We start from the raw sequence: 72,089 nt of genomic DNA, 5'->3' as shown, positions 1-72,089 counted from the left end.
ACAAAATAATACTAAAACTCATGCACTAAAGGGGGGAAATTAATTTTTGAATTTTGAAATCTAAGTTGAATAATGCAAAGTTCTAGAAAGAAATGATGCAATCTCCTAAGAGATTGAAAATGAAAATTATCCACAACAAATTGAATTTTAAAATTAGTGCCTAATGAATATAACCTCTTAATTTGAAAAGTGAAATTTGAAAGGAGGGAAAATTTAAATTTAAAAATAAGGGTTGTCAAAAACTAACCTCTTAATTTTGAAATTTTGGAATTAATTTTAAAATTAGGGTGTATGTAATTAACCACTTAATTTTAAAATTTAAATTGAAAATTGAAATGTTAAATTTAGATTTGATTTCGACCTTAGGGTGACCTAAAATCAATAAAATTTCACAAATATCTGGATTTGAACAATAAAATATAGTCAAAATAGGCTCCTGAAATTTTGAGAAAAAGTTCGGGACCAGGTAGCCCCCTCTTGATTTGACCAAATTTTTGCCAAATTTTCGGGGAAGCTAGATATTGTGATTTTAATGCGAATTCTAGAAGGATATGGAAATTGGAGTTGTCTAGATATGCGAAATCAAGCCTTGAAGGTCCAAATAGGACATACTTAGGATATGTAATGAGATGATTTGTTGAAGGAAGGAAGCAGAAAAGGGCACGCTTAAGGTTAAGGGCCAACTTTTATGAGCTTTATATTTAATAAAATTGATTAAATGCTTAAATTAAAATTGAAAATTGCACAAGATTAATTTAAATTAAAAAATGAGGGTTTGTTGCATAAACCGCTTAATTTTAAAAATTTAAATTTTGATAATTTGAATGTTGTAAGGTGGGAATGTGAATTTTGAATTTGAAGAAATAACCCAAATCTGAAAATTAATTCAACATCAACACAATCCACAAGTTCAATTTTAAAATTAAAAACTAGGGTTTTTTTATTTAACCACTTAATTTTTGAAATTTTGTTGAAAATTGAACATTTAAATAAAAAATTGAATTGTAAAAATTAGAGTTCTTAGATCTGAAACAATTAATCCAATTTAGACAAATCACAAGATCAAATTTGAATCTAAAAATTAGGGTTTTTTTTTGTGAATTTAACCTTTAAATTTTTTAAAATCGCAAGAAAATTAAACTTGTAATTGAAAATTTGAATTGTAAAATGCATAACACTCAGATTTTAATATGAAAATCAAAAGTAAGGATAATTCACGTCATGTTCACCAAAATGTAAAGTGGAAAATTTTGAGCTTAGCAAATTCACCACATGGAATGGAGAAATTGCTAAGTCAATTTTCACTTGGAGGACATTACATTAAAAAGAGGGGAAAATCCACTAGATTCGATCACTAATTTGAGAAGGACTAAATACTAAGTAGCTTGGTTGAATGTGGAATGTGTTTGATGCTCTTTTGTAAGTTGACTAGTTGAATTAAGATTGAATGCAAGGAATGAAGCCAAATATGAGGAAACAATGAGTTGTAAAGTCAAGATTTTTTTGTGCACCTAAATCTGAGAAGTATGAGATGATTCAAAGCTACTCTGTGAAAACTGTAAAAAGTAGCAAGGATTGTGTGCAGGGACCAGGGTGCCCCCTCTTGGTCCTCCAAGATTTTTGATCGCTGAAAAGGGTTTTTCCATCTCTATGTCTAAAGTTTATCTCAAGAGTTACAACTGTGTACCTATTTTTTTACACACAAAAGAAAAGGGAAATGCGTTGGGAATAGGGGCTTGCCTTTAGGTCAAACCCTAGTTTTGGAATTAACTAGGTGGTTGAAATAATGAAGTTGAAATGACTAAAAGTAGAAATCCTCCTCCTTGAAGGGATGTTGAATTGACTAAACATGAAATGATTATAGCTCCTTGTGAAGTTTTTCTTGTCTCCACATGAAATTAGGACTTCATGAATTATAATGATGATCTCCTCTTCAATGCTTGAAATATTGACTCTATTATTGCTCCAAAGATTGAAGGAAGACTGAAAATGCTTAATTGCTCTTGAATGCTTGAATGCTTGATCTCTTTGATGCTTCAAGACCTCTTGTGGATGCATGATATCTTGTTAGGATTCCCACAAATACTGAGAGGGGAGGGGGGGTGAATCAGTATCTAACCGGTAATAAGATTTTCTTAACTTAAAACATGTAGAGCATATTAATATTGTGTACCAGTAAACAGAAAGTAATGCAATAAATAGAAATAAAAACAACCACATGAAAAACAAACCATAACACAATATTTTAACAAGGAAACCCGGTGTGGGAAAAACCTCGGTGGGATTTGTGACCCACAATATTCACTTATTGGCCAATAAGAGAATATTACTGCTACAAGAGGGACCTGCACATGCAGGAAGGCCAAGTGCCTAGAGCTCATTGCTCAATTACAAAATGGGAAGTCTCGCTGACTTACAAAATGGATTATATAAATCCAGTGTCTTGTACTGCTTCAAAATAGCATCTATAATGTCAGATCTAGTACCGGTTTCTGCTCTGCTTCTTACATAAACCCTTAACCTATATTTCGCATAATAGGTTAGCCTTATTTCGCCTAATTACATTCCTCTATCTATTACCAAACGTTCTACAATGATCTCTTATATATATGAGTCATTTTACAATGTTGCCAAGTTAGCTTAAAATGATTTTACAATAATAAACAAAATATATTACAACAAAAATCCTGTCAGCTTCTGTGGCGGTATGCTTGCTTTTACTGTTGGTGCCGATGGTCTGTGTTTCGGTGTAGATTCTAACTTTGTTGGTGCCGATGGATTGCCTTGCTGATGACATAGTATTGTAAGGTTTCCATCAATGACAAAACCTTTAATCATCTACAATGTCTCATTAGAGTGTACATTTTCCAACAATCTCTCCCTTTGGCATTGATAGCAACACTCATGAGAAAATTCAAAAAAGTGTAGTCCAAAGATATGTTACCAAAAATGTGTGAACCAAAAAAGTGTGAACCCCCCTGAGCAGATGAGTCTTTAGCTGATTATTTTCTCATACCACTACTCCCCCTTTGGCATCAATGACAAAGGTTGTCAAAGTGTCAATAGAGTATGGTTTCTTGTCTCAAACTTGTAACCAGGTGGTTACAATTTGAAAAAGATCCGCCAAAACCAAATTTAGGCTTTCAAGAAACTTTTTACTGTCCTTTATTGTTGCCTTTGTTCTTTGAACTGTACCGGTGAGGTGTTGCATTTTCTCTGCCAGTGTTTTCTGTACTTGAACTAATGCATCAGATATTTCTTTCCTTAAACATGTGAGGTAGTCCAACTTTGGACTTAATCTCCATTTCAGATCCTTAGCCTTACTTTTTAATTTCTCTTTTTCTCTTTCTAGATTTAGTAACTCTTCCTCAAAACCTGTTATCTTTTGCTCAAAAATTGATAATGAATCAGATGAATTAATAAAATTGTCACCTAGCTTATTAGTTTCCTCCTATATCTTAATCATTTTCTTGTCTATATCAACTATCAAAAAGTTTGTCTTACAAATGTCTCTGTACAAAGTTTTGAACTCCTTAAGTTTTCTACACAGTTCCGGTACAAGTGTGTCAAAATGCCTTGTACACTTCTTTATTTGTTCCTCAAGGAATTTTTGTTTTTGTTTTTCTAACCTCTCTTTGAATGCTTCTTCCTTTATTTGCTCAACTGTCACTGAGTTGTCAATAATATATTTAGACAAAGTGTTGAGTTGACTCAAATAATCCTTATTATCTACATTGCATTTTGGAGATATCATCTTCAAAATTAGAATTGTGTCATCTATAGCTTTATATGCCTATGAACTACAATCTGTTATTTTCTTTATAGAATCTAAAAGAACTTCAGTTACATTTGTTGATTTAAATCCTATAGTTGAAGGGTCAACATTCTAAATTCCGCCAGTGAGAGTAATATCCTTGCTTGTAGTGACCTCTAGTAGGTTAGTCTATGTTTCCATTTCTTTAAGAAAAGGTTTTTGTTGTTCTCCTATTGTTGGTGGCACTATTTCCACATGAACCTATTGCTCTATGTTACCATCTGTTTGTTTTCCTTGTGTGTTATCTATTTCATTATTTACCAGTGGCTCACTAGCCATATCTGTCTTACTGGTTGTGTCCTTGTCCATCATAATGTTGACTTTCTAAGTATCAACATCAATTGTGTATAGTACCTTAGAATTAGGATTTGTATCCTCTTGTGATACATCCATACTCTCATTAGCCGGTTGATTTTCAGTTGTTGTTATCGGTGGAGTAACCAGAGGCGGTGGGGATAAGTTATCTCTTATTTTGATGATTGGAGGTCCACCAACCTTTCCTTTTCCCTTATCCTTGTCTTTCTGATATACCTTGATTGGTTTAGGGTTTCTATACTCTTCTTGTTTTTCCTTCTCAACAAGGAATATATCCCATGCATTTTCAGTTTCTTCTGCAACGTCATTTACTCTTCCAACCATTAGTGCAATATTCCTGTGTGTAGTAGAGAATACTAACCGGTTAGCCTCTGTAATTAGATCATCTATTTCTTTCAGAGAGTTAACTGGGTAGACAACAAGTAGTTTCTCAATCTTTATTTTCTTGTCAAGCTCTATAACAGCTTGCCTTCTAGCTTCAAGTCTCTTAAATAGTTCTACTGGTACTTCATCTATAATTTGCACCAAAAATTTCTTGTAGATATCCAAGTGTAGAATTACACTATTTTCAACTTTCTCCTTTTCATAAACTGATAATGTATCATATAGTTTGTTAATTTTCATAAGTTGTCCTTCCTCTATTATTTCATCCAAAAGTTTGTCAATTGGAACAATATTTTGTTGAGTCCTTTTCTTTGGTGTCAACTTTTTCTTCTTAGGAGTAGACTTCTTGACCGAGGGCCTCACTGCCTATTATTTTTGCTTGGTTCTTCTAGGTGAAGGTTCCTTTTTCCTTACAACTCTTTTAAATGCTACAGGCATATCACTCTCTGAAGAAATAGCTACCGGTGAAAGGTGAGTTTCAGGCTGCGGTGCTTCTAACTCATCTTCAGTGATGTTGGTTTGTTTCAGTACATCTTCTTTTATAGCCTTAGCCTACCTTGAACCTCTCCTCACTATTGCTTCTATTTTCTTCACTCTCTTCTTGGATTGAATTTGTTTTTCAATTGTTTCAGCACTACTAAATACCTCTTCCTTAGGTTCATTGGGTGCTTCCAGAAGGGCTTTAGCATATGTTTCCATTAGGTGATCATCTGTCTCATAACCCATTTCAGTAACCCAAATTGTTCTTGGGGTAACTGCTTCCATCCACATCTCATCCTTCTTGATGACAAAACATATCTTATCCTTGTATTTATTTACAATTTCCTGTGACAGTCTGACTCTGTTTTTCATATGGGCCTTCAATGCTAGAAAATACTCATTGATATTCTTCTCTTTGTGTTCACCCATATTGTTCAATAAGTCAGATAACTATTTCCCTACCAGTATGTCAAATCCAAGGTTCTTATTACCTATACCGGGCACCTGTTTTGTTATATGTAGTATTAAACATACAAGTAAATTACCAAATCTGAATGTGCCTTTCTTATCCTTCTTGATCTTTACCAGATTGTCAATAATTACTGTTACAACTTTCACAGCTTCCTTGGTAATTTTATGAACCAAATCTAGCCAAAAGAATAACTACCTTAGGGAAATCCAGAATGCTGAGGATTTCCAAATCTAGCCAAATCTAGCCAAATGTACCCTGTTCAATACTATCCTAATAACTACCTTAGGGAAATCCAGAATGCTGAGGATTTCAGTGAATCCTAGGGTTTCAATAATTTTGTGTTCAGGTTTCACATTACCAGAATCATCACATATGATAGTCTTGTACATGTTCTTGATTTCCTCATCACCTAACTCTTCTATGTGGCAATGGATGTACATTCTAGGATCTTCTGCAAAAACAATTCCTTTGGGGATTTGGGAAAATGCACCAACATTATCATCCTTTTTAGCTATCTTGAGAACTAGCTGAAATATGGGCCTAGGGCATTTGATTACCTCGACTACAGTAGGGTTTACTATGAATTTAGGTATAGAAGAGGATGCCATGATTATAAATACCTTTTTCTATCTTTGGAAAGATTGATTGCTGAAATGCTTTGCCTCTTTGCTCGAAATGCCTTAGCTCTGGAAATTTTGCACTCTTCGAATGTTTGAATGCTCGGTGAAGTGAAATGGAGCCAAAAACACTAATTTATAATGTCAATCTGCCAACTACCACATTTAATGCTTGTCAGTTAAGTAATCACTTAACATATCTACTTGTATAGAAGTAATTTCAACTTCTTACCATCAACCAAGGGAATAATAGCATATTTCTCATTTGATTGCTAAACCCTCAAAAGAATTTTCTTCAATTAGATGAAGAGACTCCTGCCGGTGGAGTGCTACTCTGCTTTGCCGGTGGAGTGTTGCTTGGTTCTACCGGTGGACGAGTATTCCCAACACCATTTAGGTCTGACTTTCTAATCCATTGTTTTGAGAATTCTTGCTTAACTTCTTCAACTTTTTCTTTTCCTTTCAAACTAGAACCTTTGTTGTCTGTCGATGGTGCCTTACTTCTGTAGAATTTTGTAATATGTCCAATCTTGTTAAAAGCATAACAAGTCACATTATTTTTTTGAATAGACTTCCCATAACCTATGTTGGTTTGTGTTCTACATTGATTAGATAAGTGTCCAAATCTTCCACAAACATAACATCTTACATTCATTTCAAAATTTTTAGAGTTATGACCAATTTTGTTGCATTTTGAACATTGATCGGTGGGTGCATTGGTATTCTGATTTGCTCTAGATCTACATTGATTTTGTCTATGACCATACTTGTTATAGTTAAAGTATTTGCCATTGAATTTATAAGCAGTAGGTTGTCTTACCGATTTGCCATGATCCTGTGTGTTTGCAGTACCGAAGCTTTCTCCAACTTCAAAGCCAATTCCACAAGTGTCACCTTTAGGTTTTTGATTCTTCAGCAAGTTACCAAGTTCTTCTGAGCTTTTCTTGAATTTCTCTTTATGTAGATTTGTAGTATCTAGTTCTCTTTCTAAGACTTCTTTTTGCCTAATCAGATCATTTGAGTCATTCTATGTGTGCATCAGATCTATCTTCAACATATCATTTTCATTACTAAGTCTTGCATTTTCATTTGTAGCATCATTTAGTCTTCTAGTCAAGTCTTCTTCATTCTTCTTTCTATCTTCAATTTCTTTACAAAATCTCATAGTCATATCCTACATCTCATTCTTTGTTGTCATGTTTTCTTGTTTCAACTTATTCATCAGATCACTAAGAGTTTCTTTTTCATCATTCTCATTTTGCATCTTTTCACAAAGTTCTCTTCTCTTGTTTCTTTAAATAGTAAGATTTTCTTGAAGTGCTTAAATAATATCCCGAGCTGCTTTTAGGTCATCTTCAAGTTTGATATTTTTCAATTTTTCTCCATCATAGTCTGAGAGAGCTGCTTCAAGTTGCTTCATCAAGTTTTCCATCTCTACCGGTGTCAAGATCTTCCTCAAGCTGTTAGTCTTCTAAAAATAGAGGACCAAGCTCTGATACCAATTGTTAGGATTCCCACAGATACTGAGAGGGGGGCTGAATCAGTATCTAACCAGTAATAAGATTTTCTTAACTTAAAACTGTCATGCTCTGTGTGGTGTACTTGTACCTGCAAACATAATGCACTCAATAAATCATTACAAGCAATGGTTAGTAAATTGAAACAATGAAAGACAAAACCATAGCTAATCGACTTATTGCCTCCTAGTAAATGCGAGTATGAAAAATGCTCTCAAATTTTGCTATGCAAATTCCAGTGACTTGACTACACTTAGATGGAGGATTTGAATGCTGAAAATGCATGATCTAGCAAGAATAGCATGATTAAGCTATATGAGTTCATGATTGATCTAGAAAATGAACTAGAATGAAGATGCAATTAAGCTAAAATGAGCATGATAACATTGCTAAAACTAATAAACTAGAAGCTAGATGCCTATAATAACAGTGCTTAAGCTACGAATGAGATGGGATCCATATTGCTCAAAATGAGGTCTATTTATAGGATTTTCCAAGGCTAGGGGTGAGTTGGCATGAATCAACGGTTGAGATTGATCTAAAGATATCAATGGTTAAATTGGAGGAGGTTGGCAAAGGGAGTTGGATTAAAGGGAACACTTAGTGACAAGTGTCACAAAGGTTCTAGAAGATGTTAGGATGAAAGGGGACATGGGGGTAGGTAGAATGGGTTAGGTTTAGGAATGGTTAGGTTTAGGAGTGGTAGAAGTTAGGAGAATTTGAATTAAAAAAATTCAAATAATATTAAAAAGGCTAATTAATCTCAACAACTCATGGATTTGATTTGTTTTAATTAATTAGGGGATTTAGAAGAAATGATTTTGGATGAGGGAATTAATTAATTAAAGAGGTGAAATGAACCTATTTAATAAATCCTTAGATTTATTAATAAGTAGATGAATGAGAGATTTAATCAAATTGCGTAGTGAATTCAATTAAATTGGTAAGGAGATATTAATTAAATAATTGCTTATTTAATTAATTATCTTCAGACCATTTTTAGGTGTATACATTTTTCCCCTCTTTGAAGCGAGGTGTGATGACATGTTGATTCAAAGAATAATCTCATTTTGATGATGATATTGATTTGATAAGATTCCTCAGCTCTTGATTACTAAATTCTGGTATGATGATGCCCCCTCGGGAGATCAATTGAGATAATTGATCTTTGGATTTTTTGAAAGATTGATATCCCAATAGATTTGATTTGATTTCTACAATTGTGTTTGATGAAAATGCGAGTTCTTCGATTAGCTTGATTGCTTAGATTGGTAAGATTGAAAAATCTTGATTGATTAGATTCAGTCTGGTTTCAGGAAGGATTCATCCTATATAAGACAACAATGATCAAAGCGTCTGGTTTCAAGAAGGATTCATCCTGTATAAGACATGATCAAAATGTCTGGTTTCAGGAAGGATACATCCTTTATAAGACATGAATTAGAATCAGATCGTCTGGTTTCAGGAAGGATACATCCTATATAAGTCGTGATAGAATCAATTAGGTTTGATTGATTGATTTGATTTGATAAGGTTGATAGATAAGGAACTAACAGTTTGTTGATAGCAAGTTGCTGAAATATTTGGATATGTTGATTGTTGATTCTGTTGAGAGAGATAGCATAAGATTTGAGTTGGGTCGATAATATCTGAGAGAAATATGAGTCATTATTCTGATTGCGTATACACTTGTGATGATACTTTGATGATTCTTGCAATAGATTTAACCTTGGATAAAAGGAGCTTGTAAGATCCCATGTAAGAATGAAATGCAAGCTAAAATGAAAATGAAAATGTAACAGAATGCAAACTATGACCGGACCAGTCACTGGATTATTTTGTGTTTTTTTATTCATCATTGAGCTTTTGAAATGTGGGAAGTGAGTGCAAACATCGATGGTATAATTAAACCATGATGACCTGAGCACTTCTTTCCTGGATTTTGATATAGCAAGTTAACACAAGCATCTAGGTATAATTGAATCTGAGATGACCTGAGTGTTGTTTGCGTAAAGCAGGCAGTATTAATCATTTCAATACGCAAATCAAAAATGTCTTCAATGATACTCCGATGATCATGTCTCAAGACAAATTTGCACATATTAATGATTAATTTTCAGACAACAGACAAGAAAAATATCATGTTCCTTCCTTGTTCCTCTAGTCAATGACATCCTAGAGTCACTCAAAAATCATGATAGCGAAAAGCAATATAGAAAAGTTGAACAATCATGTTACAATCATTATTCAAAAAGATATTATCCACTGAAAAGTGTGTGATGTGCTTAGATTGATTTCGTGATAGCATGATAGTTGATAGTTTGATCTTGTGTTCAATGTTGGATGTGTCTTAGTTTTCGCTTGATAAGATTTGTCTAACTGTTTGTTCTACTTGTTTGATTTAGCTCAAAATTAATCAAGAGTTTGCCCCCAACTAGGTGTAGGATTTTGTCCCAAGCCTAGAAACAAAGTTGTTATGATATATTCAGTGATCCAAACCATGGTAAGAAGCCACCTGGGATGTCTACGTATGTATAAAGGCTTTATAATGGTCATGTATAGCACTAATGGAAGAATGAATGCATGAAATAATAGATGGAAGAGCTACTAGACAAATAGCACCTGTTTGCCAAGTTTTCACCATCTGTTTTTATTGCACTTTTTCTAATATTTGATTTTTTTTCAATTTTTAGGATTTTTTTTCTTTTTTAGTGTTTTTGATTTTTTTGATTTTTCACTGTTTTTGATTTTTCTGATTTTTCACTGTTTTTTATTTTTTCTGATTTTTCACTGTTTTTGATTTTTCTGATTTTTCATTGTTTTCGATTTTTTTCTGCTTTTTCACTATTTTTGATTTTTTTCTTATTTTTCACTGTTTTTTATTTTTTTGATTTTTTAGACATAGAACTTCTTCAGGTGCATGCTATTGATAGGTTCTTCAAGCTGATCTTCATCTTGTGTTGATAACTAATATGCTCCTGACCCAAATACTGTTGTGACCACAAATGGACCTAACCAGTTTGGTTCAAATTTTTCTTTCTTTTCTTGATCTTCTTGGTTGCATGGATTTTTCTTTAGCACTAGTTCTCCAACTTGAAAGGTTCTTGGTTTAATCTTATGATTATAGCTCTGACACATTCTTTGCTGATATACCTTTAGATGATCAAAGGCATTATGTCTACATTCATAGATCAGTTCTAACTCTTGTAGTCTAGATACTCTTTGTTCTTCATCTGGGATGAGACCTTCTAGTGATACATGTAGAGAAGGTATCTCTACTTCAATTGGCAATATGGCTTCTGATCCATATACAAGATAGAAAGGTGTGGCACCTGTCGGTGTGCAGATACTAGTGCGGTAGGCCCATAGAGCAGGGTTTAGCTCGGTATGCCAATCTTTCCTAGCATCGTTCACTATCTTTTTAAGAATTTTAAGGATAGTTTTGTTAGATGCTTCTGCGTCCCCATTTCCCTATGGATAATATGGTGTAGAGAATCTATGCTAGATTTTGAACTTCTCACATAGCTCTTGTACATCTTGATTCTTGAATGGTCTCCCATTATCAGTGATAATGGTCATTGGTATTCCATAGCGACAGATGATATAGTTCAAGATAAATGCAGTAATTTGTTTTCCTGTGATATTGATGAGAGGTACCACTTCAATCCATTTTGTGAAATATTCAGTAGCTACCAAGATGAATTTGTGTCTGTTAGATGAAGAAGGATTTATCTTTCCTACTAGATCAAGACCCCATTGGCAGAAAGGCCAAGATGTTGCTAAAGCATGAAGTTCTTATGCTGGTACATGAATCAAATTTTCATGGATCTGAGAGTTTTTGCATGTTCTAGCTATCTGAAAAGATTCGTGTTCCATAGTCGGCCAATAATAGCCCAAGCGTATGAGTTTTTTTGAAAGGGTAAGACCACTTGAATGAGTGCCACAAATGTTGTTATGGACTTCATGTAAGGCCTTCTTAGATTCTTCTTGTTCGAGACATCTTAAGAGAGTACTGTCCAGACCTCGTTTATACAGGGTATCTATGATGAGAGTATAATGGGAAGATTGGTGAATAAAGTTTCTCTTTTGGTTCTTTGATAAGTCAGGAGGTAAGATGTTGTCTTTCAGGTATGTGTAGGTTTGGCCATAGCGGGAGGAATCGTGTCCAATAAGTTGATAGATGGTTTGGGAATCAGGACAATTAAAGGTGGGATGAAACAACTCTTCAACCAGGAATTCATAATGTTGTTGATTTTCCTATGTCTGCAATAGAGAAGCAAGTGTAGCCATGGCGTCTGCTTCTTTGTTATCATTTATTGGAATCTGTTCAAAAGTTATTTCTACAAAGTATTTCTTGATATCATCCACTATCTTTTTGTAAGGCATTAGTTTGTCATCTTTTGTTTGATAGTCATCATTGATTTGATTAATGACACGCTGAGAGTCTCCAGAGACTTGAAGTTGTTTAATATTCCATTCTACAGTAATTTTGATACCTATTACCAATGCTTCATACTCTGCTATATTGTTTGTACATGGAAAGCTTAATTTGTATGCTTTCAGGATTATATGCCCTTGTGGTGTGATGAAAAGAATGCCTGCTCCTGATCCGTGTTGTGTATATGAAGCATCGAAGTATAGTTGCCATGCTTTTGTTATAGTTGTTAAGATATCAGCATTAGGAAATTCAATCTGTAGAGGATGATTATCTTGAAGTGGTGTCTCTGCTAGTTGATCTGCGATGACTTGTCCCTTGATAGATTTTTTGTCAACATATTTGATATCAAACTCGCTTAGAATCATGATCCATTTTGCTAGTCGTCCTGTCAATGTGGCTTTGCTGAGTAAATACTTTAGAGGATCAATTTTAGCTATCAACTTGATGGAGTGAGATATTAGATAGTGTCATAGTTTTTGAGAAGCAAAAACTACTGCCAAGCATGCTTTTTCTATTGATGAATAGTTAACCTCATATCCCACTAGTGTTCTACTGATGTAGTACATGGCTCGTTCTTTTCCTTCATTATCCTCTTGTGTGAGCAAAACTCCCAATGATGCTTCAGTAGTTGATACATAGAGTAATAATGGTTTTCCTGGAATTGGTGACATTAGAATAGGTGGTTGCATGAGATATGCCTTGATCTTGTTGAATGCTTCTTCGCAATGATGGTCCCATTTGAAATTAACATGTTTGTGTAATAGGTAAGTGAATGGTTGACATTTATTTGCTAATTGAGCCACAAATCTTCTGATTGACTGGAGTCTTCCTTGTAGTGATCTTAGTTGACTGATATTCTTGGGAGATGTCATTTCCATGATTGCTTTTACCTTAGCTGGATCTACTTCAATTCCTCTTGCTGAAACAATGTATCCCAATAGCTTTCTTGAAGTAACACCAAAGGCACATTTCTTAGGGTTTAGCTTTAGCTTGTATTGTTCTAACCTGTCAAAGATCTTTTCCAGTATGTCTATATGTTCTTCTCTATTGTATGATTTAGCTAATATCTCATCCACATAGTCTTCCATGAATGTATGCATCATGTCATGAAATATAGTTGTCATGGCTCTTTGATATGTAGCACCTGCGTTCTTTAATCCAAAAGGCATGACGTTCCAGTAGAAAGTACCCCATGGGGCATGTAAAAGTTGTCTTTTCTTGATCTTTGGGTGCTATTTTGATCTGATTGTATCCAGAGAAACCATCCATTAGAGAAAACATGGAGTGTCCAGCAGTTAAATCTACAATGATGTCAATGTTAGGCTAAGGAAAGTCATCCTTTGGACATGCATTATTAAGATCTCTAAAGTCTGTACATATTCTGATGCTTTTATCTAGTTTTGAAATAGGAACAATGTTAGATACCCATTGAGGATATGCTATAGGTCTAATGAATCCTACATCCAATAATTTCTTTAGTTCTGCTTTGACTAGAAGAGCGATATGCGGATGCATTTTCCTTAACTTTTGTTTGACTGGTTTGGCTCTTGGACTAAAATTTAAGTGATGCATAATAAGTTTTGGATCTAACCTTGGCATGTCTACATATGACTAGGCAAAATTTATTTGCCATCGTTTTAAGAGTTCCACATATTGTTACATTTCTTGCTCAGACAAAGAAGTTGTTGGATGAAGAATCTTTGGTTGCTCTTTTGTGCCAATGTTAACTGCGTTTGTTGGTTTGCTCAAAATGGATGATCTTTCTTGATAGTGCTCAAGTAAAGTGTTAAATCTCCCATCTTTTGGTGCCTTGAGGAGGTTTTCACCATTAGATGCGTCCTTTATTTTTACTTTTTCCTGGTCTAATGTTGCCAATAAATGGTTTTTCAGCATTAGACCTGATATTTTTTTCTTTATTTTCACTTTTGCAACTAGGAGATTTGGCACCCACTTGACTGGAAAATGCATTGTTGAAATTCCTGGTGAGAGTTGTTACAGGTTCGATTGCATTAATACTATGTACCGATAAACAGAGATAAAAACAACCACATGGAAAACACACCATAACACAATATTTTAACGAGGAAACCCGGTGTAGGAAAAACCTTGGTGGGATTTGTGACCCACAATATTCACTTACTAGCCAATAAGAGAATATTACTGCTACAAGAGGGGCCTGCACATGCAGGAAGGCCAAGTGCCTAGAGCTCACTACTCAATTACAAAATGGGAAGTCTCACTGACTTACAAAATGGATTATATAAATCCAGTGTCTTGTACTACTTCAAAATAGCATCTATAATGCCCGATCCAGTACCGGTTTCTGCTCTGCTTCTTACATAAACCCTTAACCTATAATTCGCATAATAGGTCTACCTTATTTCACCTAATTACATTCCTCTATCTATTACCAAATGTTCTACAATGATCTCTTATATATATGAGTCATTTTACAATGTTGCCAAGTCAGCTTAAAATGATTTTACAATAATAAAAAAAATATATTACAACAAAAATCTTGTTGGCTTCTATGGCGGTATGCTTGCTTTTACTGCCGGTGTCGGTGGTCTATGTGCCAGTGTAGATTCTAACTTTGCTAGTGCCAGTGGATTGCCTTACCAGTGACATAGGATTGTAAGGTTGCCATCAATGACAAAACCTTCAATCATCTACAGTGTCTCATTGGAGTGTGCATTTGCCAACAAATTGCTCTTGAATGCTTGAATGCTTGATCTCTTTGATGCTTCAAGACCTCTTGTGGATGCATGATATCTATCAAATGAGAGTAGAAATCCTCTTATATACCTTCCTATCGAATTAATTAACTAATTTTCTAGCATGATGAGCTGACATTGAGGAATTTTTCCCACTCAAATTTGAGATGGGTGAGGGGGTCCAAAATGCATCCCCGTTAAGGAGGACTAGGGCGCCATGAATTAGTCCTAGTGAGGACTAGGGCATCACACCCTAGTCCTTCCCTATTTTGGGACAAGATGAAGGTGTCATGTGAAGTGCACTTTGAGTTATATGATGTTTTTGACTTGTATGAGCATAATCAAGTCTCCAATTAGACCAAGGGGAACAACCACTAAGATGAAGACCCAAATGTAATAAAAAATTATAAGGGGTGCAATTTTAGTATTTTTCACTATCTTTCTCGTTGCCTTCAAAATCAAAATACTTTTCCATCTTCATGATTTAATCCAACAACTCATCTGAATCCAACTTGCCATCATAATCCGATGGGGTAAAATGTGGTCTAGTATTCACTCTTGAAAAATCTCTTATAAACCCTTCCTCATTCGGATCATTCACCAATGGATTGTCTCCTTGTTCTCCAGCCACTTCTTCTTCTTCATCGATCATCACTCACATCTTCAAAATGTCAACCTCTTCTCTGGGCCGTTTCAACAACTTCTAATTGGGCTGCAATTCCTCTCAACATTTCCATCATATCAGGGTCTTTGTTTCCATGCGCTCCACCACCTTTAGCATCCCTTTAGGCCATCTTTATGCTAGTCCTTTGAAGTTGTAGATCGGATCCTCAATCCGCCACCCTTTAATAAAAAACCTGTAGGAAAACACAATCTCTGAAATGAAACTTGCTCTGATACTACTTGGTGTAGCCACGATAGGAGATTCCTCAAAGAGATCAATTCAGACTATGCAACAAGAGTTACATAGAAAAAACAACACAATTGTGATAGAGGAAATGCAGAATAGACTTTATTATAACTTGAAAATCAATTATAATCTGTCGGAAACATACGGGCTCACAAGATTTGACACACTGGCTTGATTACATACATTCTCAAATACAATATCTGGGCTCAAGCAAGAATGCGAGCCAACTCCAAACCTCCTAACCTTCAGATTTATCTTCTATGTTCTGACGATTCATTCTTAATGCTCAATGATTTATATGATCAAGAATGATCTGTGTCAGCTCAAGATGGAACAATAACCATAGAACAAGATAAAACGTGTAAAACAACAAGGTCATCCTCCGCTAAAGATATCCTTCCATAAAATTCATAGAATGAAGTGCAGACCCAAAGGAAGGTCGGCCACAAGCCAAGAAACATTGGAAACAATGAATGGAAGATCCACAAGCTACAAAATCCAGCTCCACAAGATCCGATGAGAAATGCCAACACTACAAAATAGGAACAAACTAAAAAGAAAATATTTTGTTTTTGGTTGATGTAAGATTGTAAAGAAACAGGGATGCTCTTACATCAAATTCAGAATGATCTACACTAGTTTCCTTATGTTTTTCATTAGGAGTTATAATAGCCATGAACAATGTTTCTTCCCCTTATTCAATAGATTCATCAGAAAGATTGTTTGTAACATCTACATACAAAATCTTCTTTTTGAAGACATTCTTCTTCTTGAAATTAGTGAACTTTTTCTTTCCTGATTTTCTAGTGTTCTCATCATCACTATCAAGATCCTTATTTGGACATTGAGAAGCATAATGTCCAATCTTACCATAATTGAAATACTTAAAGGGTAATTTCCCTTTATATTTACCAGACCCTCTTCTTAGTTTGTTGACAAAATTCATGTCATGTTCATCTAGATTTTTAGATTCACACATACTATCACTATCCTTTTTGATAGACTTAAAAGAAAGTTCTCTACTAGTAGAACAATTATCATTGATCCTCATTTCATAAGTAGTAAAGACACCATGCAAAGCATCTAATGTGACTTTTCTGATATCCCTTTCCTCTAAGGTAGAGATTTTAGAATAAAATATACGTGTTAATGACCTTAACACGTTCTTGACAACAACTGGTTCTTTCAAATCTTCACCAAGACGTCGTATAGAGTTCACAACTTCTTGAATTCTCAAGAAATAATCTGCATTTTTTTCATTTTTAGTCATTTTAATTCTTTCAAACCTAGCTCTAAAGGTTTGTAATTTTTCTTCTTTAACATGTTCATCACTGTCATAGATATATGAGAGTTTATCCCAAACAACTTTAACATTTTTTTAATCCATGAATTTAACAAGAACATCATTAGTTAAGACACAACAAATAGCATCAAATGCTTTAGCATCACACTCATATTCCTTCTCCTCATCAGGAGTAGAAGGTGTTGTAGTGGCATTGTATGCATTTTAAATAACAAACCAAACTTTATAGCCTAGAGAGGTTAAATGCCTTTTCATTCTAAAATTCCAAAAGGAATAATTGAAATCATCAAATAGAGGTTCTCTAACAGAGGATTGACCCTCTTGACTAGCCATAAGTACTCCTACTAGGAAACCCCTAGTTTTCTTTTGAATAGGGGTTTGGCTCTGATACCACTTGTTGGAGTATAGTCAACACTGAGAGGGGGGATGAATTATTGTTAATTAATATTTTCTACCTTTTAAAAAACTTTTTCAATTTTGATAGATATAATCAACATGAAATGACAAGTATATGCATCATCATGAACAAATAATACAACACAAATTGATACAGTGATATGTCCTGAGTGGAAACCCTCCTAGGGAATAAAACAACTCCAATTGCCTCATTGAATTATTTGAAAAATAATCACTTTTACAATGTCTCACTAACTAATTTATGTATCTCACTAATAGAATTTTCAATGCCACATCATCTTATCAAAATTTTCCACATAAATAGTTTGAATTACATATAGAGTTTATGCTCTATTTCACTTCTTATCATCTTCTAATCTCATATGAGCATTAGAAGCAATTGTACAACATTTCTCAATGTTCAAATACAAGATACCATTGTACATTTACATATACAAACATAATAGTATCATGCAAAGAATAATTTATTCACATACACAACACTAATGTGCATATAGAAGAAATGCATAGTAGTATACTATATAGAACTATTCAAGAGATTAATTTGATGTTCAATAATTTTTCACAAATCTGATTCAATCTAAGTAATTCATCACAATGATATCTCTGTGAAAACAAAAGTCAATGTACAAAACAACAAGATGATAGATCTGGTTAAGACAACTTCATACACTATCTCTTGGAAACCCTTCCACAAAATGCATATATAATATCTTTTGTTGACACACAAAAAATCAGCCATTGTTCAAAAATTGCCTTTCAAATCAAAAGTTGCATCTGTAAAACTATCAACCAACCTAGAATTAGGTTAAACCAAAGTTGTCTCATAAATAGAAGGACCCATATTTTAATGTGCAAAGCAATGACAAGCCCTTGAATAGGGTTAGAACCCCCAAAAAACTTATACAAGTAGGCATAACCCTTATCCCAAAATACTTTGACTAGGGTTTGATAAATATTATAGTTACAGAAAAATAATCATAAGCCCTTTTCAAGAACTGAGATACACTCTAAACAGAAATATGGGTTTAACAAAATAAAATTCTTTACACCCTTTTACAAATGCATGACTCATAACCATTTGTAAACAAAATGATTAACCCATTTCACTGTCTCAAAACCTAAATTCTAACTGACAAGAATGCATATATATAAAGAAAAAATAATTTTCACAAAACTCACTAAACCCACATTTGTTTTGAAAAAAAATGAATATGCATATAACTTAGCCTATTCAAACAAGAACATGCAAACCTCAAAATGACAAGTAGCCTGGTATGATGATGATTGGTTGGAGATGTTTTTGCTCATTAATCCAGCAGCATGACGACGTGATGTAGATGATTGAATGATAAAACTTGACAGCATAAGGATAGAATATGAAGAGATGGTTAAAATGAGAGAAGTGGCCTCCATTTATAAATTTTCAAATTTGAAATGGAGGGTGGAGATCAAAAGATGATGAAGGGCTAGGATTGGTTTGAGGTAGTGGGCATTGATCAAGGATACCTTGAAGGAATAAAAAGGAATATAAAATTCCATGGAGAAGGTGGGGGAAAGGAGTTTGAAATTTCAAAATGAGGATACATAGGGGGATTCAAATAAATTTAAATTTCTTTGAGAGGCTCAATGTTGATGTGAGCCAAGTGGGGAATTTAAAATTGAAGAATAATAATAAGGGGGGGAATTAATTTGAAATTTCAAAATGAGGATGCATAGAGGGATTCAAAGAAATTTGAATTTCTTTGAGAGGCTCAATGTTGATATGACACAAGTGGGGAATTTAAAATTGAAGAATAATAATAAGTGGAATTATGAGAGATTCAAGAAGAATTAATTAGGCTGAGTGGGAATAGGAAAAAGTGATTTGTAAGAATCAGATGACTAGGTTAATTAATGAAAATTAATTAACAGAGTGGGTTTAGAGGAAATAATTATTGGAGGGAATTTAGAAGAATAGGGAAATAATTAATTTATTTGATAAATTAATTATTGGACTATAGTGATAATATTAATTAAATTAATTAAATTTAATTTAATTAATACCAAGAAAGAATAAGGATTGACACAATTAAATAAATTAATCATGTGGGAGAGAATTAAATTAATTAATTAAAATAATTAATTTAAGTGTCTACATTTTGCCCCTCTTTGATATAGCATCATGAAGTGATGTTATATCAAAGAAGAATAAAACATAGTGGATAGAAAAGGATAAGGACTAGTAGCATGATGCCCTAGTCATAGGTGGGTTAGGAAGGATGTCTAGGAGGTAGTGGTATGGTATGCCCCCTTGAGAGGACATGCGGGTTTCAAGAACATAGGTGTGCTCTCGAAATGGATAAGACTTTAGGATGAAAGGTGAAAGGGAATATGATGAGGATGATGAAGGAAATAATAAGAAGAAAAATGGAGGAGAATAATGCTACAGTAGTATGAGAAACCTAGATTTGATATTGCTCTAGGTAACCCACACCACTTATTATAGGAACCAGGATGCCATGAGAAACCCAAGGCGCAGACTGACTCATAGTCAAGTGGAAATTCCTTACAAACAGCTATGCAAGTGTTGAGAAATAATGATACAAAGTTGTGGGTATGTGCAAGGAAACCCTCAAACACAATGATATCCCTTGTACATGACAAGGTAAGTGTTGATGAAAACTAGTACCAGGTTGCCAGTTCATACAAGAGAGATCCAAAATATGTCATGCCATGAAAATATGCCCCAATATGCACCTATCATAGACATACCAAGATATGGAAGATCCAAGAAGTCGTATATTGATGCAGTCATAGGACACAAGATATAAGTCAAAAAATGAAAATCCAAGAAATCAAACAACTCACCCATACATGACCAACTGATACCTCTTACGAAGAGTAGTATTAGGATGGAAGATTAAACTGTCAGGCAAGGGAATGATTCATCCCAAGGGAAAACAATGGGGTGACTGCGATCGACTAGGGAATTGATCAAATGATCATGAGGACCAACCTACAAACGTAGGACTAACATCCAGACTTGACAAAGCTCACATACATGCACAAGCTCAGTATATAGGGTACACAAGCTTAGCTTTATGGGATAAAGTTTAGTTTAGTGGGGAAATCCTTATTCATGATTTTGGCATAGACTCATCATCATAGGAGTGATTATTTTGTGAGGAGTGTGATTGGAAGATTAGATATCGATGATTATGGATATGAAATGGGCTAGCAGTGAGGAAGTTTGACTTGATAGACAATGGATCCAAATTATTAACCTTGGTTCCTGCATGCAAGTTTTCACCAAGGTACTTGCCCATAGCACCACGAAGTGGTTTTCACTATTGGACAAATTGATTTTTCTTTACTTTTTCCTTTTTCTTTTTCTTTTTTTTTTGATTTTTAAGACAATTGGTGACCTTTTGAGGACTAGGCATAGAATTTATTCAGATGCATGTTGTTCATCGGCTCATCTGAGGGATTTCCTTTAGGAGTAGCCAACTGATATGCCCCTAATCCATACTTTGTTGTGATCACATATGGTCCAATCCAATTAGGCTCAAACTTTCCTTTCTTCTCTTTTTCTTGGAGGTTTTTGGGATTTTCCATGAGGAAAAGATCACCAAATTCAAATTCCCAGGTTTTGACTTTCTTGTGGTAAATCAAGCATAGGCAATTTTGATATACTCAGAGATGATTTAAGGCCTTGAGGCGCCTTTCATCCAGCAGTTCTAGCTCTTGTAGTTTGGAAACTTTATACTCCTCATTTGGGAGGATATTCTACAGGGACACCCTTAGGGAGGGGATCTCAATCTCAAGAGGGAGGATTGCTCCAGAGCCAAAGACAAGGGAATATGGGGTGGCGCTTGTGGGTGTGCGGATGGAAGTGCGGTAAGCCCACATAGAATGATGTATTTGGAGGTGCCAATCATGACCAACTTCATTGACTGTCTTTTTGAATTAAGGTTTTATTAGAAGCCTCATCTTGATAGTTACCTTGTGGGTAATAGGGAGTGGAGAAGCGGGATTGGATATCAAACTTCTGACAGAGCTCTTTAACATCCTATTTTTTGAAGGGTCTACCATTATCTATAATGATGACCTTGGGGATTCCATATCACAGATTAAGTAGTTCAAAATAAATTTAGAGATTTTTTTACTAGTGGTAAAGGTAAGAGGGATGGCCTCTACCCACTTAGTGAAGTATTATGTGGTGGTAATGATAAATTTATGACCATTAGAGGATGCGGGGTGGGTTTTCCCAATGAGATCAAGCCCCATTGTGAGAAGGGCCATGGTGTAATGAAAGGCTACAGATCTTATGATGGAGTGTGAATTTTGTTGCCATGTTTCTAGCAGGGGATACATTTCTTCACATAATTGTATGCATCTACTCCCATTATAGGCCAATAGTATCCCATTCAAAATATTTTCTTAGCCAAAGTGAGACCACTTGATGTTCCCCATAGATACCTTTGTGCACTTCACGTAGTGCCCATTCAGTGTCTTGTTTGTCTAAACACATTAGGAGGTAACCATCAAAATGCCTTTTGAATAGGTGGTCTCCAAGGATAGTATAGTGGGCACATCAATGGATAAAGGTTTGTTGTTGAGTTTTGGTAAGGTGTGGGGGAAAGGTGTTGTCTCTTAGATAAGTGAAAGTCTCTTAATACTAAGGGATTGAGAATCAACAAGTACACACACTATTTTAGACTCTACAAGGTCATATGCCAGTATGAAGAGTTTCTTGACCAAAAAATCACACTTGTGACTATGTGTCGACATCTGAAGAAGAGAACCAATAGTGGCCATTGCATCTGCAACTCTGTTGTTTGTACATAGAATCTGATCAAACTTGATTAATGTAAAATGCTACTTGAGGTATTCAACCATACTACGGTAAGGAAGAAGCTTGTCATCTTTTGTTTGGTACTCATCATTGACTTATTTAATGACAAGTTAGAAATCACCATAGACATGTAATTCCAATATCTTTCATTGGATAGCTAGGCGTAGTCCAATAATTAGTGCTTCATATTCTGCAATGTTATTGGTGCATGCAAAGGCTATCTTGTATGATTTAGGGATGCAATCTCCTTGAGGTGTGATCAACAGTATTCCTACCCCCGATCCATTTTGGGTACAAGAACCATCAAAGTATAACTACCATGTGGAGGATGTGGTCATGGTCATTATAAACTCATCTAGAAATTCTGTGAGGATAGGATGGTCACCTGGAAGTGGAGCATCGACCAATTGATCTACTATTACTTGTCCTTTGATTGATTTTCTATCCACATATTAAATGTCAAATTCACTTAACAAAATGACCTATTTAGGAGTTCTACCAGTAAGAGCAACCTTTGATAAGAGGTATTTGAGGAGGTTGATCTTAACAATCAATTTTGTTTTTTGCTAAACATGTAGTGCTAAAGATTTTGTGTACTAAAGACAAGTGCTAAGCATGCTCTCTAAATAGGGGTATAATTGAGCTCATACCCTATCAATGTGCGACTGAGGTAGTATATAGCATGTTCTTTTCCCTAATCATCTATTTGTGCCAATAATGCCCCCAATGCCACGAGAGTAGCAAATATGTACAAAAGAAGTGGCTTTCATGGAATAGGAGGCATAAGAATCAGAGGCGATGCAAGATATTCTTTGAGTTTATCAAAAGCCTTTTGACATAGGCATTTCCATTTGAATCTGGTATCCTTGTGTAATAGGTGAGCAAATGGGTTGCATTTGTCGGCAAGCTATGAGATGAAGCATTTGATAGATTGGAGTTTTTTTAAAAGGTTGTGTAGCTATTTAAGGGTCTTTAGGGGAGGCATTTCCTTGATATATTTCACCTTTTTTGGATCAATCTCGATGCCTCTATGGGAAACAATGAATCCTACCGGTTTTCTTGATGTGACAAGACACATTTCTTAGGATTGAGCCATAGTTTGTATTTTTCCAACCTTTCAAAAAATTTCCTTAAGATAGGGATGTGCTCATGTCTTGTCTTGGATTTTCCTAGAAGATCATCCATATAATCCTCCATGATTTTGTGCAAGAGGTTATCGAAAATTCTTGTCATTGTATGTTGATATGTAGCTCCACCATTCTTGAGACCAAAAGACATGACTCATCAATAGAAGGTGCCCCATGGTGTTGTGAATATTGTTTTGTGTTGATCTTCTTCTACGATTTTGATCTAATTGTAGCTAGAAAATCCATCCATAAGTGATAGAATTTCATGTCCCACTATGAGGTCTAAAATAATGTCTATGTTGGGGAGTGGGAAATCATCCTTAGGGAAGGATTTTTTCAAATCTCAAAGATCAGTACAAATGCAGATTCTCCTAGTAGCTTTTCCAATAGGTACAATGTTGGATTTCCACTCAAGATAGTCTATTGGTTTTATGAATCCATCTAATAACTTTTGTGGTTCTGCTTTGATGAGGAGTGCAATGTGTGTATGCATTTTGCATAACTGCTTCTTTATTGGTTTTGTATTTAGACAGACAACAAGATTATGAACTACCAAGTCAGGATCTAGGCCTGGCATGTTAGCATATGACGAAGAAAAATTGATCTTCATTTGTGTAAGAAAATTGATAAAATTTAGTCTCTCTTGATCTTTCTAGGACTTGGCAATGAATACATTCTTTTGAGTGTCTTTAGTACCCACTTTAATAGTGTATGTTTCCTCTATTAGGAAAGTTTACCTATCCTATTAAGGAGGAACAATGGTAGGGAGGTCAAGTCCCTCATCCTCAAGTGCCTGATCCAAGTTTTCACTTTCGGATATGAACTTTGTTTTTAACTTTTTCTTCATCCAAAGGTGCCTCAGGGAGGTTTTCACCTAGGGAATTATGATTTTTCTTGTTATTATCTTTTTTACAACTAAGGGCATTGACCTGACTACCAAAGTATCCTTTTTCATGTAATTGAATGCCATGAACTCTATTGCAGTCTTCAAAATTGCATATAGTTAGGAGAGTCATGAGAGCATTATCATCGGCATAGATGTCTAAAGTCGATCTGTCTCATTGGTCCCAATCTATGAGCTTGGGGTGAACAAGCTATAGTTTATGTGGAGTGGGGGGATTATGGGGGTGATGGTGTTGAGGTGGGTATCAAATAAAACATCATCTTTGTATGCAAAATGCATTTCATGGAACTCCTCTTCATTAGAGTCTTTGACATCCAAGGAAGGGCATAAAGGGGCACCAATGATAGTGATATTAGGCATTGGAGTATAACCCAAGCCCTTTATGTATTTGTATGAGATGGGATTTATTGGTGCTTTGATTCCTTTCTCTTCTCACCCTAGGTTGTGTCCTTTATAACCCATCTTCTCCAATATGGCTGATGCTTTTGGATGCATGTTCTTGGGTATGTTTGTTGGTTCTTCATCCTCTTCACGATATATCCAAGAGGAAAAATTTGTCTCTAAATTTTCTTCATCAAGTGGGCCCCACTACTTGAAGGTGGTGTCTTTACATTGTATAAGAAGTTTCTGATTTTTTTTTATTTCTTTGGGTCCACCAAACAACTTAGGTGACAAGGGGAGATTACCTATTAATAAAACATCTCCTAGTTTGTATTTTCCACAACCATTGTATAGGATCTTGACGTTGGGATTTTCTTGGGATGATGTGGAGGCAACGTTTGATGCATCAGATGGAGGAGTGGGGGTAGTTTTGTTTAATGGGCAATGATATGGATGCTTCCCTTCTAGGATCTTGTAGTACTGCAAGGGTTGGGGGTCACCTTTGATAGTGATCTCTCTACCATTAAAAGGGAATTTAATGCATTGGTGGTAGGTGGAAGGAACATCTTGAAGAGAATGAATCCATGGGCAGCCAAGGAGGATATTATAGTGGAGATGAAGATCCAAAACTTGGCAAGAGGTCCCAATTATAATAGAGCCCACTTGAAGAGGCAAAGTGATTGTTCCTTTAGAAACCCTTTTTGCATCATCATAAGCTTTTATTGTGATTCTTCTTGATGTATCTTTCAGGTCCTAAGAAATCCCCAATTGCTTTATTAATCTATATGTACAAAGATTGAGTCCAGATCCACCGTCTATCAAGATCCACTTAATCTTGTGTTTTTGGATAAGGGCTTCAATATGAAGTGGTTTTTTATGGTCTTCATCTATAGGAGCATCATTAGAGGTGAACACAAGGTGTTGGTGGGTAGCAAGGTTTCTAATGAGATCTTGGAACTGGGTAGCATTGATGTTGTCAGGGACACATGACTCAGGGAGGGCTTGCTCCAAAATCTCCTTGTGGATAGGGGAAGTCTTGAGAATCTCTAGGATGGAGATCTATGCAGAGGTCTTCCCAAGATGGTCAAGGAGGTCACATGTACAAGTTGAAGACATGGGGGAGGTTTTGGTGGGGGATTGACTCCTTGAACAATTACTCTCATGTGACGAGTAGTTACATTGCAGTCATTCTGAGAAGGGGACGGTGTCGCACCTTGAATGACTATCTTAGTGGGATTAGGTCGACTTGGTAGTTGGGGTGGGGGAGAACCACCTTGGATAGTAATTCTAGGTCTATTTTGGGGTGGGGGAGGTTTAGCTCCTTGGATAGTTATGACATTGACATGGGTATCTGCAGGCTCAATGCGACCTACTAAAGAGTCACAAATTGTTACATGGTTGGTATAATCATAGTTTGCCACATTAGATGATGATCCCTTGCCTTTTTCATGTTTTGGGAACAATTCTTGGTACATCTTTAGTTTGTCATTGTTGTTAATAGGTTTTATTGTTGCTACCTCAATATCACCCTTATCAATAAGATCTTGTATGAATATTTGTAGCTTCATACACTTTCGTGTATCATGCCCATTAATACGATGATATTCACAATACTCATTCTAATTGTACCACCTAGGTTTGAGTTTATTAGGATCAAATAGGTGAGTCATCAAGAAGACTACTGCACCTTCTTGGACAATATTTTGGAACCCTTTTTGCATCATCATAAGCTTTTATTGTGATTCTTCTTGATGTATCTTTCAGGTCCTAAGAAATCCCCAATTGCTTTATTAATCTATATGTACAAAGATTGAGTCCAGATCCACCATCTATCAAGATCCACTTAATCTTGTGTTTTTGGATAAGGGCTTCAATATGAAGTGGTTTTTTATGGTCTTCATCTATAGGAGCATCATTAGAGGTGAACACAAGGTGTTGTTGGGTAGCAAGGTTTCTAATGAGATCTTGGAACTGGGTAGCATTGATGTTGTCAGGGACACATGACTTAGGGAGGGCTTGCTCCAAAATCTCCTTGTGGATAGGGGAAGTCTTAAGAATCTCTAGGATGGAGATCTATGCAGAGGTCTTCCCAAGATGGTCAAGGAGGTCACATGTACAAGTTGAAGACATGGGGGAGGTTTTGGTGGGGGATTGACTCCTTGAACAATTACTCTCATGTGACGAGTAGTTACATTGCAGTCATTCTGAGAAGGGGATGGTGTCACACCTTGAATGACTATCTTAGTGGGATTAGGTCGACTTGGTAGTTGGGGTGGGGGAGAACCACCTTGGATAGTAATTCTAGGTCTATTTTGGGGTGGGGGAGGTTTAGCTCCTTGGATAGTTATGACATTGACATGGGTATCTGCAGGCTCAATGCGACCTACTAAAGAGTCACAAATTGTTACATGGTTGGTATAATCATAGTTTGCCACATTAGATGATGATCCCTTGCCTTTTTCATGTTTTGGGAACAATTCTTGGTACATCTTTAGTTTGTCATTGTTGTTAATAGGTTTTATTGTTGCTACCTCAATATCACCCTTATCAATAAGATCTTGTATGAATATTTTTAGCTTCATACACTTTCGTGTATCATGCCCATTAATACGATGATATTCACAATACTCATTCTAATTGTACCACCTAGGTTTGAGTTTATTAGGATCAAATAGGTGAGTCATCAAGAAGACTACTGCACCTGCTTGGACAAGATTTTGGAACACAACCTCACGGGGCTCAGCAAGAGGAGTAAAGTCTCTCGGAATCCTATTGTTAGATTGGGGTGGTCGCCCTTGAATTGAGACATTATTAAAAGATTTTTGGGATTGATTTTGATTGTTTTGATTGTTGAATTGGTGATTGATGGTAGTGGGTTTTGGAGGAGAGGCCACAGTCTGGACCCATTTTGCTTCACTCACACCATCATTGACTATGTTCTTGTTTTTGGACCAAAATTTTGGTTTGTTATTGTGATATGAGGAGAAATTTTGACTTTATTTTTGATAATGTTTTAGGGTACCTTCCTCTAACAAGACATGTTCAAGGGCTAAACCCTTGTCAGTCAACTTCTGGAAAAAAATTATACATTGAGATGTCAACGGTCTAGATAGTTCAGGTACTAGATTTTTTCTGAAATAACTCAATTTGATGTTGTTTTGGCATATCCCACTAGAATTTCCTAATAAGGTGTCACCACCTTTGCAAGAAGTTAGCAAAAGTTTCTCTAGGCCTCTATTTCATGTTACAAAGGTCCATCATAGAAACATTGTTAACAATGTTATAAGCATAGTGGACCACAAACGTTTTTGCTAAGTTTGGGAAGGAGGTGATAGAACCTCAAGGCAAGGATGAGAACCATGAAAGAGCGTCTCCCGTGAGACTCTTAGGAAAGAGCCTAAGAAGATACAAGTCACTATAAGAGACTTCTTGGGATAAGATATTAAACTCACTGACATGGTTTCGAGGGTCCCCTTTGCCCTCGTACTTTGTGAATTTAGGCATTTTAAACCCTGATGGGTATGGTGCAACTGATATGGATGGGTCATAAAGATAGGGACAAAATTCCTGAAATGAGTAAGGTTTCCTCTTGTTATTCCCTTCCTTCATTTTTTGATGATGTTTGTCATGTCCTAGATTTCCTTGATGATATCTTGTTGTGGATTTTGAACATGATGGATTGTGCTCGCATCTAGTATTGGATGGGTTATGGAAGATGTTCTACCACCACTAATATATTGATATGATAAAGAATAGCGGACATGAGATGTGATGACTGATGTCACGAGGACTTAAGTGATAATCAGTTTTGACCCATTAATTGTTGTGATGGGGGGAAGTGAGGCCTGGATAAAATTAGCGACATTGTTGAGAGAAATGGAGGATTGTGAAATGGAGAAATATGGTTGGGTAGAAGAAGAGGGCATAGAAGCATGTTGGAGAATTTATGTTATCGGATTGGATATTGACATGGAAGCCAAGAAGGAAGAAGGTGGGATGGAGACTATGAGCACGGATGCCACGAGTGCTATTGATTGGGTTTGAATGGTAGATGGGGGTGCAATTGATTGGGGTTGAAGGATAGGTGTGACGATGTGGGTAGGAGCAAGACCTCCTTGTGTTTGTTGATCAAGAATGGATTTAACAAGATTGGGGGGAAGTCGAGTTCTATTTTCAATAGGAGTCTTAATAAGACCACTAGGATTCTATCGGATGTATTTCTCCATCATTTCTTGATTGTACTTTCAAAATGTTTGTACTTTTGGGGAGAGTTCATCTTGGTCAACCATGTCAGGGCCCCCTTCTTCTTATTGATCTTGGATGTCAGGCTACGCATTTTGGGCAGAACCTTATGTAGAGTCTTGATATAGGGCATTAATGTTCAGCATGTCATATTGTTGTTTGGCCATCTTTTTCTTTCAGGATTGAGTTGTGACCATACAAGAATAACCTTAGAAATATTGATTGGAAGAAAAATATTTGATGAAAGGACTTAGAAAACATCTTGGATTTTGGATTTGGTTTGGATTTGATGAAATTGGATTGATTGATTAATGGGGTCCTTAGATTAGGACACAAGTTTGATTAGGATTTCACCTTAGTCCTTGGATGAGGATTTTAGGTGGGGGATGTTGATGAAACCACAAGCAAGGTAACAACCAAGTTGGGTAATATTTGGCCCTTAGGATAATGATCGAAGCCTTTCTTCTACTAAGGATTGACTAATGATCCCAAGAAAAATAAAGACATAAGATAAGAGTCTTGATCGACCCAAAGGAGGTGGCAAAGATACTTGGGGAGAATTCTTTCCCAAGCATAAAGACTGGATGATTGATTGATTAAGGATGAGGTCTAAATAAAACTTCACAAGGCATAAAACCTTAGTGTGAGGTTAATTTGACGAATGATTGAGAATTGATTTGATTGAGGATTGATTGATTAAAGATGATTGATTGAAGATTGGTTGATGTGCTAAGTCCTTAGAAAATGTTGATGATGAAAGATCAAAGAGAAGTGATAGTGATGATTAGAATAAACTTGATAACTAGACTATTCTTGGTATAAACATGACTCAATAAGTGATTGGTTTGAATGGTAAGTTTTATGAGGGTATGCAAACACCCTGATTCTGGTGATTGTTGGTGTTGAAAGATAAGCTAGATCCTTAGTGTAAATCTCATACTCTTAGTTCATGACTAGCATCAAACTCATTTCTATGACCATGTATGTAATCATGATATTGGTGTAGAAAGGTCCTATGTTTAAGCAAGAGTTTGCGATTTGTATACCAAAAATTTCGGTGTCTAATGAGTTGTGCTTGTGTGAGCTTCTTTTTCTTGATTGGGTGGTGGATTGACTTCTTAGGATGTTTTTACAACTTCATCTTATTAAATATAAAGTGAGCGGAGTTTTGACGTAGTTGGAAGACTTGGATTTTGTTATGACTTGGACTTGATGAAGGTTGGTTCAATGTTTTTATATGACTAGGGTATGATTTGGGTATGAATTGAATAGGACATGGAAATGATTAGGGACTAAGAAATGACTCAGATTATGATGATTAGGATGTTGACTTGGATAGACTAATTATACTCTTGGCAAGAAGACATAGCAAACACATTAGCCATTGATTCAAACAAATACATCAAGAACATCATGTTACCCTAGGAAGTTGGCTGAGGAGGAAAACCTTTTCTTGTTGACTCAGGTACACACCCAATAGCTAATCAGAATATGACCACTAAGTCTCACGCAATGGATTCTCAATATTGTATTAGCCAACTCCAAACACTAATGGGAGCACAAAATGGCAAGTCTCTTGGGGGAGTTACTATCCCCCTTGCAAAAAGATTATCCACCTTTTAAAGGTGAACTGGGTGGCTTCTAATCCTGAGGCTATTAGTAAGGATTTTTTGTTTGAAGACTACTCCTTGTAGTCACCCAAGTGTGATTAAGGCCTATAGCCTTACAAAGTACTGAGAAAAATGTAGTCATGTAAGCATGATCGAGGCCAAAAGGCCGTACAGAATGCACGATATGAGAGTGAACTCTAAAATAGCTCTATCCTCCAGAATTTTCATCCCAAGAGGCTTATTTATTATAGTGAATTGGAATGCTTGGGTTTTAGTCATACTCACTTGGGTCATTCAACTCTCACCAATGCCTATGTGAATGTGTCAAACAAATTAGGAAGGTATGCACACAACAAACTTAAAAAGATTCTGGGGTCTATATTTCTGATTTTCTATATAGACAAGAGTATACTCTCCTACCTCTACACTTTCCCCAAACACAATCAAGCACTTGATCTTTTACCCCTAATTGAAAGTAAGTGCCTAGAAAAATGATTAAGAAAATACAACATTTGGTCAAATTTTCTTAGGCAACCTACAAAACAAACATGTTAGTAGCCTCAAAGTTGGATCAATGAAATCTTTGACGAGTGGAATCTTGGGCCGATGTCCTGTAGAAGATAGGTTAGTAGTCTCGGGTAATGCACTTTTTTTTTGGCTTTTGAAATGTTTTGATTTTTATGATTTTTTGATTTTTTGAATTTTTTTTTTTTTTCAATTTTATGTCGTTTTTAGGTTTTATGATTTCTTTTTGGATTTTTTGACTTAATATGAAAAAACACAATGAAATGATACAAAATAAAAAATGAAAACAAGATCACTTATTTCAAGTGTACTCAACTTCGACACTAGGATGCGAGAGGAGAGCATACATAAGTGGGTCTTGGGTTTAAACTACACTTGCTCTTTTTAATTCGAAATCCAAATGTGTAGAGTTCATTTTAATCCCATTTTGAAAATGTGATTAAAACACACCAAACTGATTATCTAAAAAAAACCATACTTTCAAAAGTGAACTCCTTATGACTTTTTGATAAATTTCAAAAAAAAAAATTCTCAAAAATTCTCAAAGGAAAGGTCAAATTTGGACGTGTTCAACTAATTTTTGAAGACAAATCTTGAAAAAATGGTTTAAACCATAGATTAGATCTCTGAATCATCTTTCCAACACTTTTAGAAAATAAAAAATCCGAGTTAATATGCAAAGGTTATGCCTTTTTTCATTTTTTACCCTATATTTTTGCTTGTTCCTAGAGCCTCATAATCAACTAAAAATTAGTTATTGTTAATGTTTTAATGCTGAAGTTTTTATGGCCAAACTCCATGTTGGCTGGGAGATTTTAATTGTTTTATTTTTTGGTTACCCATATACGCAAACAATTAAATCTCAAGTCTTATATGTCCTATGAAAAAATTATTTCTAGGTTATGCTGTACTAGGCCCATTTATTCTATAGTTAAAATTTCATAAGAAACAGAGCACTCAGTAAAAAGTTATGGAGGTTTTCCTATGGAAACCCAAAAGAACAATTGCCATTGAACTTGAACCTTGAACCTTTTCAAAAAGTTCAAAGTTCAAATTCAACTGAAGCGGGTTTCATAATTTTTGTTCATTGAACTTGAACTTTGAACCTTTTTGGTTCAAGCCCATAGGTTCAAGCGCACAAGTAAAAAAGGTTCAAAGTTCAAATTTTGGGTTCATTGTAATTTTTGGTCTTTGAACTTGAACTTTGAACCTTCTTTTCTTCAAGGTTCAAAGGTTCAAGTGCGCAGGTTCAAGCGTGCAGGTTCAAGGTTCAAGGTTCAATTTTGGAGGTTCAAATTCAGAGTTCAAATTCATCAGATGCAGGTTCAGAGTGATTTCAGCGAGTTCAATAATCCAATAACATTGGCATGTCTAATGTTTATAATTTTCAATGTAATCTATAACCATGAATTTTCTGAGAGAGAAAAAATCAATCTCAGTGCGGGGGGCATAACTGTCAACTCAACTGCTGGATCGCGCTGTATTTTTAATATGTTTTAGAAAACCTAGTTTTCTAAATTCTCACTGGCGTGATCGGACAAATATTATCACGTTAAAAAGTTATTTATCTCTAAGTATGGGTCTATAAAAATTCTGAGATAAAAGATTTGAAGATTTTTTTTAAAAAAAGTTATTTGGAAGTGGATAAAAGATTAAAGAAAAGATTAATTAATAATATTTCTAGGAATTAGTTATTGATAACTGAAAGTCTCTTAAAAACAAGAGAGACTATATATATGGGGGAAAAAGAAAAGAAAGGGGCTAGAAAAACTATGATTTTTCGAGCAACAGACAATATCCATTTTGTTTTTCTCTGAATTGCTTTAAACTGGAATCGATGATTATCAATAAAATGTTATGGTGTGCAGTCTTTGAATTTGTGTGTTTAAAGATTAGCAATATTTCTTGAGAAATCTACTATGGGCATGATATCATTTTATGATCAATTATTTCTATGTTTTTTTTTGAATTCATGGTTACTATTAATTGTTAGCAGATTTATTGTGTATTGAGTTATGTTGATCCCCCTTGTCCTGTGAGGCATGAGAGAGTATTGATTAGACATCAATACTGCTGTGCATTTTCTATGCTCTAAATTTATAAAGTGAACGTGTGTTTGAATTAGAGTTAGTGAGCTCCTATTTAATCTTCAGAATATTATATTTGTTTCAGTTTGAAGGCATTGTTTTGTGTTGATGGATGAATGCTAAAGCCTTTCCATGCTTTCTGGTAAAAAGTGTCAACATTTAATTTTGTATTAAATTCATTGCAAATCATACGAAGAGCTTCCCTCTAATGCAGAGGTTGGATTTTAATTAATTCATCCAATTGTTGGTAATTTGTTTCCTTTCATAAAGGGGCATACAAGAGTTATAATTTTGTTCAAAGAAAACAAATAAATTTCAGGAAAGGGACAAATCTATTTACCAATAGATTTTTGGCAACTCTGTTGGGGACTCAGAATCAAAGATTAGTGCATTTGGTTTCCCTAGATTTTTAGATTTATCTCTGTGTGTGTAGGATTGGCGACTCTATTAAATCATCATGCAAAATCAAAAGGCTGGAAGATTGGGGAAAAGACCAAGTCCCACCAGCTTGTAAATTCTTGAGATGGATGATAAAGTGTTGCATGACTTTTGGGATCACTACAAAGAAATAATTTCTCATGTTGTAAAAACCAAACTAAGTATAACAGACGATCATGTATCTTCTCTTTTATGGAGAAGTCTTTTTGTTAGATTTCACAAGCTCAAAGAGCTAAAAGAAAAGACAAGGTTGTTGCAAGAATATAATAAAAGGTATCCCAATTGAAAGAAGAATTAAAATTTTATGATGATGAGGCTCCATTCATCTCAGTTTCATCTCTCTCCTACAACTACCTTGTCATGAATGAGCAAGAAGTTCAGCAAGAAACGGTTCAGTCTCATGCAAGTCAAACAATGGTAAGTGAGAATAATCAAGACAACATTAGAGAACCTACGAGATTGAATGAAAAAGGTTTTTTGAGGTCTTTCTATTACCTAGAAATAGAAACTTTTAGTTTTAATAGTATGGAAAGTTATCTTGTTCCAAAAAATACAAAGGATGAAAATTTTCAGATTTACATGCAACCAGAGTATGAAGCTTTCAATCTTATACATGAAGTTAATGAAAATGATTCTTTATGTTTAAAAGCTTGTGATGAGTCCTTCATAGAATCATTTCATTTTAACAGTAAAGCAATACAATGTCTTCCTAATGAAGATTGCTATATTTATGATTGAAAGATAAAAATTGACAGTATAAGGATAGAATATAAAGAGATGGTTAAAATGAGAGAAGTGGCCTCCATTTATAGATTTTCAAATTTTAAATGGAGGGTGGAGATCAAAAGATGATGAAGGGCTAGGATTGGTTTGAAGTAGTTGGCATCAATCAAGGATACCTTGAAGGAATAAAAAAGAATATAAAATTCCTTGGGGAAAAGGGGGGAAAGAAATTTGAAATTGCAAAATGAGGATGCATAGGGGGATTCAAATAAATTTGAATTTCTTTGAGAGGCTCAATGTTGATGTGAAATGAGTGGGGAATTTAAAATTGAAGAATAATAATAAGGGGGGAAAAGAATTTGAAATTTAAAAATGAGGATGCATAGAGGGATTCAAATAAATTTGAATTTCTTTGAGAGGCTCAATGTTGATGTGACATGAGCAGGGAATTTAAAATAGAAGAATAATAATATGTGGGATTATGAAAGATTCTAGAAGAATTAATTAGGCTAAGTGGGATTAGGAAAAAGTGATTTGTAGGAATCACATGACTAGATTAATTAATTAAAATTAATTAACTGAGTGGGTTTAGAGGAAATAATTATTGGAGGGACTTTAGAAGAATAGGGAAATAATTAATTTATTTGATAAATTAATTATTGGACTATAGTGACAATATTAATTAAATTAAATTTATTCAATACTGAGAAATAATAAGGATTAACAAAATTAAATAAATTAATCATGTGAGAGAGAATTAAATTAATTAATGCAAATAATTAATTTAAGTGTCTACACAAATCAAACTCCCCTTAATCACTTTCATAACTCAAGCAACAGAAAATAACAATTTTGCTCAAACAGTTTGAATTCAAACAATAACATTACTAAATGCTGGAAAGAGATTAACAAACACAAAATATGGGTTTTGGAATGAAAACACCTAAAGACGTCTTCAAACTTCCTATCATTTCCATGTTTTTCCTAGTCAAACTATCATGCATTGCCCATGAAAAACTGTCATGCACACTTATTGCAACTTCCTTGGTTGAGAACAAAAACTTGAATTCCATGTGTGTGCCCTACTTCGATCTTAAAGGCTTTCAAAACAAAAATAAAGATTTTACAAAGCTAAGCTTTGAAACCATATAATATGCCTCTACAAAATGCCGATGATATGTCATGTCCTACTCACCAAGTATTTCAGTGGGAAATAATAAAACAAACCAATATGCCTGGTATGTCCTTGTCAGTGCGGTGAATAAACATTATAACATGTTTCAGGTAGTCACTTAGGTGGCTTAACCACTTAGCCATCACCTAGTGACTTAGTCACAACCATATATGCACAAGTTTTCAACGGCAAGCATAAAATGTCAATGCTTCAAATGTCAAGGAAATATCAACCATTTGACACTAATGCCAAAAATTCCTTAGGGGTTAACACATGCTCCAAGAGTTTAACACTAATCTATCTATATTGTCAACCAAAAATTTCTCTAACAAAACCACTCTAATAGACCGCCATGAACTTATAGAACAAATCCTTAAGTTTGGTATGATAAGCACAATATAAATTGAGAAAGAAATTATAGAAAAGATTTGAAAATCTTATCATATATCTATGAGAGTACTTGAAAATTTCTTAAAATATAGCTTCATTTAACTTTCATTGTTTCATAGTATGTAAAATAAAAGAAATAAACTTTGGATTGAATTTATCCATATTATAGTTTTCTTTATTGGCCAAGCTCACCCCGAGAAATTAAGAAATGAAGAGGTAAGGAAAACAAAAGAAAATAAAAAAATTATCAAATGGGTACCAAATAAGTTTAATACTTGGATGGTTTGGACACTAGAGTGATACTTGTCGCAATAATATCATGCCATATATATATGATAGCTGAATTAAGTCCATAAATATGAATATTAATAGAATTTGAGGGTGTCAATTTCTTGATTTCATTCTGTTAATTTTTTTTATATTTTTTATTATTTGCTATTATCTATCTTAATTCAATTATTTGAAATTATGACTAGATTGATGTAAATCAATGTTTAATTTGGGAGTGTTTTATTCTTTAAATAAATATTATACCCTACAAGAATTATTTAAATTATTTAAATTATTCGAGTTTTATCGAAAAAAAGTCATACATTTTAATCTTATATTTTGGAGCATTACATTTTGTAACATTTTAATCTAATATTTTGGGACATTAGACCTTTGAACTCAATGATGATAGTAGATTTACATTAACATTATCTAAAGTGAACCTATAGTACAAATTCACAAAGATCCCCATAGGATCTAGTATTATTATCAAGTTTTCTTAATTTTTCAAGACATCGCGTGATAAAAAGTGGAGATCTTATACTATCAAGAAGTAATCCCACAAGATTTAGTATCATGAATGAGTTTTTATGGAATGCTTTATACCATGCAAGATTTTGCTAAATATGTAACCATCCATGATTTAAGAGCTCCAATGAAAATATACAAGAGATCAAATGTGAGAGAATAAGAGTATCTATCACAAGACGCAAGTATACAATGATAATGAATTATAATGAAATAAAATTTCATTAAGAGCTAATGAGTTATATAGACCAAAATGAAACATAAGATTATCTAGTATTATGACATGTGTCGTAATCAGATTGTGACTTCAGACTTTAAGTGATAAGTATCTTATGTGTATCCTAAGTAAACTTACACAATTACTGTCAATAGAACCTAGGCGATGAGTTGATTACATAACACTCCATTCACACCAACATATTTAAAACTATTACTATTATTTTAGACTTAACTCCTAATATAATTTATATAAGATATTTCATTTAATTTGTATATTATCTAGTATATAATTTATAAATAAATATTCATACATCTAAATTCATTGATTTTAATATTTGATTAGAAGACTCAATAAGATTCCCTCATTAATTTAATTTCATATCTTAAATGTAGAATTTGAACTACAAATAGATACCTTTTCAAAAATATTAGGTATATTGAGAATCAGTTGTAGTTATTTCAAAAAATAGTGTTTCAGTTACATTAAGAGCCAATGTGTTATATAGACCAAAATGAAACATAATATTATCTAATATTATGACATGTGTCGTAATCAGATTATGACTTGAGACTTTAAGTGATAAGTATCTTGTGGGTATCCTAAGTAAACTTACACAATTAGTGTCAATAGAACCTAGGTGATGAGTTGATTAGATAACACTCCATTCACACCAACATATTAAAAAATAATGCTATTATTTTAGACTGAGCTTCTAATATAATTTATATAAGATATTTCATTTAATTTGTATATTATCTAGTATATAATTTATAAATAAATATCCATGCATCTAATTTCATTGATTTTAATATTTGATTAGAAGACTCAATAAGATTTCCTCATTAATTTAGTTTCATATCCTAAATGTAGAATTTGAATTACAAATAGATAGCTTTTCAAAAATATTAGTTATATTAAGAATCAGTTGTAGTTATTTCCAAAAACAGTGTTTCAGGGTCATTTAGTAAATAATTTATTAAATTAGTCGTCCTTCTCATCTCATTTGATTGAATTCATTAAAGTAATAATGTGTGTCTCTAGTATTATATTGTAGTTCTATATCAAGTTGGTCGATCCATATTGATTGTAAATATGATATTATAATGAGTAAACAATACAACTAGTCTTCCTCTGAGCCAAACTCTTCCTTGAAGATTGGTCACAAATTTAAGAGAGTCAAAGCATCCCTTGTGTCCACTTTTAATTCTGAATCACTTCCCTCCTACAATTCTATCCCGAATAAGTCCATTTTTGCACCCATTAGGAGTGATAGACCCCCTTCTCAAATGATCTAAATACAAATTTGTCTTTTCTTATCTTGGATAGAAAGAACCCAGATGATGTCTTGGCCATTACCCATGATTCAATTGTGGATAATTTTAGGATGTTTAAATGGGCTTTCCATGAGATCAAGGGCATCAATATCAAACTTCGGGCAGTCAATAGGAAACAAGAAAATCAAGGTGTAAAATAGTGGATGGTGGACTAGAGAAAATCAATTGTGGACTATGTGCAGAAAACGATGAGCACTGTAAGTGATATAAAGAGAGATTATGATAGAAAAATATCTTTTCTCAAAGATAAACTCAAGAAAGAATATGAAGGCAGACTGAGTCAGATGGAGAATAAATTTTAGAAAGTCAATGGGAACCTTATCTCTCTGGTTACATGTAGACACAAGGTGGTGAAGAGTTTTGTTGAAAGTGTAAATACCATGGTAGGGAAACTAGAAACTATCCATCAAGAAGCAGCTACCTTGGATGTGGATTCCATAGATAAAAAATAGGAGGAAATGGTTGGGCCATCCAAAAGAACCAAAGCCAACTTGAAGAAGAAATTTGCAAACCAAAAAATTTAGGAACTCAAGAAAATTGCTCTAAACATGACTCAACTGGAAACAAAGGTTGCGAAGGCCCTAAAAATTTTGTATTAGTTTCTTCCTCTTTGCTGTCTTTTTGCTAGGTTTTCACTTTTTGTTGACTTTGGGTTTCTATTTTAAAATGGGTATATCTTTATCCAGCTACTTGTTGTAGATCTTTGTTAAAGCGTTTTGAGTCCCTTCAAAACCTGTTTGTTCTGTAAGAAAAAATAATACAACTAGTCTTTTCTTTTTCATTTTAGCCATATGAATTATGGGAATTACAAAGAAAGTTTATCGAATTTTGCATTCAATATAAAACATTTTATTTAAAATGCATGTATTAATATTAAATAATTTTATTTAAAAAATAAATAAATGATATATTTTAAAAATATATAAAATAACAGAAAACTATACAAAATAATCTTATGGAAGAAAATTATATTTTAAACATATAAAATTACACATCTTTTTAAAAGAATCAAGCTACTAAACTACACATATCTTTTTTAAAAATTAATAATTAAATAAATCTTAAATAAAATTAATAGAACACAAATATATCTTACTAATATACATTACTACATATCTAAAAAATATCAAAATGTTACACAGTAAAAATATGATGGAGAGATAGAAAATAATGTAATTTGAGATATTGACATTCACATGCATGTATGCTATGCATGCATCCATAGAAATATCTTTATAAAGTACATTAGTATGTGTGTTTTAAAAATATCAAATTCCCATGATTAAAATAAAATGAAGATAGAAAGAAAATAATGTGATAGTAGATATTGACCAAAAATATCAAAATATCCCACAATAAAAATAAGATAAAGACAAAAATAAAATAATGTAATTTGAAATATTAACATGCATGTGTTATGCCTACATCCATAGAAATATTTTAATAAACAATTATATGTCACTTATATCTTCCATTAGTCTCTACAAGGCAATGTTTTGTGGCTCAGAGCCACTTGAGATCCATATAACTATTCAACTACGCTTGCTATATATATTACTCTCATTGAACTTGAACTCTAACCCTAACCCTCATTGAACTTGAACCCTAACCCTAAGCCTAAAAGAATCCTAACCTAACCTAACCTCAATCCTAACTCTTATTGAACTTAAGAACTCATACCTTAATCTTAATTAAAAACTCAACCTAATCTCAAACTTGACCTTGCCCTATCCCTAACCCTAGTTCTAATATTGACCATAACCATAATTATAACTTGATATATAATCTTTATTCTAACATTAACCGCAATTCTAATGTTAACCCTAATTATAGCTATAACCCCAATTAAAACCCAACCCTAAACCTAATTTAATCTAAAATTGAATATTTCTCTTAATTAATTTGTAACCCTAATATAACCATTACCCTAACTTAATTCAATGTGGACACTAACTATAATGTAACCTTGACCCTAACCTTAAATCTACCTGAACACATTGCATTATCTACATTGAGTTGCAACAAAAAATTAAAGGATTTTTTTGTGAATTGAATACCCATATGGAGCTTTTAAATGGAAAATGACATAAATACACCAGGATAAATGTAAAATCTAGAGTTTAGAAAATTTGGTGTCCAAAAATAACTTGGAATGACTAAATGAAGAAATTGATAACTAGTCTTGGGAGAAAACTAAAGAAATGGCTGAAATATTCCAGAGATGGATGGTTATTACAAAGGGAATAAAAAAAATATGAATAAAGAGACTAAAAAACCCAGGTGGAAGTCTACATAAGTGACTAAACTAATACAAAACTAGGAGGTAATTATGAGTAACACCAAAGAGATGATTGATCTAGGAGGATTCCCATAATTGATCCAAATTGACAAAAATTGCTTATATTAATGCATGCATTATCCTATAGCATAGGTCTTTAGCTCATGAAAGTTATATCGAATAGTATGCTAGAGATGGAAATTTCAAGGATGTATATGAAACACTAATCCATGGTACACAAGTATAAGAATTCTAGATTACATGTTCATGACAAACTACTATATCATCTTGGTAAATTGTGTGGTCCAAGGGATGAAAGAGTACATGTAACTAGAGAAGCACATACTTCTCTTATTTCTGGTAATTTTGGTAAAAAAATAATAGGTTTGCCCATGCCACTTCTAGTACCTTCTCATTTATGGGAAAGCGTATTTATAGATCTTGTCAAGAGTATACCTATGTTTAAATAAGGGAATTTTAATAGATCGGTTGCACATTTGAAGCAAAAATAGAGACGTAGCACTCAAGGGGTGAACTTCATTAACAACTTGCAATGTATGGTCTATATTTTTTTATTGTTCTCTTTTTTCTTTTTCTTTTTTTTTTTTTTCAGCTTTAGTCTTTTAATTACTTACTGAATTTTATTAATTTAACAAAGTAGTTGACACATTGAATAATGGTATTTAAATTGTTTGGATTCAAATTAGGGTAAGAAGTAGTTATTTCCCACTAATTTGAGATCAATGATTGACTACTATAGGGTCTCTGTAAAGAGCACAACCCTCACCATACATTTTTTACAATAAGAAGTTTATTGGATTCCTTGCTAACCCCTCTACACAAGTTATGTGGAAAGAGGAGAAAACAAGAAAAAGTTGTATGAACTCATCTAATGAGAAGTGAGGGAAAAATAAGAAAAGGTTATATGGACTAATACTTCTAATTGGAAAGAGAAGAAAAGAAAAAAAATCATATGAATTCCTTGCTAACCTCTCTATACACATTGCAACCACAAACCCCATCAAAAAGAATATATCACATAATTTTGCTACTGTACTATAATTGTTTTTAAACATTATCCAGATTAAATTCAAACGATCAATAAAAATAAGATAAAATAATATGAAAATTACTATAAAACTATGATTATTTAAATAGAGTGTTGCCACAACCAGCCATTTACTATAAAACTGTTTGATGATTATTTAAATATCACATAAGAAATCTATATTCCCAATGACTATGGACACGTACGCCCTGACATTATATCGTCCTTTTATGACTCTCACGTTTACTTCTGTATCTCTAAATCACTACAACATGTTGTCGGTGGGACTAACTGTCTTTCACAAGATGGTCATGGGGATTAGAAATAAGTCCGAGTATTAAATATTTTAATTTTTAATTAATTTTTGTCTTCATATAAATGTAATAACCTTTCAATATTGGATTGTCTTTTCGACTTCCGATGAGGACAAAAATGTGGTGGTTGTTCAGCTTCTTTGAAAGCTTCTAAATAAGCCTAATTCGAATCCAATTGCAAGGAGTTGGAGAGTTATAGAGTTACAGAGTTATAGGCATACGCTCCTTCACAAGATTGCTTAAATTGTAGAGGCTCGGGCATACAACTCTCTTTTACAGAGTTTGCCCAAATTGGATAGATTCTAGGCATACAACTCTCTTTTATAGAGTTTGCCCAAATGGGATGGATTCAAGGGCACACAACTCTCTTTCACAGAGTTTGCCAAAAATTGTATGATTCTTATATATTTTCAATGAAATGAAATTTTATATGATTTGTTGTGTTTACAATACCACAAATTCTGCTTTAGGTATTGTCCTTTGAATTGACAAAATAATTCAAATCACGGAAAAAACAGAAAAAAGAATTCACGTAATTTATGATTAATCTGATAACTTTACTTTGATAGCGTTGCTTTTCAGTTTTGCAAGTGTGAGACAATAATGTTACTGAATTCTAGCCCGTGATTATCAATAAGGTGGCTCCCGCTTCATCAGCTGATATGGACGTTGATATTTTTAAAGTTGCCTAAAGTTGGTCGACACTATAAACCAATGTAGCATACGATCTGATCTGATATCTTCCAGATATGCCACCTCATGTCTATTTATAATTTCAAAAAATATACAACTAATAACTATTCAAAATAACATTATGGAAAAAATTAAATATTTTCTATCTTAAAGTTATAAATTATTTTTTCCATCTTAAAGTTATAAAATTATATATATCTTTTCAAAAGAGTCGTGCTGCTAAAACTATAAATATATTTTTTTTAATAAATAAAGCTCAAATAAAAGTAAGAGTGCATAGAAATATCTTAGTAAAACTAGATAATATCAAAATGTCCCACAATACAAATAGGATGAAATGATTTGAGATATGGGCATGCATATGCATGTATGGTATGCCTGCATCCACAATGGCGGCTTCCCTCGTCTTAAGCTCAGTATTTATATGGACAAAGTCCTCTCTCACTTGGTATCACAGCTGACTGAGATCCAGGCCACTGCTCAAGTGCGCTCGCTATATATAAATAAAGAATTTGCAGCATCAATCAAAATTTTTGCATAGGCATCAATGATTAATGCATCTACCTCATAGCCCGTTTCCTCTATCCAAATCTTTCAGGGCTTGATTGCCTCCATGAGAGTCACATCCTTCTTCATGATGAAACAAATGTCGGTAGATTATTTCTCTACTATTTTCTTAGGTATTCCTATTCTAGACCTCATAGATTTCTAAAAAGCCTTGAAGTAACCCCATACCTTATCAACTCTAAGACTTCCCAATGCAACAATTGATTGCTTTATTTTTCTTCCTATCAAGATGTCAAAAACCCATTACTTCCTTCCAGAAATGGGAGTATCATTCAAAAAGTATAACTTTAAGTAGACTAACAAATTTCCATACTAGAACGTGCCCTTCTTCTCACCTTTAATCTTCCCTAAATTGATCAATAACTCCTCAAGCATCCAGTCACAAAGATCTAACTTGATATTTTCTCTCATCAGCTTATAAGCAGCCAAAATGCATGAACTGGAAACTGAATTCAGTCGATTAGACTGAGTTACCTTGTAGTCTACAACCATATTGCCAAATTTGATGTCAATGTCGGTGATGGTGCTCACCTTCATCGATCTCTTGCTTGATGTGGCACCGATGATCTTCCTTACGAATTGATTTGATACTTTCTTATCCGGATGTTTCCCTATTGATGGCAAACTCGTAATTGCTCGGATGGCTTCCTTAGTAATTTTCTAGGGTCTGTCCAGCCATATAAATTCCCCATGTACTCTAATTATTACATATCTGACAATCTTATCCTCGAACTCTGGCATATCCAGAATATCTGTGAACCCTAGATCTTTGATGTGTTTATATGCTAGTTTGATTTTACCAAATTCTCCCATGAGTTCATTCATATACATCCCCTTGATCTTAGAAGTTCCTAAGTCTTCTATATGACAATGAATGTAGGCCCTAACATCTTCGACATATAGCACTCCTTCCATGACGTGAGAAAATGCTCCAACTGAATCTTCCTTGTTAGCCACATGTGGAAAGAATTTGAAAATTGGCCTGAGGAGGTCCTTAAATTCTCCTATAGTTGGATTTGCAATGAAAACAAGAGCAGAAGATGATCCCAATTCCATGATTCAAGAAAAATACCTTTTGTTCACTCTCAGTGAAAACCTCCAACAAATCCTTCCAGATGTCGATGTGATCGCTCAAGAATAAATCTAATCACCTCTGAATAGCTTCTGATTGCACTAAGTTGCTCTGAATTGCTCTAAAATTGCTTTGAATGCTAGGTGGTTGATAATAAAGTGTAATCGGCATTTTATACATCGAGAAAACCCTAATCTTCCATTAACATAAATGACTACTGGTGAAAGATACCGGATCTCACTCTAAACATATCAATGTTGGATAATCCTCTCCAATATCTAGAACATCTTCCATGAAATTTGCATACCCCTAAAGCATTTGCCTTAGTTACTGGATGAGCTCACTGTCGGTGCAGCAATAGCTTCTTCTATCAAATAGGTAACTGAGACAATCCCATCTGATGATTGCTCTTCTATCTTTCTAACCCATCTTTGAGTGTGATCTTGCCGGATTTCACTAACCTTCTCTTTTCCTTTATCATTTGATCCTACATTTCTAACCGATGGATTTTTGCTTCTATAAAACTTAGCAATATGTCCAATTTCATTGCATGCATAGCATGTAACCTTGTTCTTTTGAATTACCTTGCTAAAACCGGTGAAATTTGAACTGCACTTATTAGCCATATGTCCAAATTTTCCACAAGCATAGAATTTTACATTCATTCTGGAATCTTTTATCTTATGACCAATTTTATTTCATTTAGAACATTTATAGGGAGCAGAATCAGGGTTCTAATTTGCTCTGTTTCTACATTGCCTAGCCATGTGACCAAATCTATTGCAAACAAAAAATCTACCAGTGAATTTATAAGTATTGAACTTCCTTATCAGTGCCTTATGGTTTTGATCTTCATTAGTAGTACCGTAATTCTATCCTTGCTCAAATCCAAGTCCAGTGGAATCTCCAATCCGCCTCTATCTCTTCGATAACTCATCAAGCTATGCTGAGCTGATCTTGAATTTTTCTTTCTACTCAGTTGTAGTAGTTAAATAATCTCTTAGTATTGACATTTGTCTTTCAATTTCTTGCTCATTGCTATGGGATTGTACCAAATCAGACCTCAACATCTCATTTTGATGAGTCAACCTACCACACTCTTCAAATTTGTTCTTTAGGGATACAACAAGATCTTCTTCATTTTTCTTTCTATCCTCAGTCTCCTTAGACATCCTTATAGTCATAGCTTGCATTTAATTTTTCATAACCATGTTCTCCTGACTCAATTTCTGACATTGTTCCTTAAGTGCATTTTCATCATCTTGATTTTGCAAAAGTTCCTTTCTCCTAGCTTGAACAGATGATAGTCTCTCTTGTAGGACAAGAATAAATTCTTTAGCATAATTAAACTCATCTTGTTGCTTTAAGTTCTTCAATCTTTCAGCATCATAATCTTCAAGTGCCATCTTAAGCTACTTCTCCAAATCCATATCCAATGGTTCTGGTTTCAGGATCTTTATCAAGTTGTCAAACTTCCTTTGACGCACAAGGCTCTGATACCAATTGTTGGAAACCAATAACATTGAGAGGGTTGGGTGAATTAGTGTTATACCAGAATATAAGATTTTAGCCTTAACAAAACATTCATTCACCAATTGGTATATCGATATAAACAAAATTGAAAAAAGCAATGCAACCATTAAGAGAAATACATAAATGAGAAACATAACACACATTATTATACATGGGAAACCTCAAAGAGGAAAAACCATGGTGGGGTTTGTGACCCACAATATCAGTTCATTGGCCATATGAAGAGATATTAAAATATATGATGGGCCTGCACTTGCAAGAAGGCTTACAACCTAGACCACACTGCTCATCACAATAGGAGCCTCACTGACTACATAACAATCCAGACAACAATCTAGAGAAATATGAACTGCTTAATATAGCATCTCCTATGCAAGAATACAATTATGTTTTAAGATCAGTCTATTCCAGTTAAAACCCTAAACCTCAGTACCAGAATAACCCTTACAATGAGTTCCTCGCATACACAGTCTCTATGATATATTTCACATTACATTATATCCATGTATCACTTCCACATATCTATCCTTATTCAAAATGATCTAATCAATCTCCCCTATATACCCTATACAAATTTATGCCTTATGTCGGCTTACAAGGATATATACAATATCATATTAACATGTTGGCCATATAACATAAATGAATAAGCATTAAAACAAGTTGCTGATGCCGGATCCAAGATGTGTCGGCCTCTAATACCGATGACCTTTACCATACCATGTCGATCTGCATTGCTGGTGACCAAAGAAATCTTTTATCCTGTCGGTGTCGGTGCTAGTGCCGGTGTAGAGTCTATAAAGTGCTTGCCGGTACACCATATGAAGTCGGAACCCAAAATAATGTTTCCATCAATGACAACATAGTGAAACCTAACCAATAGTGTCAATTTCCAACAACCCTAACCTTAAATCTACCTAAACACATTGCATTATCTACATTGAGTTGCAACAAAAAACAGAGGGATTTTTTTGTGCCTTGAATACCTATATGGAGCTTTTTAAATGGAAAATGACATAAATACACTAGGATAAATTAAAAATCTAGAGTTTAGGAAATTTGGTGTCCAAAAATAGCTTGGAATGACTAAATGAAGAAATTGATAACTGGTCTTGGCAGAAAAATAAATAAATGGCTGAAATATTCCAGAGATGGATGGTTATTACAAAGGGAATAAAAAAGTATCAATAAAGAGACTAAAAAACCCTGCTGGAAGTCTACATATGTGACTTAACTAATACGAAACTAGGAGGTAATTATGAGTAACACCAAAGAGATGATTGATCTAGGAGGATTCCCTTAATTGATCCAAATTGATGATTTATAACATCGATAAAAAGTCCTTATATTAATCCATGTATTATCCTATAGCATAGTTCTTTAGCTCATGAAAGTTATATCGAATAGTATGCTAGAGATGGAAATTTCAAGGATGTATATGAAACACCAATCCATGGTACACAAGTATAAGAATTCTAGATTACACATTCATGACAAACTGCTATATGATCTTGGTAAATTGTGTGGTCCAAGGGATGAAAGAGTACATGTAACTAGAGAAGCACATACTTCTCTTATTTCTGGTCATTTTGGTGCACGTAAAGCAGTAGCTTAGTTGCAACATTATTGTTATTTTCCTCAAATGAATGAAACTATGTAAAAATATGTAAATGGGTGTGTCATTTGTGCTACAAGTGAACTCGGTAACAAAATAATAGGTTTACCCATGCCACTTCCAATACCTTCTCATTTATGGGAAAGTGTATTTATAGATTTTGTCAAGAGTATACCTATGTTTAAACAAGGGAATTTTAATAGATCGGTTGCACATTTGAAGCAAAAATAGAGACATAGCACTCAAGGGGTGAACTTCAATTAACAACTTGCAATGTATGGTCTATATTTTTTTATTGTTATCTTTTTTCTTTTTTCTTTTCTTTCTTTTTTTCAGTTTTAGTCTTTTAATTACTTATTGAATTTTATTAATTTAACAAAGTAGTTGACACATTGAATAATGGTATTTAAATTGTTTGGATTCAAATTAGGGTAATGAAGTAGTTATTTCCCACTAATTTTGGACCAATGATTGACTACTATAGGGTCTCAGTAAAGAGCACAACCCTCACCATACAATTTTTACAATAAGAATTTTATTGGATTCCTTGCTAACCCCTCTACACAAGTAATGTGGAAAGAGGAGAAAACAAGAAAAAGTTATATGAACTAATACTTCTAATTGGAAAGAGAAAATAAAAAAAATCATATGAATTCCTTGCTAACGTCTCTATACACATTGCAACCACAAACCCCATCAAAAATAATATCTCACATAATTTTGCTGTTGTACTATAATTGTTTTTAAACATTATCCAGATTAAATTCAAAAGATCAATAAAAACAAGAGCTGTGATATACAGCTAGAGTCCCTGCCTTATGCTAAATCTGGTGAGGGAAAGGTAGAGATTGTGGGCACTAGGAGAAAATGAAATATGGGAAATGAAGAAATATCAGTACTATGCTGTAAAATCATAGTCGAATTGAGATTGCTCAAACTGTCTCATGATTTAGAGCTTAACATCTTGATTATTCAACTTTGTATTTTTTGTGCTTAGGTGGATTAAGATTGATGGGTTAAACTGAAGGCATCAAAATAAGAAAAACCGTATGAATATGAGAAGAAAAGATTTTTAATTCTCTTGAAATAGCGTGTAGGTGAACATGGACTGAAATTTATCTTTATAGTCTTTGAGGCATAAATAAATAAATAAGCATAGCACAAAATGCTATTGACTTTAGTTGCAGTGATGTGTCACAGAAAGCTACAGACATGTATTAGTGGACAACAAAAGAAATCATATCCAAATATAAGTTGTCATGAGAACCGTCAAAGGTTAAGAACAATTTTCTAGTATAAAGTTACTTTGAGCATGTAAAAAATGTATAAAAATAAATAATACTACATATGAAAAGGTAACAACTTTTCTCACTTTACTGCTTGCAGGAATCTTTCTTTAAAAAAATACATATATAATATGATTTTAAAAACAATTTACAACTGATATTTGGTACAAAACTGATAACTGGTTGTGGTGTTCTAAGAACTAGTTTTCAAAACTAGTATAAAGTGGCAGTTTGGAAAGTGTAGTGTGTAATACCATGCGGGTTCTGAATGCAACTGAATAGTGCAAAAGATTTGGATTTACAAAAACTAAGCATAATATCAAAAGTTTGTTGTGAAAGACAATTAACTAGTTATTTACAAAACAAAAATAATCTAATTTGGGATACATGGTCTAACAACTATGTAATATCTTATCTTTTATTTGGAAAAGAACATTGAAATTATGCTAATGCTCTTGATTGAATGAAATCATTCAATTGGTGAAAATCCTAGCAAAAGGTAAAAGATAAATAAGAAAATGTTTCTTATCTAAACCAATTAACTTGGCAAAGAAAGCAACATGACATGAAATGAACTAGAGTACACTACAAGATGAGCTATCTGAAGCCTAAGTTGTCTTCAAGCATCTTTAAATGTTGAAGAGTTTCACATTAATATTAAACTATCTTTGAGAGAGCAAACCATTGTGTATTGTTATTGTTTTCAAACAACTTTAAATGTTGAAGAGCTTCACATTAATATTGAACTATCTTTGAGGGAGAAAACTATTGTGTACTGTTATTGATACCTCAGAAGTGTCACATCACCTATCAAATTAGCATGGAAAGCTACATCTCTCTAACTTATCAACACTGGTAGAAGCAAAGATATGACCTTAAGGTAATTTCAAAAGACATAGAGAAATTTACTATTATTCAGATATCACTTTAAAAACTGTATCTATTTCTTTATTAAAATTAAAAGAATTACACTACACTTGTTCAACAATCTCTCTCTCTTACAGAATACAAGAACTCTAGGATTTACAAATGAATAAACTCCATCTCAGTGAATTATTACCTAGGCTAGATGAAAAAAAAACAAAGCCTAATATTTTGGTCATATATGTTTGAAGAACAAATCAAAAGAAACAACTTTAAGAAATAGTTACTTACCTTGAGCAGTAAGCATGTGAAATTTGTAAGACTGTGTTGTGCAAAGGATACCCTGCCAGACAAAAACACATTTATATTGTCAATTCATATCACAATATTATCCTTTACAAAGAAGAAAAACTGAGTTTGGGAATCCATTTTTCTCTATTGGGTGTTTCTTACCTAACCCACTTGTCTAATAATAAAGAAAAAAAAAAAACACAACTTCAAGGAAAGTGAACCCCAGTTTCCCTATATTCTGCTAAAATTTATATGCCCCCGAATCCATTCAAAAAGCGTTGCATAATAAAACTATTAAAATACTGAATATCCCTATCAAACTCCATGAATGGTAAAGCTAGATGTATGCTCACTCAAGTTTTAGCCAACTGGAAAAAGGAAAAAGGAAAAAGAGGAAGGTTCAGGAATCCACTTTACTCCATTGTGATTTTTTTATCATACCCACTTGCAAAATAATTACACAACTTCAATCTCAATGAGCCCTAGTGTCCTTGTATTCTGCTTAAATTTATAAATTTATAATCCTATGATTCCGTTCAACAAGGATAGCTATTATCACTATCAAATTCACACGGGTTTCATTTAAAGAATACTTCATTCAATATTCGATACAAGACCTCAAATTCAATTAGAAATGCAAAATGTCAGTACAAAATGAATTTGAAAAATAAACACGGAATGCATAGGATAGGCCTAGTGCACCAGTAGGCAATGTAAGAAGGCTACAGGCCATGCTGATACTGTAATACTATTATGCAAACGGAAAAAATGGAGCATGCCCAGGTTTTGTAACTGCCATGAAATGCAATGGTTGTAATATACACACAAATTTTGTCTTGAGTTATTTGTTGCAACTGCACAAACAACCTTGAAGGTGAAACCCCTACCAGTTGCAGGGAAATAAGAATGGAATTGGTATTATGCAGATTTCTATCTACATTTGCAAAAAAGAGTCCCGAGCTTTAACCTATAAGTGCACACCAATGGAAGGGTCAAATTGAATAGGATTATAGAATTTTCCCTACAAATATTTGATAGGCGAATGGCTGACTTGGTGGGAGGATGGTTTGCCCCTCGAAATTGTTTGTTGGGATCAAAGAGTAGTTAATGGGTAACGAGACCAGCCTGTAGTGGTGTGCAGACTAAAAAAATTCCTCTTAATCGCGGCTTTCAAAATTCATAAAGATCCCTAATGCAAGTGGACAACAAAAATGTCCAATCTGATATTGATTTGCTGGATAAAAAAATTCATATGCATTATAGAAACACCTCAAATTCCTGCCATTGTTGTGGCGAATTTTGTGGACAACGGAATATAAAAAAAAAAACATTTCCGCTCTTCTGCTTCGTTTCAAGCGAGAAATCTATGATTTTGTAAGGAGAATTTTTCTCAACACAAGAACGACATTGAGGACAAAGTGTCTGTGCAGAAGGATATCAGTAGCCTTAGCCTATGCATTGGCCATAGAGCCAAAAGTCTTGAAAATGAAAATGAAGCTAAATGAAAATTCTTCAAATTAAGTCACAGTAAACAAAGCTCCTGCAAAAAAGTCTGGATACTGTTCTCTAAAACCCCTGTCAGTGAACAAATAAATGAATGAAAGTCTCAGGCAATAATCAGCGATTTTGGAAAATACCCACATTAGTAATAACAATGAAGTTGAGCAATAAAAAAAATAGGGGTTTTAATTAAAAAACAAATAATGAAAATTTTTACTAACAAAAACAGAGAAACAATGGTAGCGTTCTGCAACTAAGAATTGCTGACAAATCATACCTGTATTTATGCAGTCTTCTTAGGAAACTTTTCGCAAACAAAATGGTCTGCTTCCTTAAATCTTTTCAACTTCTGATGAGGACAAAAATGTGGTGGTTGTTCAGCTTCTTTGAAAGCTTATAAATAAGCCCAATTCGAATCCAATTGCAAGGAGTTGGAGAGTTATAGAGTTACAGAGTTATAGGCATACGCTCCTTCACAAGATTGCCTAAATTGTACAGGCTCGGGCATACAACTCTCTTTTACAGAGTTTGCCCAAATTGGATAGATTCTAGGCATACAACTCTCTTTTATAGAGTTTGCCCAAATGGGATGGATTCAAGGGCACACAACTCTCTTTCACAGAATTTGCCAAAAATTGTATGGTTCTTATATATTTTCAATGAAATGAAATTTTATATGATTTGTTATGTGTTTACAATACCACAAATTCTGCTTTGGGTATTGTCCTTTGAATTGACAAAATAATTCAGATCACCGAAAAAACAGAAAAAAGAATTCACGTAATTTGTGATTAATCTGATAACTTTACTTTGATAGCGTTGCTTTTCAATTTTGCAAGTGAGAGAAAATAATGTTACTGAATTCTAGCCCGTGATTATCAATAAGGTGGCTCCCGCTTCATCAGCTGATATGGACGTTGATATTTTTAAAGTTGCCTAAAGTTGGTCGACACTGTAAACCAATGTAGCATACGATCTGATCTGATATCTTCCACATATGCCACCTCATGTCTATTTATAATTTGAAAAAATATACAACTAATAACTATTCAAAATAACATTATGGAAAAAATAAAATATTTTCTATCTTAAAGTTATAAAAATATATATATCTTTTCAAAAGAGTCGTGCTGCTAAAACTATAAATATATTTTTTTTAATAAATAAAGCTCAAATAAAAGTAAGAGTGCATAGAAATATCTTAGTAAAACTAGATAATATCAAAATGTCCCACAATACAAATAGGATGAAATGATTTGAGATATGGGCATGCATATGCATGTATGGTATGCCTGCATCCACAATGGCGGCTTCCCTCGTCTTAAGCTCAGTATTTATATGGACAAAGTCCTCTCTCACTTGGTATGTCTGAATCATTGAACTTGGTGTCTTTCACAAGATGGGAATTCTAACTAGTTTCATTCTTCTTATTGTATGCTTTCTCAAGAAAGTTCATATAGTTTGTAATTAATTTGACTCGAATCTAAACAATTTTTCTTTGCTAGCTTGCTTATGAGTTTTTTGTTGTTTGGAATTGACAGTCAGTAGCAGCTATCCGAGCGGCGCATTTGCAGGGTGAAAGGGTCTCTTGGACTCCGAGTATGGCGTACTGGCACGAGAAGCTGCCCACAACACCCATGCCAGAAGCTCTGAAGGAACTCATCTCAGCCAACGATGAGAAAGTGGAGGTGAACGTGGGCAAGGGAGGAGTGAAGGTGAACGTGGGGATGCCTCCGAGAAAAGTTGGGACGCAAAAACAGGCAAAAGGAGTTGGGAGGTGCGTCGCGGGCATCAATTACGCTGCAATTACGCAAATGCCAAGGGACATATCGCTGTGCATGCTTCTGCTGGAGAAAGATTTGGTAGGCGGAACCAAAGTGCCTCTCACCTTTCTGCACGAAAGCATTCCCAATTCTCATCAGAAGTATTTTCTTCCACGCGCCGTTGCAGACGAAATCCCTTTCTCCTCCGACAAGCTTTCCGTAGCGTTGAAGGAGCTCAACATAGCGCCAGATTCCATCACGGCCCTGGCTATGAAGGAGACTTTACAAGATTGTGAAAGTCCTGCTATGAAGGGCGAAACCAAATTCTGCCCAACATCGTTGGAGGCCATGATTGATTTCACCACGTCGAAGCTGGGAAGCAATCGCTTGACTGTGCTGGCGACGAATTTTTCAAAGACGTCAAAATCTGTAAGGCAGGAGTATACCATTACGGGAGTGAAATACGAGAGCAAAGAAGACAAGGCAGTGTATTACTGCCACAGTTCACAATATCCATATGCGGTGTATCTCTGCCACGATCTGCAAGGTACGAGGACCGCAAGAGTTTGGGTGAAGGGCGAAGATGGCAGCACGGTGGAGGCGGCAGCCATCTGTCACACGAAAACCAGTTCCTGGAATCCTGACAACATGGTATTCCAGGTGTTGAACGTGAAGCCTGGTGCCGCTTCTATCTGTCATCTCGCTCGCCAAGGGGACGTTTTGTGGCTCACCGCTGACTGAGATCCAGGCCACTGCTCAAGTGCGCTCGCTATATATAAATAAAGAATTTGCAGCCTAAGGAGCAGCAGAACATGCTTTTCAAGTTTGTTGAGTGGAGCAATAGCTCTCTTTCTGTCATTTAGCACTATCGTTTGTAGTGAGAAGCAGTAGCTTTCTGTCAATTAGCACTGTCTCACATGTACACATATTGCATTTATAGACAATAAAACGTTATTATTAATGTCTGTTAGCATCTATAGTTGCAGCAAGTAAGATGTTAATTCAACGTTTCTATGTAAAATCATTCCTTTCTTTTTAATACACCTCATATATGAATCAATATCTAAAAGATAAAATAAATACACACATTCATTCAAACCAAGGAAGGAAAATGAGTTTCCAAAAGATTTTATAATGTGATGTTATTTTAATAATATGATTTTATTTTAATTACTTAATAATTATTTTGAAATATATTTTTAAGATATAAAACAATCACTCCATTTTATCTATTATTTTTCATATAGCTTATCCATTTTTTATGTTTTTGATTAGAGTAAAATGGGTTTTGAAAGGACTTGAAACTCTTGACACTAAGAGACAACCAACCCTAAAGAGCCAAAAGATAACCAACAACTAGCTCCAACTAAACAAAAGACAAAAAAAGGGTATGGCGCCCAACCCAATAGCCTATAGAATTTCAGCATTCTTGTTAATAATATTTTCATTGATATTTAGCACATCCTAGAAAACCTGGGCTTGAACAGTCTTACCTTTGTCCCAACTTTGAGTTCTAGATCAAGGGCCAAGAATAGGTCTATCTGCATCATGTTGAACAACTGCATCATTCTTCCTGGAAATAGAGGTGTCTAATGCCCACCAAAATACCCTAGAGAAAATAACTAAACTAACAGATTTTTTTTTTAAAACATCTACCAATACAACATATTCATCCCATTATTCATTAAGCAAACATCCAAACATACACATCTAATTCATAATCATAAACAAATGAATGTAGTATGCTAGTGGAATAACAATACATCTCACTAACAATCATTCCCTAGGGTATCTCAACACCATTACTTAACTATCGTTAACACATAAACAAATCCATATACCATGATACCATTAACCTCCAATTTATTCATACTATCCATATACACTCAGAAGATAACCAAATCACATTACTTAATTGTTTAATTCCTTTCCAATCTAGAATTACATACATAAATAATATCCATTTACAACATTCATAATCTATTACAACATATCATGATCTCAACCGACAACAAGTCCTATCATGTGTGACCACAGGATATTAGTTACACAATCTCCTAACCAACAATTATCCATGCATATCCAATCTTCAATTCTAAAAAGTAAACATTTCTCCTTTCTAATAGAAGATTGCACACAAGTCTAAAGAATGATTTTCATTTCAATCACATAAGATACACATATTCCCAATCCAATAACTTCATTCTTCATTCATGAACCTTAATCCCTAATAGCATAGATATTCATTAACCAGGATACAATATAGGGCAAACAAGGATTACTACACTATATTTTATTACAAGGGTAATGGTCACATCCTACCACATCCTAATCTAGTTCCAGCAGGTAAGATGTTAATTCAATGTTTCTATGTAAAATCATTCCTTTCTTTTTAATACACCTCATATATGAATCAATATCTAAAAGATAAAACAAATACACACATTCATTCAAACCAAGGAAGGAAAATGAGTTTCCAAAAGATCTTATAATGTGATGTTATTTTAATAATATGATTTTATTTTAATTACTTAATAATTATTTTGAAATATATTTTTAAGATATAAAACAATCACTCCATTTTATCTATTATTTTTCATATAGCTTATCCATTTTTTATGTTTTTGATTAGAGTAAAACAGGTTTTGAAAGGACTTGAAACTCTTGACAATAAGAGACAACCAACCTTAAAGAGCCAAAAGATAACCAACAACTAGCTTCAACTAAACAAAAGACAAAAAAAGGGTATGGCGACCCAACCCAATAGCCTATAGAATTTCAACATTCTTGTTAATAATATTTTCATTGATATTTAGCACATCCTAGAAAACCTGGGCTTGAACAGTCTTACCTTTGTCCCAACTTTGAGTTGTAGATGAAGGGCCAAGAATAGGTCTATTTGCATCATGTTGAACAACTACATCATTCTTCCTGGAAATAGAGGGGTCTAATGCCCACCAAAATACCCTAGAGAAAATAACTAAACTAACAGATTTTTTTTTTTTAAACATCTACCAATACAACATATTCATCCCATTATTCATTAAGCAAACATCCAAACATACACATCTAATTCATAATCATAAACAAATGAATGTAGTACGCTAGTGGAATAACAATACATCTCACTAACAATCATTCCCTAGGGTATCTCAACACCATTACTTAACTATCATTAACACATAAACAAATCCATATACCATGATACCATTAACCTCCAATTTATTCATACTATCCATATACACTCAGAAGATAACCAAATCGCATTACTTAATTGTTTAATTCCTTTCCAATCTAGAATTACATACATAAATAATATCCATTTACAACATTCATAATCTATTACAACATATCATGATCTCAACTGACAACAAGTCCTGTCATTTATGACCACAAGAAATTAGTTACACAATCTCCTAACCATCAATTATCCATACATATCCAATCTTCAATTCTAAAAAGTAAACATTTCTCGTTTTTGATAAAAGATTGCACATAAGTCTAAAGAATGATTTTCAATTCAATCACATAAGATACACATATTCCCAATCCAATAACTTCATTCTCCATTCATGAACTTTAATCCCTAATAGCATAGATATTGATTAACCAGGATACAATATAGGGCCAACAAGGATTACTACACTATATTTTATTACAAGGGTAATGGTCACATCCTACCACATCCTAATCTAGTTCCAGCAAGTAAGATGTTAATTCAACGTTTCTATGTAAAACCATTCCTTTCTTTTTAATACACCTCATATATGAATCAATATCTAAAAGATAAAATAAATACACACATTCATTCAAACCAAGGAAGGAAAATGAGTTTCCAAAAGATTTTATAATGTGATGTTATTTTAATAATATGATTTTATTTTAATTACTTAATAATTATTTTGAAATATATTTTTAAGATATAAAACAATCACTCCATTTTATCTATTATTTTTCATATAGCTTATCCATTTTTTATGTTTTTGATTAGAGTAAAATAGGTTTTGAAAGGACTTGAAACTCTTGACAATAAGAGACAACTAGCCGTAAAGAGCCAAAAGATAACCAACAACTAGCTCCAACTAAATAAAAGACAAAAAAAGAGTACGGCGACCCAACCCAATAGCCTATAGAATTTCAGCATTCTTCTTAATAATATTTTCATTGATATTTAGCACATCCTAGAAAACCCGGGCTTGAACAGTCTTACCTTTGTCCCAACTTTGAGTTCTAGACTAAGGGCCAAGAATAGGTCTATTTGTATCATGTTGAACAACTGCATCATTCTTCCTAGAAATAGAGGGGTCTAATGCCCACCAAAATACCCTAGATAAAATAACTAAACTAACAGAATTTTTTTTTTTAAAGTATCTACCAATACAACATATTCATCCCATTATTCACTAAGCAAACATCCAAACATACACATCTAATTCATAATCATAAACAAATGAACATAGTACGCCGATGGAATAACAATACATCTCACTAGCAATCATTCTCTAGGGTATCTCAACACCATTACTTAACTATCATTAACACATAAACACATCCATATACCTTGATACCGTTAACGTCCAATTCATTCATACTATCGATACACACTCACAAGATAACCAAATCACATTTCCAATCTAGAACTACATACATAAAGAATATCCATTTATGACATTCATAATCTATTACAACATATCATGATCTCAACTGACAACAAGTCCTATCATGTGCAATCACTGGATATTAGTTACACAATCTCCTAATCATCAATTATCCATACATATCCAATCTTCAATTCTAAAAAGTAAACTTTTCTCATTTCTGATAGAAGATTGAACACAAGTCGAAAGAATGATTTTCAATTCAATCACATAAGATACACATATTCCCAATCCAATAACTTCATTATTCATTCATGAACCTTAATCCCTAATAGCATAGATATTGATTAACTAGGATACAATATAGGGGCAACAAGGATTACTACACTATATTTTATTACAAGGGTAATGGTCACATCCTACCACATCCTAATCTAGTTCCAACCACATTAGACATACATACAACACTAAATTCACATAAATAGATCCATTCACATCATTTCCATCAATGAATCAATATCCAAGATACAAAAAACACAATAATGTGTTCTCTTACTAGAGTAATAACTATATCCCAATATATCTGCTATCATTACATATATATCATAGGGTCATAGTTCTCATCTACATATGCAATTATCTTAGGAGATCCACAACACATATGCTATATGAATCATGTGCATCCATCTGTTACAATATCCATCCATAAGCTGTAGAGATAAGAATTCCACATCCATGCACAAGAGTATCCAACACGAACATCCCAATGGAAGAAGGCATCAAAATACCTGACCATGTGGAACCATAAGGAACCACCCCTCATGCTAGGAGATGACATAGGGTTCCAGCTCACACTCAAGAACTAGGTTGACACCTAACATCCAAGGAAATCAACATGACACCCACAAAATAATAACCAAGAGCTTGATAATCAACTCACATCTCAAGGCTAATCATAAATCAATAAACTCCCAGAGGTGTAATTGGTGTAGGAGAACCTACCTATGAAGGCATGAGCCAGGAAAAAGATGATTTTCTATTAGTTAGAAGAAATGTAATAAGACCCTATGGGTCCCTTTTGTAATTCAATTTCCTAGGAGTGTGACAAGTTTGTCCATGTTTGGGTCAAATTGTCATCTAGCATTTGGTAGAGCAAATTGAGTTAATAAGGGTCACAATGGTCTAAATTGGGGGATCAAGTGACCACAAGTCTATTTGAGTCCTTTTTGATGTTTTAGAATCAAATTTAATCATTTTGGTGGACTATGACACTCTACAGTCTAAGTTGGTCGAATTATGCAAAAGTTGTCATATTGTCAATTTTTTGTCTTGACAATTTTGCACTTTTTGTAAGTTGTGATTCTACAATGGTGAGTTCGGTTTGAAAAAAAATTGGAGTAGGTTGTTGTCATTTGGAAAACACATTTAAAGGCCCCAGAAATATAAGAATGTATGTTGGTTCTATTGGTTGATTTTGGAAAGAAATTGAAGCATCAAGAACTATTGGAAACTCGGAAAAACTGTCTAATTTCTATTGATTGCATACTGAAGGTGGATTGGTAAGAGTTCTCATAGCATAAATCCTATAATTAGATTGTTTTACCTTTTTTTTTCTATCAGTGTGAAGTCTTGAAGTGATCGCTTCCCCATTTTACAAGCAAATCTCTACCAGGTAGCCTAAACCCTTAAATCCCTAGGGTTTGACTGCAATAATGGGTTTTGGCCTATCAATCCTTAATTGAACACTTTGTCATTATAGGAGATGATAGGCCACTATATCATACGTCAGTAGCCAAATCCATTAAGAGGATACAATAGGTCGAAGAGGATGGAGAACTAACCCTAGGTCTAACATCTCTATGTGATAAATTGGTTTGATGAGTGCAGTGCGTGAAAATTGAGTCGTAGAGCACTGGAAAAGGGTTTAAATGTGGTAGAAGAGTACTTTGGAGGTTTACATCACATTTCATGGTCAGTTATGGTCACTCATTAGGAGAAGAAAACTAGTTTGTGAAAGGCATTCAGTCAAATAAGTCTGAAAGCCCTATTAGGTATGTTAGTGCACCACCGGTTGGAATATTTGCAAGTTAATCCGGTACTGAAAACTGAGATATTGTTTAGAATAGTTCAAAAGGAGGCCTAATAGCAATTGGATCAAGTTTGTGGGCAAGTGAGTCAAATTGGATATTCCTGTGGAACTAAACCATGAAATCCTATTTCATTTGTGTTCAGGTGTTGTGAGAACACCCTTCCAAGGATTGGTGTTTTGAATTGGTTAAGTGGTCCATTCAAACCCTTAAGCCTAGTAGTAGCCCACTCATTGTATGCAAAGGTGTGTGTAGTCACATGAAAAATTGAGAAGTGCTAGTTGTCTGTAAGTGGACATAGTAGAGCCTTGGGGTTGTCCAAGGTGTTTTTTGGTGTCATTGAACTATTTCTTGAATTGATGTTCTGTAAGGATATTTGGAAACAGGGATTACCAGTTGAGTCTATGAGCCTTAGAGTTTGGCAGGTTCAAGGTTTACCTCCTTTTGGTCTGTTGCCTCCTCATCACATTGGTATCAGAGAAGGATTTTTGAAGATCACTTGGGTGGTGTGGTCTTAGTGTATGTCAGAGGAAGAGATTGAAATAGGGGTTGACTAAATGCCTCCTAAGAGTATGTCATAAGATGCGGTGAAGATGATTGAAGAGATGCTTCAGTCCAAGCTTGAAGAATTGAAAAAGACTAAGGATAAGGAAGACAAAAGTGACACTGATGAAGAAGGGGATAAAGAAGATGGGGAATCCTCTAAGCGGGTAGAGGATATACCTGCAGATCAGAGGGTATTTGTAGATGCCTTGAGGTTAGTCAATAGGGACACCATTGATGGGTTGCCTATATATAGTGGAAGTACGGAAGTAGAAGAGGTGATGGGATGGATTGAGGCATTGACCTATCATTTTGAGTACAAAGAAATCCCTAAAGATAAGAGAGTTAAGTTGGTAAAAATGAGGTTGAAGGAGTTTTCCCTTACATGGTCGAACTATGTACAAGGGGATAGAGTTAAGGAGGGAAAGAGTATGATAACCTCCTAGGAAAGGATGAAAGATAAAGTCAAGGCACAATTCATGCCCATTTTCTATGAAGTGCAGATGTATAGGAAATTGCAAAACCTCAAACAGGGAGACCTTGATGTGAATGCATATACAAAAGAGTTTCATAAACTTGGTCTCAGATCAAAGAGACGAGAAGAAAAGTCAGAGAAAGTGGCCAGGTACTTGAACAACCTAAGGATAAACATCCAAGATGAGATCATCCTACACTAGTTAGAGATATGTCCAAACATCCCACAAGCATAGCATCTCTTGTTTTGAAAATTATTCATTAATGCACTACACATATTTAACCTGTGACCAAAATTATTGCATATGAAACAGTGACCGGAAAAGGTAGGACCATTGTTCATATTATTCATTTCATTATTCATCCTACTTCTACATTGATTTGCCATATGACCAAATTTATTGCAAATAAAAAATCTACCATTGAATTTATGATCATTAGGCTATCTTACCAAAGGGTTCTTTCTCTTCTTCTGATTTGGCTTTGCATTGCTTTGTCCAGATTGGGAGGATTCTCCTTTCTAAAATCCAATTCCTCTCATTTCCTTTCCATGTCTTTGACTTTCCAGCATCTCATCAAGCCTTGCGAAGCTAGCATTGAATTTTTCTTTGTATTCATTTGCAGTAGAAAGTTCATCTCTTAGGGCAATAATTTGTCACTCAAGTTCTTGACCATTATTCTTTGATTGTGTCAACCCAAGCTCCAATTGATCATTCTCATAGGTAATCCTAAATCATTCGTCTTCTCTATCCTTCAATGATTGAGTCAAATTCTCTTCATTCTTCTTTCGGTCTTCAATATCCTTAGTTAGCTTCATCACAATGGATTGTATTTTATTCTTCAAAAAAATAGTCTCTCTCTCAAGCTTGTCACCTTTGTCCTCATTCTCCATGCATTGATCTTCTTTCTCCTATAGCTTGTTCATCAACAATTTCCTCTTGTCTCTTGAAGTGTTGACCTTATCTTTCAAATCATTAATGGAGTCTTCAGCTGCATTCAGGTTTGTCTTTAAGGAACTTATCTCATTTCTTGTTGTGTCAAGATCCTCAAGTGCCACACTAAGTTGTCTCTGAAAATTGAAATCCATTGACTCAATCTCTTGGACCTTCCTCAAGAAGTTAGGCTCTAATACCAATTGTTGGAATCAAGGAACACTGAGAGGGGGAGGGGTGAATTAGTGTTCTATCAGTTATTAAATTTTTGACTTAACCTTAAACCACTAGAAGCATAAGCATGAAATTGAAATGCAAAAACATAAAAAAATCAACCACAAAATCATAACACTAGGATTTTTATGTGGAAACCCAAATGGGAAAAACCATGGTGGGATTTGAACCCACAATATTATTCTACTATGGCCAATAGGAAAACAATATTACATGAAGGGGAATGCACAAGCATTCAAGCACATTGCCTAGAGCTTACAACTTAATTACAATAAGGGCTACAACCCCAGAAGGATCACTGCTTTACATATCAATTACAATGATGAATTAAAATGAAAGAACTCCAAAATAGAACCTAACAATGCCTGGATGAGTTCTGATTAAGTGCAAAACTCTGATTGTATCACCTATGCTACTCTACTCTATTTACTATCTCAGTCAGCTACCAGATCAAGAATGCGCATGTGTAACTATGCCAAAAGGGATTCTTGATCACTACTCACTCATATTACCTCATACCATACATCAAAAAAGATCTTCTCTATTGGTCTTATATATCCACAATCACAAAATAGATAATTATCAAGTCGACCCATAGTGTAAAGTGTAGAATTGAATTGGCTTGATTGGATAACCAAAAACAAAAGTGGATCATAAAAAAGATGATAAAATGATGTCTCTATGTTATCCCTATCATCCCATGCACGATTCATAACAACGCAATCACTAGAAAGCTTCCACACCAAAACTGCTTTGCTCAACTTGAAATATGGGTTAATTGGTTATCGATTCACATCCACTTCCGGTAATCAAGGTTTGTGATTACTAGATATGATTCTCATGAAGAGTTTCCATCAATGACAACCCAAAAACTATTATCCATGCAACAAAATTCATAGGATGAGTGTCAATTGCCAATAGTAAAACAAGAGGCCTTAGACATAATTCAGCCAATTAAATGCTTAAAGGAAAATAAGAAATTACGCAAGATTAATTTAATTTTAAAAATTATGATTTGTTGCATAAACCACTTAATTTTAAAAATTTAAATTTGAAAATTTGAATTTTGCAAGGAGGGAAAATGAATTTTTGAAATTGAAGCAAAGACCAAATTCAAGATCTACACAATCCACAAGGTCAATTTTAAAATTAAAAATTAGGGTTTTGTGATTTAACCACTTAATATTAAAATTTTGAAAATTGAAAGTGTAAATGAAAACTTTGAATTACAAAATTGAAGAGTTCTCAGATCTGAAACAATCAATCCAATTTAGACAAATGACAAGCTCAATTTTGAATCTTAAAATTAGGATTTTTGTGAATTCCACCTCTAAATTTTTAAAAATTGTAAGGAAATTAAACTTGTAAATGAAAATTTGAATTTTGAATTGCATACACTCAGATCTGAAAAATAAAATCAGAATTAAGGGTGTAAGGAGTTGGGCTCACCAAAATGTAAAGCAAAAAATTGGAGAGCTTAGCTAATTCTCCACATGGGAAATGCGGATTCAGTAAGCTCAATTTTCACTTGGGGAAACTTTACATTCAAAAGAGGGGTTGAATTTACTAGATCCAATCCTAAATGACATGCGAGGACTGAATACTATGTATATTGGTTGAAATTAGAATGCAATTGATCCTCTTTTATAACTTGATTAATTGAATTAAGATTAAGTGCTAGAAATAAAGACAAAGTATGAGAAAACAATGAGATACATATTCGGGATTTAGTCGTGCACATGGATCAAAGAAGTTTGAGATGATTCGGAGCTGCTCCATGAAATCAGTAAAAATTTGTAGAGACCGTGTGTTTGGACAGGGGCACCCTCCAATCAGTCCTCCAAATGTTTCGCATGTCGAAAAGGGTTTTTCATATTTGTGAATAAAGGTTAATTCCATAAGTACAGTTGTAGATCTATTTCCTGCACACATAAAGAAAGGGAAATATGTTGGGAATAGGGGTTTGCCTTCAGGTCAAACCCCAATTTTGGAATTAACCAAGTGGTTGAAATAATGTAAATGAAATGACTGAAAGTTGAAATCCTGCTCTTTGAGGGGATGTTGAATTGACTGAAAATGAAATGCTTATACTTCCTTGTGAATTTTTTGTTGCCTCCACATGGAATTATGATTTCATGTAATAGGATGATGATCTCCTCTTCAATGCTTGCATTCTTGACTCTATTATTGCTTCATATCTTGAAGGAAGATTGAAAATGTTCAATTGCTCTTGAATGCTCAAATTCTTGATAATGATTGCCGATGGATTTCATGTTATGTCAAATGAGAGGGGAAATCCCTCATATATACTTTCCAGTAGGATTAATTGACTGATTTTTTCACTTGAGCCAACATAGGGGGGATTTTCTCGCTATAAGTTTGAGTTAGGTCAAGGGGAGGGGATCAAGATAGGTCCCCATTAAGGGGAACCAGGGTGCCACGCCCTAGTCCCGCCCTATTTTGAGGCAGGATCAAGGTATCTTTTGAGTGCATTGTTTAGTTACAAGGTGTTTCTGATGTGAATGAGCATATTTAGGTCTTCGATGAGGCTGAGGGGTGCAAATACTAAGGCGAAGACCCAAATACAATCAAAAATTTAAAGGGGTGCAATTTTAGGATGTTACACTTGCCTGTCGGATTAATTGACTAATTTTATAACATGAGCCGACATGGAGGAGTTTTTTCCACTTAAATTTGAGATGGGTTAGGGGGTCCAAAATGGGTCCCCATTAAGGAGGACCAAGGTGCCACACCTTAGTCATGCCCTATTTTGGGGCGGGATCAAGGTGGCATGTGAAGTGCACTTTGAGTTAGATGACGTTTTTGAATTGTATGAGCATAATTAGGTATTTATTTAGGTCAAGGGGCACAAAACACTAAGGAAAAGACCCAAATGCGATCGAAAATTGCAAGGGGTGCAATTTTAGGATGCTACATTTAGCCCCCACTTTAGTGAGAGTATCAGCTTATGCAAATAATCATGGTAAAGTACAAGGATTTCAGATTGAAAGACTTTCACCATGTCAAAGAGGAAAGATACACCAAGCCCCTAGTTGATTTCAAGATCTTACAACTTCAATGATAAGGTAGAAGGGAAGATCATGAGAGGAAAATAAAGAACCATGACTAGAAATACTAAGGTTCTCTTACTATGAGTCATGAACAAGAGAAATACCAAAAATTACAAAGCAAAGACAAAGTTCGCTAAGTAACACTAAGCATGAAAAAGAGAGAGTCATGAGGAAAGTGTATGCCCCCACGTTAAAGAAATTGCACATGCCTTGCTAGGAGAAATGGCTTTAAGGTAGAATTCACCCAAAAGACAAGCATGTTATCACAATAATTTAGCTTCCAAGAGAGAGAAAATCAATAGATAATGAATGAAGAACACAAAGCACGAGGTGGTTTCACCTAATTTTGGATTTAGCATGCTTTTTATGATAGCTCATGTACATCATATATATGTGTGTACATAGAATTGTCATCATCCCCCAAAGAAAGGAAACCACCATGGAAGAAGGGAACACATGTGTCTTTTGAGACAACATGGGAGAGACCAAAAGATATCTCAATTCTTTGCATCATCCTCAAGTAGAAAACACTAGGGACAACAAATAGAAGAATAGGGAAACAAATAGAAGAAGGACCACAAAAAAGAAAGAGAGGAGAGAGAAAGAGAGTCCATGGTGCTAATGAAGCTAATCAAGCATGCCATTAGATGCAAAGGGTTTGATGATAATGAACAATCTCCTTGGCTTCTTCTATGGGTTAGTACTTAGCACCATCCAATGGTCCAATACCTTCAACCTTCCAAAGGTTCTTAAGATTTCACTTGACCCCTTCCAAGGATCAATCCACTTAGGACAACTTGGTTTCACAAGGAGACTCCTACTCCTATGTGCTCAACCCCCTAAACTAAGACACCTCACAACTCCAAACCCTTGCCGAAAGGACCTTTTGTTCAAATGGTGAAATATATCATGCATGGGTGTTTGAACATGTTTGACATGGTCTTTGCATTTATTTGGACCTCTTTGGTCTATTCTTACAAGACCCTTCTGTCTTTTGTTCTTAGTGACCTAGGAAATAGTGCTACAAGCAATTAGGCCTTTATTTAGGATTTTTCCTCTCTACCTACCAATATCTCCAAACAACCCCTTGAAAAAAATTAATATTTAGACACCCATTTGGATCCCCTCAAGGATTTCAAACTTTTTCATCTATGTTTTGAATGTAAGTATTCAAACCCTACTTTACCTATTTTGACCTTGTTAGTTGGTATAGAGGTTTTGGGCTTCAAAGTCTTCACAAGTCATATGGGAATAAATATTAGACTTTATTAAAAGGTCTACACATGTATAAGGGTCCCCTCCATGCAATTTTTGACCATTTTTTGGTCCATTGTACCAAGGATTCAATCAATCATTCACTGCATAGACTTGCCACATGGGAAATGTCAAGTCTAGGGAATCACTCCAAAAATGTAAGATGAGGTCTCCTACTTCCAAAATCAAGAAAATAATTTAGTATACATGGTGAACCAACATTCCCCAGGGTTTCAGACCATCCCCATAGAGGAATGTTGAATGGTGGCACCTTTTGCATCCAAACCTTGATTTTTGGGTTTTTCGAGAGGCAGCAAGAAAGAAATTTCAATAACTTTGCAACCACTAAGTTTCAAGTCCTCAAACATACATAAAATTAAATATGATTCACTTTTACAACCTATTGAAGACATTATCCCTTCTATATGTCCATACAAATCTGTACCAAAGTCAAGAACACAAGAAAATGTAGTAAAAATGGCAGTTGCTGAGTTGTTGGAAGAATAAATTTCATTCAAAGTCTCTATCTGACCTTTGGGAATCATTCCTTAGGCTTAAATAATTCCAAGGAACTCCTCTAACCACCTCCCAATGTACAAGTTCAACCAATTAGCCATTGGGTAACCACAGCTCAAATTTTGACAAAGTTGCCTATGACAACATGGCAACTTTGGAAAAATTATTACATTACAAACTTGCCTTCACACCAAAGGTTAAAAAGTGGACACACAACACCTCTAGGACCCCTAAATAACAAAAACATAAATATAATTCCCATACAAGGATTTTGACCAAGTACACACACCTTGGAGCCTTAGGGCTTATTACATAGCATTGGACCTACCACATCCATTTAGGACCTACTCAAGAAACCTTCAAGGAAACACTAATTGTTGCATTCAAACATATGTTGGAAGATACTAACACACCTTTGAGTTCCCCTACACCATACTCCCTAGGACAAGAAAACTCAAGTCCCTTGAGTTGCTAATTGGGTGACTGAGGTTCCATACTTTCTGATGTTACTTTCAGACATCCAAGTAGCTTCAAACTTAGGGAGGCCCTTCCACTTGACCAAGTAGTCCTTGTAGACCCCTCTTCTAGATTTTTTGATTACCTTGGAATCAAGGATACTCTCCAACTCCAATGATTTTCTAGGTGGAAAATTCTTCACCCAATCTACATCCTCTTCCACAAGAGATGAACCAGGTGTTACATTAGGTAGAAAAGCCTTGAAGGCTGTCAAATCACATATATTGAAAATAGGAGAGATCCCCAAATCTGCCAGAAGTTCAACCTCATAATCATTATTACCAAATTTATGAACCACCCGGAGAGGTCCTATCTTCTTCATGAGTATCTTATATGGTTGGCCCTTGGGTAGGCTTTTTTTCCCTAGGTAGGCCATCACAAAATGTCCTACCTTAAACTAAACATCCCTTCTCTTAACATTTTCCCTGAGTTTGTATTTTTTTGCACTTTGGTGAAGTGAAGTCTTTACTTGATCATGGATCTCCTTCATAGTGATGGAAAAGTCCTTTCCCTGGGAACTCCTTCTTTCCATACCTCCAAGGTCTCTAAGTTTAAGTATCCCTCTAGGATGTAATCCATATACAACCTCAAATGGGCTTCTCTTTTTACTTCTATTAACTAAATCATTATATGCATATTCAACTTGTCCAATCACCAAATCCCAACTTTGTCCATGCTTCTTGGTAAGACATCTAAGAAGACTGCCAAGAGATCTATTAACCACCTCACTTTGGTCATCAGTCTGAGGATTTTATGCTAAATAAAATGATAGATTGGTACCCAATTTCTTCCAGAGAGTCCTCCAAAAATGACCCACAAACTTGGAGTCTCTATCAGTGACAATATTGAGAGGTAGACCATGTATCCTTACAACTTCTCTAAAGAAGAGACCTACAATATGAGATGCATAATTTGTGCATTTACATGGCACAAAATGAGCTATCTTGATGAACCTATCAGCAACTACAAAGACACTATCAAACCCTCTAGGAGTTTTGAGCAAACCAAGTACAAAATCCATTCTAAGGCTTTCCCAAGGCCTAGTAGGAACCAGTAAAGGTTGATACAATCGAAAATTAGTAGAAAATCCTTTTTCCCTTTGACAAATGGGACAATTCTCCACAAATATTCTTACCTCTACTTTCATCTTAGGCCAAAATTAAAACCTTGATACCTACTCCAAAGTTTTATCCAAACCAAAATGACCGGCAAGGTTGCCATTGTGCTTTTCCCTAATGGCATTCTCCCTCATGGAGCATTGAGGAATACATAGTTGATTCCCCTTAAAGAGAAATCCATCCTGCAACATGAAATCAGGGAACTCAACATGAAAGGAATAAAAAAACTTAGTACATACATCATAAGCATCCTTAAAATATTTATCCTCTTTATACATGGTTTTAAGAGAATCAACACCAACACTTTGCCATTGGATTTCTTGGATAGTGAGGACTCTTCTACTCATGAAATCTACAACCTTATTAGACACACCCTTCTTATGCTTGATATTAAAGGTTTTAGGTTGGATTTGTTTAACCCACTTGATATGCCTTTGATTCAACTTCTCCTGCCCATTAAGAAAACTCAATGCATGGTTATTAGTATAAACAATGAACTCTTTTGGAAGAAGGTAATGGTGCCATGTTTTGAGTGCTTTCACAATAGCATAGAGCTCCAAATCATAGGTTGAATACCTTTTCTTATCCTCATTCAACTTCTCTTATAAAGAATGTCACTGGATGCCCTTCTTGATTAAGAACTACAGCTATTGCCTACTTGCTTGCATCACATTCAATTGTAAAAAGTTGATCAAAATTAGGGAGCCTCAAGGTATGAAGTTTTGCAACCTTCCTCTTCAAAATATCAAAGCTTTGGGATGCCCTCCCTATCCATTCAAACATGCATTTGATTCCTCCTTTTATAGTGTCAAGAATTGGAGCACAAATATGACTTAAACCCTTGATGAATTTTCTATAAAAGGAAGCCAATCCATGAAAGCTCCTAACATCACCTACTATCCTAGGTGTAGGACAATTGATAATATCCTCAACCTTTGAAATATCCATTTTTAAACATCCCTTAGAAACCACAAAATGTAGATACACCAATTCAGTTTTCATGAAGTCACACTTCTCAAGATTGATTACCATTTTCTCCTCATGAAGCTTCCTCAAAACCTGATCCAAATGCTTCAAATGATCCTCCTTGGACCTGCTAAACACAAATTTGTCATCAAGATAAAAAATAACAAATTTGCGAATAAATTCAACCAATACCTCATTCATGAGGTGCATAAAGGTACTAGGTGCATTTGGGAGCCCGAAGGGCATCACCAATCACTCATATAAGCCCTCATTTGTCTTAAATGATGTCTTCCACTCATCACCAAGTTTGATTCTAGTTTGATGGTAACCTTATTTCAAATCAATCTTTGAAAAGTAGCAAGATCCCCCAAGATAGTCCATTAGGTCTTCAATCCTAGGCATAGGAAATCAGTACCTAATTGTGATCTTGTTAATGGCTCTAGAATCAGTGCACATTCTCCATGTTCCATATTTTTTGGATGCCAACATAATAGGTATAGCACATGGAATTAAAATCTTCCTAATCAACCCCTTATCCAGTAGTTCTTGCACTTGCCTTGATATCTCCTCATTCTGTTTGGGAGTCATCTTGTAGGCAACTTTGTTGGGCAAGGTTACACCAGGGATCAAATCAATTTGATAACTAATTTCTCTTATTGGGGGAAAGTTATCAGGCATGTCTTTGGCTATAACTCCTTAATACCTATCCAAAATGGTTTGTACTTCACTACGAATATCCCTCTTTGCACCATTCTCTTGTTGAGGTTTATCCTTTGGGTATTAGACTAAAGCATAGCCTTGGGTCTCCTCTTTCTTAAGGACATCTGATATTGTTTCCCACTAACCATGATGACACTTGGACTAACAATCTTCTCTTCCCCTTGATTAGGAAAAGGTTTCATCCTAAACTATTTACCATTCTTGGAAATGACATACAGATTCTTTTCCCCATCATGTTGGGCTTTGATATCATACTACCAAGGGTGGCCTGGCAACACGTGGCAAGCATCCATAGGAAGGATTTCACACAAAATCCTATCCTTATAGTCTCCTAGTTCAAAATCCACCCAAGTTTTTTCATCTACTACTACATGTTGCCCCTTCTTAGGCAAAGATACCCTATAAGGTCTCACATGTGGTAACCTTTTCAATTTTAACTTCTCTACAATTTCCAAAGCAACAATATTCTCAATGGATCAATCACCTTACAAACCTTACCATGAGACTTACAAGTAGTCTTGAAGAGTGACTTTCTTTGTGGTGGCTCCTTATGTTGGGGTACCTTCAATAATGTCCTCCTTAGCATGAGGCTTTCTCCATCCAAGGTAGGACCTACATTTCCCATGGGTGAATTGACACTTTTTCCATCATCTTCTTGTACAAGTTGATTCCTTCTTTTTGGTCCATGTGAACTAGAAGCTTTCTCCAAGCATCTACTCATGGTATGACCCACTTGGTTGCAATTATAGCACTTGCTAGTGAAAACACCAGGACCTCTGCCTTGACTTCCTTGTCTACCCCTACCAAAGGGTCTTCTTCCTCCTCTAAAGCACCCATTCTTATTGTTGAACTCTCCATTGGACTCTTGTTGGTTAGAGTCACCATCTTTTGAAGGAGTTTTTCTTCCTATTGGCAATATGAATGAATTGATTATGTGTTGCAATATGGTTTTGGTTACCGACAGAAGATCTAGTGTTACCGGCAAAAGGGACTATCTGTTGGACACTTCCAGCATGCTTGGATCAATAAAGTATGTTTGGTTTTATGTGTTACATGCTTCTTTAGCATGTTTTGGTCACTTGGTTTTGACTTGGTGATTAGATGCTATCATACACTCTTGCAAACCCTTACCGGCATGGGTTTAAGGTTTAAACGACATATCTTTCACTCAGAATCCTTGACAAAATGCTAAGCAGTGTTGGTGTGGCTTCTAGATGGAATTCTGGTTGCAGAAGGTGATCCTCGATTGTGTCTCAACTAATTGAAATTTATTTGGCATGGTAGACCCAGATTAGGTTCGATACCTATCTAGGTTATGGACTGGTATCATGTTAACGTGTTCTCTATATTTTATCAAGATGATTTATGGATTGGCTATTGTTGTTTTGGTCTAAAGATGACATGACATATCAATGTAATATGGATGTATGTAATGATCTTATTGTAATATCTTTTAGGTGGCCGACCTAATTGGTTTATGCCTTGTAGTTTGTATAAATTAATGTAAGATCTCATTGTAGATCATGGTATGGTATGGGAATGAAATAAGTGTGTCGTGGTCGTGGAATGCAATATCATATATGAAGGAAATTTGGTCAATCATAGGTGATCAAATTGGGTTTACGGAAGAGGTCAAAGGCCTTCGGTATTGATCTTAATTGGGACTATAATCAAGCATGGTAGATGCTATCTCTAGTATTTCACTCTTCTGGATTGTTGTCCAATTATCTTGAGGTGGTTATAACCTCTCTATAGTCAATGAGACTCTTTTGTAATGAGCAGTACGCTCTAGGTAGTGTGCCTTTTTGCATGTGCAGTATCACATACTTTTTGCAGAAGTATCATCTGACTGTGAGTAGGATTCCCACCATGTTTTTTCCCTTTACCGAGTTTTCCACATACAAATCATGGTGTTATGTGGTATGGTTGCATTGTGTTAATTCTCTGTTTCATTCTTAATTTTTTTTGCTTACTGTTATATGTTTCTGCTATTCTGGTATTCAATGTTCATGTGCTCTAATTAAAGGTTATTAAGTTGTTTGATTGATATAATCTGTTAACAACT

The 72,089-nt window shown here is 34.5% G+C and overlaps 1 protein-coding gene across 1 annotated transcript; it reads left to right on the top strand.

Annotated features, from left to right (window-relative positions):
• Positions 1–28,458: 28,458 nt before the first annotated feature.
• Positions 28,459–53,736, top strand: LOC131860458 (BURP domain-containing protein 5-like). The gene is made up of 2 exons (XM_059214860.1): positions 28,459–28,668; positions 52,774–53,736. The coding sequence occupies exons 1-2, from the start codon at positions 28,459–28,461 to the stop codon at positions 53,734–53,736; spliced, it is 1,173 nt and encodes a 390-aa protein (XP_059070843.1).
• The last annotated feature ends 18,353 nt before the right edge of the window (positions 53,737–72,089 follow it).

The sequence above is a fragment of the Cryptomeria japonica genome, unplaced genomic scaffold (genome assembly GCF_030272615.1).
Source record: "Cryptomeria japonica unplaced genomic scaffold, Sugi_1.0 HiC_scaffold_12, whole genome shotgun sequence".
In the NCBI taxonomy this organism is placed as follows: Eukaryota; Viridiplantae; Streptophyta; class Pinopsida; order Cupressales; family Cupressaceae; genus Cryptomeria; species Cryptomeria japonica.
This window is presented reverse-complemented; position numbering and strand designations above follow the sequence as displayed.

Excerpts from the sequence above, each read along its gene's own strand:
- LOC131860458 (XM_059214860.1), top strand. The coding sequence starts at position 28,459 with ATGGGGGGAAGTGAGGCCTGGATAAAATTAGCGACATTGTTGAGAGAA. Across the intron at positions 28,669-52,773 it reads CCACGAGTGCTATTGATTGG|TCAGTAGCAGCTATCCGAGC; the intron begins GTTTGAATGGTA and ends TGGAATTGACAG.